The 68,576-nt window shown below is 42.7% G+C and overlaps 5 pseudogenes; all 5 read left to right on the forward strand.

Moving 5' to 3' along the window:
- The first annotated feature begins 6,984 nt into the window (after positions 1–6,984).
- Positions 6,985–10,364, forward strand: LOC149281634 (proprotein convertase subtilisin/kexin type 4 pseudogene; annotated as a pseudogene).
- An 8,289-nt stretch (positions 10,365–18,653) lies between these two features.
- On the forward strand, positions 18,654–22,033 carry LOC149281635 (proprotein convertase subtilisin/kexin type 4 pseudogene; annotated as a pseudogene).
- An 8,292-nt stretch (positions 22,034–30,325) lies between these two features.
- Positions 30,326–33,705, forward strand: LOC149281636 (proprotein convertase subtilisin/kexin type 4 pseudogene; annotated as a pseudogene).
- Positions 33,706–42,011: 8,306 nt separating this feature from the next.
- LOC149281637 (proprotein convertase subtilisin/kexin type 4 pseudogene) lies at positions 42,012–45,384 on the forward strand (annotated as a pseudogene).
- An 8,306-nt stretch (positions 45,385–53,690) lies between these two features.
- On the forward strand, positions 53,691–55,871 carry LOC149281638 (proprotein convertase subtilisin/kexin type 4 pseudogene; annotated as a pseudogene).
- Positions 55,872–68,576: the final 12,705 nt, after the last annotated feature.

The following is a 68,576-nucleotide window of genomic DNA, read 5'->3' on the forward strand; positions in this document are numbered from 1 at the left end:
GCCAGGAATAAAGATGGCGGGTGCGCATTGCTATTGGGAGGACGTGTCATCAGTTCTGACCAATAATGAGCGAGCATTCAGCCGCTAGAATGCGTGGACCAATCCCAGCGCTCTTTTCTCGCCAGTTGAGCAGGAAGCAGGAAGCGACGTTGTGTCAGAATGCTGTGAGGGACTCCGGTACGAGTGACAGGACATGAACCCGCTCCTGCTCCCTGTGTGTTTGGGGTTCGTGGTCGCCCCGCCGGTACAGAATGCCAAGGAGAGCCGGTTTAGTGAGCAGGTGACCGCATGCCTTTATGTTTAAATGGGCCGGTGTTGGGGCTCTTGGAAGTCTGTAGTACCGCCAAATACCTTTATTCTGCATCCGCGCTACCGGCTGTCACAGGTTTCACCTGCACATTCACACTCATTTGTAATGTTCGTGTTTGCGTGAATTAGTAATTATATGGCGTCATTAGAGCTCATTTATGTCATAAGAGAACTGAAACATGGTACATGCTAACAGGGAGGATAAAAAGGAAGGCCGTAGGCCGTAGACTATAATAAAAGGGGCATAAAAAGTGATTTTTTTTTGAATTTTTATAAACCCTACATCTTAAAGTTTTAAGACTATTACATTCCTCTTAGGATGTCCTCCTTCTAATAGGAATGTTTTGCTATAATTCTTGTGTCCCGGAGTAACACGAGCACTTTGTATGGTCAGGAGATTGTTGTCTACACCCGTGTAGTTTACGGTGTTGCCGTGTTGTTACTGTTATGTCGGCCGTGTGGAGATGTATGCGGGTCCGCGCCTGTGTGCGCCGCTGGAGATAGCGGTTTGTGTGATCATTAGAGGAGGTTCTGGGTCCCTGACCGTTATTCACAGTTAGTGTGCCAGAAGGGGTCCGCGATGTGTCTGTTCCAGATATTCTATTATAGTGCTTGTTTTTTTTTCCTTCTTTTAAGGATCGACATTATTATGTATCTCCAGTGCTGAGTGTACTTTTGTTTTGTTTTATTATGTTCTGTGGTCAGTATGGCTAGCAGGTAATCTCTTTAGTGCCGACAGATTATACTTCCAGGAGGTCTGCCCTTTCCCATCTTTCTCTGGGTTTAGATGAAGAGCTGGTATTCTTTTTTGGTGATTTTTAATGGAATAACTCTTGAGGCTCTTTATCTCACCCATCTTTCCTGCGTTCCAACGGCACGTTGTGTTTGCTAATCCAAGTTTAAAAGGCTAATCAATCGTTAAAAAAACCTTTTGCAATTGATACATGAAAGTGACCCCACATTTTGGGTCTTCTAATCGGGGTCGTCTTCTAATCAGACCTCAAATAGAGGTCTGATTATGAGACTAAGATCCAGATCCCCCGCACCGCTGCAGGGGACCTGGATCCTCCTGTCTCCCCCCCCATACACACACTTACCGGTGCTTCCTGCTGTGTTGCCGGGGCAGCGATCCGCGTACACAACGTCCGCTGCAGCCGGAAGGAGGTGTGGCTAGCAGCGGGGGTTGTCTGCGTCCGTCGCGTATACCTTCCCCGGCTGTCAGAGATCAGAGTTCCTCGCACCGGTGCGGGGAACTCTGATCTCTGACAGCCAGGGAAGCTATATGAGACGGACGCAGACAAACCCCGCTGCCAACAAACCCCGCTGCAGCGGAAGGAGATGTTAACCCGCTGCCCCGGCAAAACAGCAGGAAATTGGAAGCACCGGTAAGTAAGTAAGTGTGTGTGTGTGTGTGTGTGTGTGTGTGTTAAATGGGGGCATAGGGCATTTCTGGAATGCCTTATACCCCTATATGCCACTCTGGCACTTAGGGGGTTAAAAAGCATATTATGGGGCAGAGTGGCATATAGGGAGGTATAAGGCATTTCACCTCCCTATATGCCACTCTGCCCCATAATATGCCTTTTAACCCCCTAAATGCCAGAGTGGCATATAGGGGTATAAGGCATTTCTGGAGGCAGAGTGCTCTATACAATGCCTTTTAACTCCCTTAATTCCACTCTGCCTCCTGGAATGCCTTATACCTCCCTATATGCCACTCTGCCCCATAATATGCATTTTAACCCCCTAAATGCCAGAGTGGCATTTAGGGGTATAAGGCATTTCTGGAGGCAGAGTGGCACATAGGGGGTCAAAAGGCATACCATGGGGCACAGTGGCATATAGAGGGTTAAAAGGCATATCATGGGCCACAGTGCCATATTGGAGTGGCAAGCCTGGGGGCAGATGTGCGTAACTGGGGGACAGGTTGGAAAATACAAGGAATTAAAAACAAAAAAAATATTTTTCTCAATCATAGCTTTATAAAAAAAATAGTTTACATGAATTAACATTTTCTGGTAAAACTTTTTTCCTTTAGGGTCGTCTTATATTCAGGCTTTTTCTTTTTTTCCTAAATTAATATTCAGATTTGGGGGGTCGTCTTATAATCAGGGTCGTCTTATAATCGAGCAAATGCGGTAGTTAGATTAGATGGAATTATTATTACCCTTTATCTGTTCAGAGAAAGAAATTAAGATGCGCTGTACAATTAAATTGGAGCAGTTAACACATTAGTAGTTGAGAACCCTGCATGTGAGCCATTATCACCCTTTATAGCATTTTAAACAATTGCTGTGTTTTAGGGAGTGACAGATGAATGATTAAATGTTAAATGGTTAAATGTCCAATGTAATAAGATGTTTTGTGTTTTTTTCTGGAGTCAAACTAAGTGAAATTATATCTTTTTTTTTTTTCCCCTACGGAATGACAGCACTGGGTCAGTGTTCATAGGAATAAAACGTAGATTTTGGTACACACATACTTAGTACAGTCACAGGTTCTAAGAGTCAGATTAAGTGAAAATATAGCTGTGTGCTAGAGAATGACAGATGAATCCCTATAGGGTATAATAAGAGAAAATAAGTTGTTTCACTGCCGAAACGCTGTGGCATATCCTATAGGTCGTCAGCACACATTTTCCCATTAATCTCTTCCGTGTCCCCATCTTCTTTCTTGGTCATCTTCTTCCTGATTTCTGCTCGGCTATGCTGGCTGGCGAAAAAGGTATGAGGACATTGAGAGTGTGATAGTGAATGGAGCACTAATAATAATAATAATAATAATAATAATAAAAACAAAAACAAAAAAAAAACCCTGAATCTCATCCAAACCGAAAGGTGCAGGAAAGGAAAAATTGAAATTGTGTCCAAATCATTTTTGGTCCATGTACTCAAGTCTAGTTAAACATTCAGTGATTAATATGCCCCCTTTAACTGCCTTGTATTGTATTATAAAAAATACAGCATGCTTTTTTTGGATGAGGCTGGCAGAGATAGTTTGAGTTTGGTAGAATTATGAATATTATGTGTTTTATTAATTTCATTATAAAATAAAAAATTAAAACCCCCTATATTATAACAGAAAAGTGTTAATTGGTTCTCTGCCTTAATAATCTTATTATTATTATTATTATCTTTTATTTATATAGCGCCAACAGTTTACGCAGCGCTTAATACAATACATAAATTCAAGGGGTCTGACGAGACAAACCGATACATTTGGTGGAGAGGACCCTGCAAGCTTACAATCTTGAGGGAATGGGGTGACAAACATAAGGCACAGAGGAAGGGTGAGAGGTGGTGTGGGGGTATCAGTGATGGGGTGAGAGGTAGTATGGTGGTCATGTCAATGACAAGGAAGTTCTAGAAGCTAAGATGGTAGATGGTAGTAGAAGTGTGGATCAGGGGGTCGCGGTGGATGGAATCTACTTGGTTTTTGCCAAGGCGTTTGACTCGGTTCCACACAATAGGTTAGTATTCAAACTGAAGGAAATTGGCCTAGATGCAAATTCTTGTTCTTGGGTAGAACATCGGCTTAGAGGTAGAGAACAGAGAGTTGTTATAAATGGTAAATTTTCAAGCTGGTCAAAAGTGGTAAGTGGTGTCCCTCAGGGTTCTGTTCTGGGACCAATTTTATTCAACATATTTATAAATGACCTGGCAGGAGGCATTGAAAGTCATGTTTCTGTGTTTGCAGATGACACAAAACTAGGTAAAGTTATACAGGGCGAGCAGGATATTAATGTGCTGCAGAGGGATCTAGATAGACTGGGGGACTGGGCACTCAAATGGCAGATGAAATTCAATGTAGATAAATGTAAAGTTATGCACTTCGGGGTAGCGAATGCACAAGCAACCTACACCCTAAACGGTAGTGAATTAGGGGTAATGACAAATGAGAAGGATTTGGGAATTGTTATAGACAACAAACTAGGCAACAATGTGCAGTGTCAGTCTGCGGTTGCTAAGGCCAGTAAGGTATTGTCGTGTATAAAAAGGGGCATCAAGTCGCGGAATAAAGATATAATTTTGCCTCTGTATAAATCAATGGTAAGGCCGCACCTTGAATATGCTGTGCAATTTTGGGCGCCTTTTCTGAAGAAGGATATCATAGCACTAGAAAGGGTGCAGAGGCGGGCTACAAAATTAATAAAAGGAATGGAGCAATATAGTTATGAAGAAAGGTTAACTAATTTAAATCTGTTTAGTTTAGAAAAACGTCGCCTCAGAGGGGATATGATAGCATTATATAAATATATTCGGGGCCAATACAAACCATTGTGTGGAAATCTGTTCATAAACAGGACTATGCATAGGACACGTGGTCATGCATTTAGACTGGAAGAAAGGAGATTTAGACTAAAGCAGAGGAAAGGGTTTTTTACAGTAAGGGCAGTAAGGATGTGGAATTCTCTGCCTGCAGAGGTAGTTTTATCAGAGTCTGTACAGACGTTTAAACTGCAACTGGATGGATACCTGGAAAAACATAATATTCAGGGATATAATCTTTAATTATGGGGAAACAGCTTATTGATCCAAGGAGAAATCTGACTGCCATTTTGGGGTCAAGAAGGAATTTTTTTCCCTGGTTAGTGCAAAATTGGAAAGAGCGAAGCCAGGGTTTTTTGCCTTCTTTTGGATCAAACAGCAACAAATTAACAGATATAGGAAAGGCTGAACTTGATGGACGCATGTCTTTTTTCAGCCTATGTAACTATGTAACTATGTAACCGGAGCAAAAGTGGTAGATGTGTTAATTTTTGCGTTTTAATCTAGGATGGTGGCCATTGAATCGAAATATCCTCTAGACTGTAAGTTTACGGACCGGTCTCTATTTACTTAACGTAAATGATCGTTTTTAATCTGTCAGTTCTAGTTTTGTCAGACTCTGAATGTATGGACTATAGGAATATATTCTAAATATATATTATATTATAAATAAAAGATAATATTCTTGATGTTTTTCAGCACGGAAACACGATCAGCACGGTCAAAGTGACAGTGTCCAGCTTACCGTGGAATGAGGAGAACTCTGGTCTCGTATATATATAAAGCTTCCGCATGAAGAGGACGTGTTGGCGGGTCACCGCCTGTTACCAGCCGCACTAAACATGTCGGTGTTTTAGCAGCAATCAAACGAGGGACTGGATTATAAACAAAACCGAACAACAAATACAGTGGTTTTTTTTTAACGTATTTATTTCATGCTTCTAGTGCCGTTCTGTACACCCAGTGCCCTCCGCGCGGTCTGCCATCTGTACCTCATCTCAAGGAGCTGCCGTGTTTGTGAGGGCGAAATGTTCACCATAAGCAGACATGGAAGTAGTTAACCCATTAAAACGGATAGTCGGCATAGAAAGTATAAATCAAGCTATTATGTGGCTTTTGTTTATATTATGACTAAAGATCTGAACAGTTTTCAATTATTACAGATTAAATGGAATATATGTATGTACTACATGTCTGTGCATAGATGTATAATAAATGTATGAAACGGATCAGGATTTTGTGTAGTTTTTCTCCTTAATAAAATTCCATGAACCCTGGTTGTGCCTCTCTCATCATGGAGGACATCCTTATTGATCCCACAGGTCCCCCCAGGGTTATATACGTGTGTATGCATTTGCTAACACTGTGGGTATCACACTGGGAAAAAAAGGGATCATTAAAACATATTTCACTTTGTACATGAAACATAGCAATGGGAATCAAAAAAAAAAAGAAACATAGGAATAGAGTTTGACTGCAGACTCGCATCTTCACTCAGGAGTCGGGATAACAATATGCCGATCCCATTCATATCTATATTCCCTTACTGTGTTAACCGCCACCACTCAGTCAGGACATACAGCTACATGCCATGGATTTGATGTTTTTATATCCGGAGCCATCTTGGTCAGTGGCGTAAGTACAGGGGCCGACCCTGCGACTGCTTGTCTTCTCGTGCCTTTTTTACACCATTTTGAACCCTTAATCACGTCGCTTCTTTAAATGTCACTTTATTACTCTGTTAGATTATCTTGATTAGAGTCCCCAAGGGTTTTGTTTATACTTGGCGTTCTCTTGGCAATATATATATATATATATATATATATAATTATAATTATATATATATATACTCTACCATTCAAAAGTACGAGGTCACATAGATCTGTCTCTCTTTATGTAAGAAAACGAATGTTGTCTATTAAAATGACATGAAATGCATCAGAAATACAGCACAGGCATCATTAATGTTATAAATGACTGAATGATTGTAGCTGCGTTCCAACGGCACGTTGTGTTTAATCCAAGTTTAAATTTAAAAGGCTAATCAATAATTAGAAAACCCCTTTTGCAATTGTTACAGCTAGACATTTATTTTCCAAATGACCCCACATTTTAGAATGGTAGTCTGTGTGTGATATATATATATGTGTGTGTGTGTATATACCGTGTATATATATATATATATATATATATATATATATATATAATCACACACTACTGTTTCAGAATTATATATTGACATCATAACTGTAAGCGTTGTCTAGCCGGCTTGTCGCTGAGAGTTCCGAGCCCCGCCCTGCTATTGTGATGTAACAGATGTGCCACGCCCTTCTACTGTGACATAGTGTAGGTTATAAAAGCACTGGCCGTTAGGCCAACAGATGCTTTTGTAAGCTGACAGTACAAGATGAGGAGCATAGCTCTGGTTTTCGTTGTTACTGTTCTGATCCATGTGATCTTTACTTTGGAGATTTACACAAATAGCTGGGCTGTGCACATACCTGATGGCTCTGTAGAGGCAGAACGTATTGCACAGAAATTCGGTTTCATCAACCTTGGCCAGGTGGTGCTTGGCAGTGATTTCTACCATTTATCTCATCGTGGCATTCAAAGGAAATCCTTCAGCCCTCACTGGGGTAGAAATATTCAACTGAAAAAAGAACCCAAGGTTAGCTGGTTTGAGCAGCAGACGCTGAGGAGAAGGGAGAAAAGACAGCCTAGTATGGTTCCCACAGACCCCCTCTTCAGCTTGCAGTGGTACCTGGGTAAAAATCTTGACTTAGGCATCCAGACTGCTTGGAACCGTGGATATACCGGACGAGGCGTGGTGGTGACCGTTCTGGATGATGGGCTTGAAAAGGACCACCCCGATCTCGCATTAAACTATGATCCGGAAGCGAGTTATGATTTTAATGACGACGATCCTGACCCTCAGCCCCGATATAACTCATCTAATGAGACCAACCACGGGACCCGCTGTGCAGGCGAGGTGGCTGCGGTTGCCAATAATGATATCTGCGGCGCTGGAGTAGCATACAACGCTAGAATAGGAGGTGTGCGAATGCTGGATGGGATAGTCACAGACTTTGTTGAAGCTCAGTCGTTGAGTTTGAACCCACAGCATATTGACATTTATAGCGCCAGCTGGGGTCCCACTGATGATGGAAAGATACTGGATGGACCAGGAGTGTTGTCTTCTGAGGCTTTTTACAAAGGAATACTAAATGGCCGCCGTGGCCTTGGATCTATCTTTGTTTGGGCATCTGGAAACGGTGGCAGGAATGACAACTGCAACAGTGACGGCTACTCCAACAGTATCTACACTGTTGCTGTTGGGAGTGTCACAAATCATGGAACAGTCCCTTGGTACAGTGAGGCGTGTGCATGCAAACTTACAAGCACTTACAGCAGCGGTGGTGGTGAGGAAGAGACTTTTATCACCACTGATATACGCCACACGTGTACAGATAAACACACCGGGACTTCAGCCGCCACTCCACTTGCTGCCGGGATCCTTGCTTTGGCATTGGAGGCAAACCCAGCTCTTACATGGAGGGATATACAACATATCGTGGTAAGAGCGTCCAGTCCTGCCCACCTAATGGCTGACGATTGGGTCATAAATGGAGTGGGAAGAAAAGTGAGCCACTTTTTCGGCTACGGACTCTTGCATGCTGGACGAGTAGTGGAGCTGGCCGAAACATGGGAGACAACGCAGCCTCAAAGAAAGTGCCTCATAACAATTGTGAGCACCCCTAAAAGAGTGCATTCAGATCTGATTTTGACTTACAATGTCACTGCCTGTTCTGGGTCCCCCAATCACATAACATCCCTTGAGCATGTCCAAGCCCAAATGACCCTCAGCTACAGTCGCAGAGGTGACCTGGAAATCTATCTTACCAGTCCTATGGGCACCCGTTCTGTGCTGATGGGCAAGAGACCACATGATACCAGCACTGATGGGTACAGAGATTGGTCCTTCATGACCACACAATCTTGGGATGAAAATCCATTGGGCCTTTGGACCTTAGAATTTAGGAACAGAGGAAGCTACACCAACCACGGATTTCTACATCACGTCACGTTGATTTTGTACGGGACAGATGAACACATGATGTCCAGGAAAATCAAGAAGTCTGTCATGAGAAAGTGTCTGAGGCGGGATAGAAATGGGTCGTGCATAGAATGTTTGGCACCATATTATACCTTTGGAAAGCTCTGTCTATCTTACTGCCCTGCCAAATACTTTAAGTCTACGCAGAGAGCGGAGGTGTCAGAGCCCAGCAGCTTTCACCTTGTTCGTTCTTGTGCCGCTTGCCACCCATCCTGCTTTACGTGTAAAGGGTCGTCTGCCAATAATTGCACTTCCTGTTCCCCTTTATACGAATATAATGGAAAAGACAACTCATGCGTAAGATCTGACTCCCCAAGTGTAGACTTACAGAACGCCTCATTCATCCGGATCCCTCAAACAACATTAGTGGCAGTGATAATGAGTGCGGCCATTGTAATGGTTATGGGACCGCTGGTGGTTTTCATTCACTGGTATCTACGAAAAAGATCACGAGTAGACCCCAGTCCCGTCTGATGGGCAACCACCGTGCTCTAAATCAGATCTGGAATCTGCGCAGGGAGGAGATTTCCTTTGCTTTTGAACACTGATGAGGACAAATTCAACAAGGGAGAGTAGAGACCCAACCTGACGCGGATAGCACTGTTACACCAATAAAATTCCTTTTACTATTTGGCAAAAATACCTTTTCCTTGCTATATTTTACAAATTTAGATTTTAAGTACCTGGAAATTTTATGTTGAATAATAAAACAATTAAACCGTGCTCGCATGCTTGAAGGAAAAGCTTAGACCGATCTCAGATTTCATATCTTGTGTGGATTCCAAAACAAGAATCAAGCATTCTATAGCAATGCACATTGATTAAAGATTGGAAATACATCATTTTTATGTGACTTAATGTCACCACTGACATGTTTGGTTTTATTTTGCATTTAAGTGACTTAAAAGTTATGTAATACCCCAGATCCTTACATCACAATATAGAACGGAAAAGAAACACCTTCACGAGTGGGTAGGTCTTAAAAAATGAATATGAAATAAATTACAGTACCCTACAAATCTTGCTGCTCCCGCAGATCAACACTCCTCATAAGTGTTATAACAAATGATGTATAGGCAAAGGTCGGGGCGCATAGATATGTGGGAAAAAATAAAACAAATATAGTGTAATAAGTTAATACGAAAAAAATAAAAATAGAGATGTTTGTTGCACTCACAAGTGTATTAGAAATAGAAAGCTCGTCAAAAATCCATACTTTCTTTCGTCTTAGGAGCTTCTGTGTAGAAGATAAGAAACGAAATAGTGCAATAAAAAAGATATTGTTTAATGAATATAGATTAAAAACTTACAAACAAGTAGGCATAACAACTGGGTTATGCGTAAGAGCAGTGTCCTTTATAAAGATAAGTGGATGATCATCAAGTCCATGTAAAGTCCAGGTTTTCAATAGTTGTAAAGTTTTCCAAAATATCTCAACGCGTTTCACCAATTCTGGCTTCCTCAGGAGAAAATTTAAGAAAACAATCTGTATCCTGTCTGTGTTTTCGCGGTTCTTTTAAAGGTCCCGGCTCGCCGTCTTGTTCTATTTGCGTCATTTCGACGTCATCACGTTTAGTCTTTTTTCTTTTTTCTTTTCTTTTTTAATTCCTCAGGATGAAATAACGGCAGATGTTGTGGAACCCTCTGTTTCATTCTGTCAACGGGACTCGTAGTCGGCAGTATTCGTAAATCGGTAAGTGTGTAAAATAGATTTATACAGTTAAAAACATGACATATAGAATGTTTTTCATTTAACTATCTTTTCTAGTTACAGGGATATATCGGCAGAGCATCAAGGGACCAACAGAAGGAAAGACAGACAGGCTGATTCAAGATAGAAGACATCTGTGTATGTGGTTTGGCATCCGTCCAAACCTCAATAGGCAAGTGAAACAATGTAGCAACTTAGTAACAATATTAATTGGTACCAATTTAAAGATCCAATGTATTCAGTGAATGTATTTTTATTTTCTTAGGAATCTATCCTGTTGGACAGAACTCCCACACGAAAGAAGACATAAGAGAGAGATGTAGAAGAAAGTATTCTGATTGTACTCTCGCTAATTGATTAATTGAATGCTGTCACGATTATGTTACTGATATCCATCTGTTCTGTGGTTGAACAATTAACCTTCAGATGGAACAAACATGGTGTAAAAATGATGTTATTAAAAGAGAGAAATCTTGTAAAAATATTGTTTAAAAATCATGTGTATAAAATCGTGTATATAAAAAGTATATGAATAAAAACGCTTATATGCAATTTTAATTAGTATGTGTGATAAAATATGTTGTAAATAAAAACTTAATAAAATAAATATAATTTAAAAAAGAAAAAATAAATTTTGATTGTTTGAAAAGGGAATTAATACACAAAAAATGAATGGATTCACAAAAAAATGGATATATCGAATTCTACATTCAATCCGTCTTTCTTGTAGGTTTGAAATTTATATATCCATTCAGTTTCTTTTCTTGATAGCATATCTTTTACATCTCCTCCCCGCCAGTGGGGGGATACTAAATCTATCCCTATTACTTTAAAATCGGAAAACGAGAATTTATTACATTTTATACAGTGTCTTGGGACATCTATATTCATTAAACAATATCGTTTTTATTGCACTATTTCGTTTCTTATCTTCTACACAGAAGCTCCTAAGACGAAAGAAAGTATGGATTTTTGACGAGCTTTCTATTTCTAATACACTTGTGAGTGCAACAAACATCTCTATTTTTATTTTTATCCTTACATCACATACAGAAAAATATTTTGTTATATCTTACAGAAAATATATTTTGAGCATGAATGTCTATGTGTAAGGGTGAGTGAGCATTGATAAAGTATTATATATTGGAAACAATATTTATTTTATTCAACAATCGTTTTGCTTCAGATAATAAACATATAGACAGTGTTATGAGAATCCACACGAATTCCGTACACAAAACAGATAAATGAAAAAGCGACAGATCACGAACAGTAGCGTAATCGCTGCCAGGAATAAAGATGGCGGGTGCGCATTGCTATTGGGAGGACGTGTCATCAGTTCTGACCAATAATGAGCGAGCATTCAGCCGCTAGAATGCGTGGACCAATCCCAGCGCTCTTTTCTCGCCAGTTGAGCAGGAAGCCGGAAGCGACGTTGTGTCAGAATGCTGTGAGGGACTCCGGTACGAGTGACAGGACATGAACCCGCTCCTGCTCCCTGTGTGTTTGGGGTTCGTGGTCGCCCCGCCGGTACAGAATGCCAAGGAGAGCCGGTTTAGTGAGCAGGTGACCGCATGCCTTTATGTTTAAATGGGCCGGTGTTGGGGCTCTTGGAAGTCTGTAGTACCGCCAAATACCTTTATTCTGCATCCGCGCTACCGGCTGTCACAGGTTTCACCTGCACATTCACACTCATTTGTAATGTTCGTGTTTGCGTGAATTAGTAATTATATGGCGTCATTAGAGCTCATTTATGTCATAAGAGAACTGAAACATGGTACATGCTAACAGGGAGGATAAAAAGGAAGGCCGTAGGCCGTAGACTATAATAAAAGGGGCATAAAAAGTGATTTTTTTTTGAATTTTTATAAACCCTACATCTTAAAGTTTTAAGACTATTACATTCCTCTTAGGATGTCCTCCTTCTAATAGGAATGTTTTGCTATAATTCTTGTGTCCCGGAGTAACACGAGCACTTTGTATGGTCAGGAGATTGTTGTGTACACCCGTGTAGTTTACGGTGTTGCCGTGTTGTTACTGTTATGTCGGCCGTGTGGAGATGTATGCGGGTCCGCGCCTGTGTGCGCCGCTGGAGATAGCGGTTTGTGTGATCATTAGAGGAGGTTCTGGGTCCCTGACCGTTATTCACAGTTAGTGTGCCAGAAGGGGTCCGCGATGTGTCTGTTCCAGATATTCTATTATAGTGCTTGTTTTTTTTTCCTTCTTTTAAGGATCGACATTATTATGTATCTCCAGTGCTGAGTTTACTTTTGTTTTGTTTTACTATGTTCTGTGGTCAGTATGGCTAGCAGGTAATCTCTTTAGTGCCGACAGATTATACTTCCAGGAGGTCTGCCCTTTCCCATCTTTCTCTGGGTTTAGATGAAGAGCTGGTATTCTTTTTTGGTGATTTTTAATGGAATAACTCTTGAGGCTCTTTATCTCACCCATCTTTCCTGCGTTCCAACGGCACGTTGTGTTTGCTAATCCAAGTTTAAAAGGCTAATCAATCGTTAAAAAAACCTTTTGCAATTGATACATGAAAGTGACCCCACATTTTGGGTCTTCTAATCGGGGTCGTCTTCTAATCAGACCTCAAATAGAGGTCTGATTATGAGACTAAGATCCAGATCCCCCGCACCGCTGCAGGGGACCTGGATCCTCCTGTCTCCCCCCCCATACACACACTTACCGGTGCTTCCTGCTGTGTTGCCGGGGCAGCGATCCGCGTACACAACGTCCGCTGCAGCCGGAAGGAGGTGTGGCTAGCAGCGGGGGTTGTCTGCGTCCGTCGCGTATACCTTCCCCGGCTGTCAGAGATCAGAGTTCCTCGCACCGGTGCGGGGAACTCTGATCTCTGACAGCCAGGGAAGCTATATGAGACGGACGCAGACAAACCCCGCTGCCAACAAACCCCGCTGCAGCGGAAGGAGATGTTAACCCGCTGCCCCGGCAAAACAGCAGGAAATTGGAAGCACCGGTAAGTAAGTAAGTGTGTGTGTGTGTGTGTGTGTGTGTGTGTTAAATGGGGGCATAGGGCATTTCTGGAATGCCTTATACCCCTATATGCCACTCTGGCACTTAGGGGGTTAAAAAGCATATTATGGGGCAGAGTGGCATATAGGGAGGTATAAGGCATTTCACCTCCCTATATGCCACTCTGCCCCATAATATGCCTTTTAACCCCCTAAATGCCAGAGTGGCATATAGGGGTATAAGGCATTTCTGGAGGCAGAGTGCTCTATACAATGCCTTTTAACTCCCTTAATTCCACTCTGCCTCCTGGAATGCCTTATACCTCCCTATATGCCACTCTGCCCCATAATATGCATTTTAACCCCCTAAATGCCAGAGTGGCATTTAGGGGTATAAGGCATTTCTGGAGGCAGAGTGGCACATAGGGGGTCAAAAGGCATACCATGGGGCACAGTGGCATATAGAGGGTTAAAAGGCATATCATGGGCCACAGTGCCATATTGGAGTGGCAAGCCTGGGGGCAGATGTGCGTAACTGGGGGACAGGTTGGAAAATACAAGGAATTAAAAACAAAAAAAATATTTTTCTCAATCATAGCTTTATAAAAAAAATAGTTTACATGAATTAACATTTTCTGGTAAAACTTTTTTCCTTTAGGGTCGTCTTATATTCAGGCTTTTTCTTTTTTTCCTAAATTAATATTCAGATTTGGGGGGTCGTCTTATAATCAGGGTCGTCTTATAATCGAGCAAATGCGGTAGTTAGATTAGATGGAATTATTATTACCCTTTATCTGTTCAGAGAAAGAAATTAAGATGCGCTGTACAATTAAATTGGAGCAGTTAACACATTAGTAGTTGAGAACCCTGCATGTGAGCCATTATCACCCTTTATAGCATTTTAAACAATTGCTGTGTTTTAGGGAGTGACAGATGAATGATTAAATGTTAAATGGTTAAATGTCCAATGTAATAAGATGTTTTGTGTTTTTTTCTGGAGTCAAACTAAGTGAAATTATATCTTTTTTTTTTTTCCCCTACGGAATGACAGCACTGGGTCAGTGTTCATAGGAATAAAACGTAGATTTTGGTACACACATACTTAGTACAGTCACAGGTTCTAAGAGTCAGATTAAGTGAAAATATAGCTGTGTGCTAGAGAATGACAGATGAATCCCTATAGGGTATAATAAGAGAAAATAAGTTGTTTCACTGCCGAAACGCTGTGGCATATCCTATAGGTCGTCAGCACACATTTTCCCATTAATCTCTTCCGTGTCCCCATCTTCTTTCTTGGTCATCTTCTTCCTGATTTCTGCTCGGCTATGCTGGCTGGCGAAAAAGGTATGAGGACATTGAGAGTGTGATAGTGAATGGAGCACTAATAATAATAATAATAATAATAATAAAAACAAAAACAAAAAAAAAACCCTGAATCTCATCCAAACCGAAAGGTGCAGGAAAGGAAAAATTGAAATTGTGTCCAAATCATTTTTGGTCCATGTACTCAAGTCTAGTTAAACATTCAGTGATTAATATGCCCCCTTTAACTGCCTTGTATTGTATTATAAAAAATACAGCATGCTTTTTTTGGATGAGGCTGGCAGAGATAGTTTGAGTTTGGTAGAATTATGAATATTATGTGTTTTATTAATTTCATTATAAAATAAAAAATTAAAACCCCCTATATTATAACAGAAAAGTGTTAATTGGTTCTCTGCCTTAATAATCTTATTATTATTATTATTATCTTTTATTTATATAGCGCCAACAGTTTACGCAGCGCTTAATACAATACATAAATTCAAGGGGTCTGACGAGACAAACCGATACATTTGGTGGAGAGGACCCTGCAAGCTTACAATCTTGAGGGAATGGGGTGACAAACATAAGGCACAGAGGAAGGGTGAGAGGTGGTGTGGGGGTATCAGTGATGGGGTGAGAGGTAGTATGGTGGTCATGTCAATGACAAGGAAGTTCTAGAAGCTAAGATGGTAGATGGTAGTAGAAGTGTGGATCAGGGGGTCGCGGTGGATGGAATCTACTTGGTTTTTGCCAAGGCGTTTGACTCGGTTCCACACAATAGGTTAGTATTCAAACTGAAGGAAATTGGCCTAGATGCAAATTCTTGTTCTTGGGTAGAACATCGGCTTAGAGGTAGAGAACAGAGAGTTGTTATAAATGGTAAATTTTCAAGCTGGTCAAAAGTGGTAAGTGGTGTCCCTCAGGGTTCTGTTCTGGGACCAATTTTATTCAACATATTTATAAATGACCTGGCAGGAGGCATTGAAAGTCATGTTTCTGTGTTTGCAGATGACACAAAACTAGGTAAAGTTATACAGGGCGAGCAGGATATTAATGTGCTGCAGAGGGATCTAGATAGACTGGGGGACTGGGCACTCAAATGGCAGATGAAATTCAATGTAGATAAATGTAAAGTTATGCACTTCGGGGTAGCGAATGCACAAGCAACCTACACCCTAAACGGTAGTGAATTAGGGGTAATGACAAATGAGAAGGATTTGGGAATTGTTATAGACAACAAACTAGGCAACAATGTGCAGTGTCAGTCTGCGGTTGCTAAGGCCAGTAAGGTATTGTCGTGTATAAAAAGGGGCATCAAGTCGCGGAATAAAGATATAATTTTGCCTCTGTATAAATCAATGGTAAGGCCGCACCTTGAATATGCTGTGCAATTTTGGGCGCCTTTTCTAAAGAAGGATATCATAGCACTAGAAAGGGTGCAGAGGCGGGCTACAAAATTAATAAAAGGAATGGAGCAATATAGTTATGAAGAAAGGTTAACTAATTTAAATCTGTTTAGTTTAGAAAAACGTCGCCTCAGAGGGGATATGATAGCATTATATAAATATATTCGGGGCCAATACAAACCATTGTGTGGAAATCTGTTCATAAACAGGACTATGCATAGGACACGTGGTCATGCATTTAGACTGGAAGAAAGGAGATTTAGAAAGGAGAGGAAAGGGTTTTTTACAGTAAGGGCAGTAAGGATGTGGAATTCTCTGCCTGCAGAGGTAGTTTTATCAGAGTCTGTACAGACGTTTAAACTGCAACTGGATGGATACCTGGAAAAACATAATATTCAGGGATATAATCTTTAATTATGGGGAAACAGCTTATTGATCCAAGGAGAAATCTGACTGCCATTTTGGGGTCAAGAAGGAATTTTTTTCCCTGGTTAGTGCAAAATTGGAAAGAGCGAAGCCAGGGTTTTTTGCCTTCTTTTGGATCAAACAGCAACAAATTAACAGATATAGGAAAGGCTGAACTTGATGGACGCATGTCTTTTTTCAGCCTATGTAACTATGTAACTATGTAACCGGAGCAAAAGTGGTAGATGTGTTAATTTTTGCGTTTTAATCTAGGATGGTGGCCATTGAATCGAAATATCCTCTAGACTGTAAGTTTACGGACCGGTCTCTATTTACTTAACGTAAATGATCGTTTTTAATCTGTCAGTTCTAGTTTTGTCAGACTCTGAATGTATGGACTATAGGAATATATTCTAAATATATATTATATTATAAATAAAAGATAATATTCTTGATGTTTTTCAGCACGGAAACACGATCAGCACGGTCAAAGTGACAGTGTCCAGCTTACCGTGGAATGAGGAGAACTCTGGTCTCGTATATATATAAAGCTTCCGCATGAAGAGGACGTGTTGGCGGGTCACCGCCTGTTACCAACCGCACTAAACATGTCGGTGTTTTAGCAGCAATCAAACGAGGGACTGGATTATAAACAAAACCGAACAACAAATACAGTGTTTTTTTTTTAACGTATTTATTTCATGCTTCTAGTGCCGTTCTGTACACCCAGTGCCCTCCGCGCGGTCTGCCATCTGTACCTCATCTCAAGGAGCTGCCGTGTTTGTGAGGGCGAAATGTTCACCATAAGCAGACATGGAAGTAGTTAACCCATTAAAACGGATAGTCGGCATAGAAAGTATAAATCAAGCTATTATGTGGCTTTTGTTTATATTATGACTAAAGATCTGAACAGTTTTCAATTATTACAGATTAAATGGAATATATGTATGTACTACATGTCTGTGCATAGATGTATAATAAATGTATGAAACGGATCAGGATTTTGTGTAGTTTTTCTCCTTAATAAAATTCCATGAACCCTGGTTGTGCCTCTCTCATCATGGAGGACATCCTTATTGATCCCACAGGTTCCCCCCAGGGTTATATACGTGTGTATGCATTTGCTAACACTGTGGGTATCACACTGGGAAAAAAAGGGATCATTAAAACATATTTCACTTTGTACATGAAACATAGCAATGGGAATCAAAAAAAAAAAGAAACATAGGAATAGAGTTTGACTGCAGACTCGCATCTTCACTCAGGAGTCGGGATAACAATATGCCGATCCCATTCATATCTATATTCCCTTACTGTGTTAACCGCCACCACTCAGTCAGGACATACAGCTACATGCCATGGATTTGATGTTTTTATATCCGGAGCCATCTTGGTCAGTGGCGTAAGTACAGGGGCCGACCCTGCGACTGCTTGTCTTCTCGTGCCTTTTTTACACCATTTTGAACCCTTAATCACGTCGCTTCTTTAAATGTCACTTTATTACTCTGTTAGATTATCTTGATTAGAGTCCCCAAGGGTTTTGTTTATACTTGGCGTTCTCTTGGCAATATATATATATATATATATATATAATTATAATTATATATATATATACTCTACCATTCAAAAGTACGAGGTCACATAGATCTGTCTCTCTTTTTGTAAGAAAACGAATGTTGTCTATTAAAATGACATGAAATGCATCAGAAATACAGCACAGGCATCATTAATGTTATAAATGACTGAATGATTGTAGCTGCGTTCCAACGGCACGTTGTGTTTAATCCAAGTTTAAATTTAAAAGGCTAATCAATAATTAGAAAACCCCTTTTGCAATTGTTACAGCTAGACATTTATTTTCCAAGTGACCCCACATTTTAGAATGGTAGTCTGTGTGTGATATATATATATGTGTGTGTGTGTATATACCGTGTATATATATATATATATATATATATAATCACACACTACTGTTTCAGAATTATATATTGACATCATAACTGTAAGCGTTGTCTAGCCGGCTTGTCGCTGAGAGTTCCGAGCCCCGCCCTGCTATTGTGATGTAACAGATGTGCCACGCCCTTCTACTGTGACATAGTGTAGGTTATAAAAGCACTGGCCGTTAGGCCAACAGATGCTTTTGTAAGCTGACAGTACAAGATGAGGAGCATAGCTCTGGTTTTCGTTGTTACTGTTCTGATCCATGTGATCTTTACTTTGGAGATTTACACAAATAGCTGGGCTGTGCACATACCTGATGGCTCTGTAGAGGCAGAACGTATTGCACAGAAATTCGGTTTCATCAACCTTGGCCAGGTGGTGCTTGGCAGTGATTTCTACCATTTATCTCATCGTGGCATTCAAAGGAAATCCTTCAGCCCTCACTGGGGTAGAAATATTCAACTGAAAAAAGAACCCAAGGTTAGCTGGTTTGAGCAGCAGACGCTGAGGAGAAGGGAGAAAAGACAGCCTAGTATGGTTCCCACAGACCCCCTCTTCAGCTTGCAGTGGTACCTGGGTAAAAATCTTGACTTAGGCGTCCAGACTGCTTGGAACCGTGGATATACCGGACGAGGCGTGGTGGTGACCGTTCTGGATGAAGGGCTTGAAAAGGACCACCCCGATCTCGCATTAAACTATGATCCGGAAGCGAGTTATGATTTTAATGACGACGATCCTGACCCTCAGCCCCGATATAACTCATCTAATGAGACCAACCACGGGACCCGCTGTGCAGGCGAGGTGGCTGCGGTTGCCAATAATGATATCTGCGGCGCTGGAGTAGCATACAACGCTAGAATAGGAGGTGTGCGAATGCTGGATGGGATAGTCACAGACTTTGTTGAAGCTCAGTCGTTGAGTTTGAACCCACAGCATATTGACATTTATAGCGCCAGCTGGGGTCCCACTGATGATGGAAAGATACTGGATGGACCAGGAGTGTTGTCTTCTGAGGCTTTTTACAAAGGAATACTAAATGGCCGCCGTGGCCTTGGATCTATCTTTGTTTGGGCATCTGGAAACGGTGGCAGGAATGACAACTGCAACAGTGACGGCTACTCCAACAGTATCTACACTGTTGCTGTTGGGGGTGTCACAAATCATGGAACAGTCCCTTGGTACAGTGAGGCGTGTGCATGCAAACTTACAAGCACTTACAGCAGCGGTGGTGGTGAGGAAGAGACTTTTATCACCACTGATATACGCCACACGTGTACAGATAAACACACCGGGACTTCAGCCGCCACTCCACTTGCTGCCGGGATCCTTGCTTTGGCATTGGAGGCAAACCCAGCTCTTACATGGAGGGATATACAACATATCGTGGTAAGAGCGTCCAGTCCTGCCCACCTAATGGCTGACGATTGGGTCATAAATGGAGTGGGAAGAAAAGTGAGCCACTTTTTCGGCTACGGACTCTTGCATGCTGGACGAGTAGTGGAGCTGGCCGAAACATGGGAGACAACGCAGCCTCAAAGAAAGTGCCTCATAACAATTGTGAGCACCCCTAAAAGAGTGCATTCAGATCTGATTTTGACTTACAATGTCACTGCCTGTTCTGGGTCCCCCAATCACATAACATCCCTTGAGCATGTCCAAGCCCAAATGACCCTCAGCTACAGTCGCAGAGGTGACCTGGAAATCTATCTTACCAGTCCTATGGGCACCCGTTCTGTGCTGATGGGCAAGAGACCACATGATACCAGCACTGATGGGTACAGAGATTGGTCCTTCATGACCACACAATCTTGGGATGAAAATCCATTGGGCCTTTGGACCTTAGAATTTAGGAACAGAGGAAGCTACACCAACCACGGATTTCTACATCACGTCACGTTGATTTTGTACGGGACAGATGAACACATGATGTCCAGGAAAATCAAGAAGTCTGTCATGAGAAAGTGTCTGAGGCGGGATAGAAATGGGTCGTGCATAGAATGTTTGGCACCATATTATACCTTTGGAAAGCTCTGTCTATCTTACTGCCCTGCCAAATACTTTAAGTCTACGCAGAGAGCGGAGGTGTCAGAGCCCAGCAGCTTTCACCTTGTTCGTTCTTGTGCCGCTTGCCACCCATCCTGCTTTACGTGTAAAGGGTCGTCTGCCAATAATTGCACTTCCTGTTCCCCTTTATACGAATATAATGGAAAAGACAACTCATGCGTAAGATCTGACTCCCCAAGTGTAGACTTACAGAACGCCTCATTCATCCGGATCCCTCAAACAACATTAGTGGCAGTGATAATGAGTGCGGCCATTGTAATGGTTATGGGACCGCTGGTGGTTTTCATTCACTGGTATCTACGAAAAAGATCACGAGTAGACCCCAGTCCCGTCTGATGGGCAACCACCGTGCTCTAAATCAGATCTGGAATCTGCGCAGGGAGGAGATTTCCTTTGCTTTTGAACACTGATGAGGACAAATTCAACAAGGGAGAGTAGAGACCCAACCTGACGCGGATAGCACTGTTACACCAATAAAATTCCTTTTACTATTTGGCAAAAATACCTTTTCCTTGCTATATTTTACAAATTTAGATTTTAAGTACCTGGAAATTTTATGTTGAATAATAAAACAATTAAACCGTGCTCGCATGCTTGAAGGAAAAGCTTAGACCGATCTCAGATTTCATATCTTGTGTGGATTCCAAAACAAGAATCAAGCATTCTATAGCAATGCACCTTGATTAAAGATTGGAAATACATCATTTTTATGTGACTTAATGTCACCACTGACATGTTTGGTTTTATTTTGCATTTAAGTGACTTAAAAGTTATGTAATACCCCAGATCCTTACATCACAATATAGAACGGAAAAGAAACACCTTCACGAGTGGGTAGGTCTTAAAAAATGAATATGAAATAAATTACAGTACCCTACAAATCTTGCTGCTCCCGCAGATCAACACTCCTCATAAGTGTTATAACAAATGATGTATAGGCAAAGGTCGGGGCGCATAGATATGTGGGAAAAAATAAAACAAATATAGTGTAATAAGTTAATACGAAAAAAATAAAAATAGAGATGTTTGTTGCACTCACAAGTGTATTAGAAATAGAAAGCTCGTCAAAAATCCATACTTTCTTTCGTTTTAGGAGCTTCTGTGTAGAAGATAAGAAACGAAATAGTGCAATAAAAAAGATATTGTTTAATGAATATAGATTAAAAACTTACAAACAAGTAGGCATAACAACTGGGTTATGCGTAAGAGCAGTGTCCTTTATAAAGATAAGTGGATGATCATCAAGTCCATGTAAAGTCCAGGTTTTCAATAGTTGTAAAGTTTTCCAAAATATCTCAACGCGTTTCACCAATTCTGGCTTCCTCAGGAGAAAATTTAAGAAATCAATCTGTATCCTGTCTGTGTTTTCGCGGTTCTTTTAAAGGTCCCGGCTCGCCGTCTTGTTCTATTTGCGTCATTTCGACGTCATCACGTTTAGTCTTTTTTCTTTTTTCTTTTCTTTTTTAATTCCTCAGGATGAAATAACGGCAGATGTTGTGGAACCCTCTGTTTCATTCTGTCAACGGGACTCGTAGTCGGCAGTATTCGTAAATCGGTAAGTGTGTAAAATAGATTTATACAGTTAAAAACATGACATATAGAATGTTTTTCATTTAACTATCTTTTCTAGTTACAGGGATATATCGGCAGAGCATCGAGGGACCAACAGAAGGAAAGACAGACAGGCTGATTCAAGATAGAAGACATCTGTGTATGTGGTTTGGCATCCGTCCAAACCTCAATAGGCAAGTGAAACAATGTAGCAACTTAGTAACAATATTAATTGGTACCAATTTAAAGATCCAATGTATTCAGTGAATGTATTTTTATTTTCTTAGGAATCTATCCTGTTGGACAGAACTCCCACACGAAAGAAGACATAAGAGAGAGATGTAGAAGAAAGTATTCTGATTGTACTCTCGCTAATTGATTAATTGAATGCTGTCACGATTATGTTACTGATATCCATCTGTTCTGTGGTTGAACAATTAACCTTCAGATGGAACAAACATGGTGTAAAAATGATGTTATTAAAAGAGAGAAATCTTGTAAAAATATTGTTTAAAAATCATGTGTATAAAATCGTGTATATAAAAAGTATATGAATAAAAACGCTTATATGCAATTTTAATTAGTATGTGTGATAAAATATGTTGTAAATAAAAACTTAATAAAATAAATATAATTTAAAAAAGAAAAAATAAATTTTGATTGTTTGAAAAGGGAATTAATACACAAAAAATGAATGGATTCACAAAAAAATGGATATATCGAATTCTACATTCAATCCGTCTTTCTTGTAGGTTTGAAATTTATATATCCATTCAGTTTCTTTTCTTGATAGCATATCTTTTACATCTCCTCCCCGCCAGTGGGGGGATACTAAATCTATCCCTATTACTTTAAAATCGGAAAACGAGAATTTATTACATTTTATACAGTGTCTTGGGACATCTATATTCATTAAACAATATCGTTTTTATTGCACTATTTCGTTTCTTATCTTCTACACAGAAGCTCCTAAGACGAAAGAAAGTATGGATTTTTGACGAGCTTTCTATTTCTAATACACTTGTGAGTGCAACAAACATCTCTATTTTTATTTTTATCCTTACATCACATACAGAAAAATATTTTGTTATATCTTACAGAAAATATATTTTGAGCATGAATGTCTATGTGTAAGGGTGAGTGAGCATTGATAAAGTATTATATATTGGAAACAATATTTATTTTATTCAACAATCGTTTTGCTTCAGATAATAAACATATAGACAGTGTTATGAGAATCCACACGAATTCCGTACACAAAACAGATAAATGAAAAAGCGACAGATCACGAACAGTAGCGTAATCGCTGCCAGGAATAAAGATGGCGGGTGCGCATTGCTATTGGGAGGACGTGTCATCAGTTCTGACCAATAATGAGCGAGCATTCAGCCGCTAGAATGCGTGGACCAATCCCAGCGCTCTTTTCTCGCCAGTTGAGCAGGAAGCAGGAAGCGACGTTGTGTCAGAATGCTGTGAGGGACTCCGGTACGAGTGACAGGACATGAACCCGCTCCTGCTCCCTGTGTGTTTGGGGTTCGTGGTCGCCCCGCCGGTACAGAATGCCAAGGAGAGCCGGTTTAGTGAGCAGGTGACCGCATGCCTTTATGTTTAAATGGGCCGGTGTTGGGGCTCTTGGAAGTCTGTAGTACCGCCAAATACCTTTATTCTGCATCCGCGCTACCGGCTGTCACAGGTTTCACCTGCACATTCACACTCATTTGTAATGTTCGTGTTTGCGTGAATTAGTAATTATATGGCGTCATTAGAGCTCATTTATGTCATAAGAGAACTGAAACATGGTACATGCTAACAGGGAGGATAAAAAGGAAGGCCGTAGGCCGTAGACTATAATAAAAGGGGCATAAAAAGTGATTTTTTTTTGAATTTTTATAAACCCTACATCTTAAAGTTTTAAGACTATTACATTCCTCTTAGGATGTCCTCCTTCTAATAGGAATGTTTTGCTATAATTCTTGTGTCCCGGAGTAACACGAGCACTTTGTATGGTCAGGAGATTGTTGTGTACACCCGTGTAGTTTACGGTGTTGCCGTGTTGTTACTGTTATGTCGGCCGTGTGGAGATGTATGCGGGTCCGCGCCTGTGTGCGCCGCTGGAGATAGCGGTTTGTGTGATCATTAGAGGAGGTTCTGGGTCCCTGACCGTTATTCACAGTTAGTGTGCCAGAAGGGGTCCGCGATGTGTCTGTTCCAGATATTCTATTATAGTGCTTGTTTTTTTTTCCTTCTTTTAAGGATCGACATTATTATGTATCTCCAGTGCTGAGTGTACTTTTGTTTTGTTTTATTATGTTCTGTGGTCAGTATGGCTAGCAGGTAATCTCTTTAGTGCCGACAGATTATACTTCCAGGAGGTCTGCCCTTTCCCATCTTTCTCTGGGTTTAGATGAAGAGCTGGTATTCTTTTTTGGTGATTTTTAATGGAATAACTCTTGAGGCTCTTTATCTCACCCATCTTTCCTGCGTTCCAACGGCACGTTGTGTTTGCTAATCCAAGTTTAAAAGGCTAATCAATCGTTAAAAAAACCTTTTGCAATTGATACATGAAAGTGACCCCACATTTTGGGTCTTCTAATCGGGGTCGTCTTCTAATCAGACCTCAAATAGAGGTCTGATTATGAGACTAAGATCCAGATCCCCCGCACCGCTGCAGGGGACCTGGATCCTCCTGTCTCCCCCCCCATACACACACTTACCGGTGCTTCCTGCTGTGTTGCCGGGGCAGCGATCCGCGTACACAACGTCCGCTGCAGCCGGAAGGAGGTGTGGCTAGCAGCGGGGGTTGTCTGCGTCCGTCGCGTATACCTTCCCCGGCTGTCAGAGATCAGAGTTCCTCGCACCGGTGCGGGGAACTCTGATCTCTGACAGCCAGGGAAGCTATATGAGACGGACGCAGACAAACCCCGCTGCCAACAAACCCCGCTGCAGCGGAAGGAGATGTTAACCCGCTGCCCCGGCAAAACAGCAGGAAATTGGAAGCACCGGTAAGTAAGTAAGTGTGTGTGTGTGTGTGTGTGTGTTAAATGGGGGCATAGGGCATTTCTGGAATGCCTTATACCCCTATATGCCACTCTGGCACTTAGGGGGTTAAAAAGCATATTATGGGGCAGAGTGGCATATAGGGAGGTATAAGGCATTTCACCTCCCTATATGCCACTCTGCCCCATAATATGCCTTTTAACCCCCTAAATGCCAGAGTGGCATATAGGGGTATAAGGCATTTCTGGAGGCAGAGTGCTCTATACAATGCCTTTTAACTCCCTTAATTCCACTCTGCCTCCTGGAATGCCTTATACCTCCCTATATGCCACTCTGCCCCATAATATGCATTTTAACCCCCTAAATGCCAGAGTGGCATTTAGGGGTATAAGGCATTTCTGGAGGCAGAGTGGCACATAGGGGGTCAAAAGGCATACCATGGGGCACAGTGGCATATAGAGGGTTAAAAGGCATATCATGGGCCACAGTGCCATATTGGAGTGGCAAGCCTGGGGGCAGATGTGCGTAACTGGGGGACAGGTTGGAAAATACAAGGAAATAAAAACAAAAAAAATATTTTTCTCAATCATAGCTTTATAAAAAAAATAGTTTACATGAATTAACATTTTCTGGTAAAACTTTTTTCCTTTAGGGTCGTCTTATATTCAGGCTTTTTCTTTTTTTCCTAAATTAATATTCAGATTTGGGGGGTCGTCTTATAATCAGGGTCGTCTTATAATCGAGCAAATGCGGTAGTTAGATTAGATGGAATTATTATTACCCTTTATCTGTTCAGAGAAAGAAATTAAGATGCGCTGTACAATTAAATTGGAGCAGTTAACACATTAGTAGTTGAGAACCCTGCATGTGAGCCATTATCACCCTTTATAGCATTTTAAACAATTGCTGTGTTTTAGGGAGTGACAGATGAATGATTAAATGTTAAATGGTTAAATGTCCAATGTAATAAGATGTTTTGTGTTTTTTTCTGGAGTCAAACTAAGTGAAATTATATCTTTTTTTTTTTTCCCCTACGGAATGACAGCACTGGGTCAGTGTTCATAGGAATAAAACGTAGATTTTGGTACACACATACTTAGTACAGTCACAGGTTCTAAGAGTCAGATTAAGTGAAAATATAGCTGTGTGCTAGAGAATGACAGATGAATCCCTATAGGGTATAATAAGAGAAAATAAGTTGTTTCACTGCCGAAACGCTGTGGCATATCCTATAGGTCGTCAGCACACATTTTCCCATTAATCTCTTCCGTGTCCCCATCTTCTTTCTTGGTCATCTTCTTCCTGATTTCTGCTCGGCTATGCTGGCTGGCGAAAAAGGTATGAGGACATTTAGAGTGTGATAGTGAATGGAGCACTAATAATAATAATAATAATAATAATAATAATAAAAAAAAACAAAAAAAAAAAAAACCCTGAATCTCATCCAAACCGAAAGGTGCAGGAAAGGAAAAATTGAAATTGTGTCCAAATCATTTTTGGTCCATGTACTCAAGTCTAGTTAAACATTCAGTGATTAATATGCCCCCTTTAACTGCCTTGTATTGTATTATAAAAAATACAGCATGCTTTTTTTGGATGAGGCTGGCAGAGATAGTTTGAGTTTGGTAGAATTATGAATATTATGTGTTTTATTAATTTCATTATAAAATAAAAAATTAAAACCCCCTATATTATAACAGAAAAGTGTTAATTGGTTCTCTGCCTTAATAATCTTATTATTATTATTATTATCTTTTATTTATATAGCGCCAACAGTTTACGCAGCGCTTAATACAATACATAAATTCAAGGGGTCTGACGAGACAAACCGATACATTTGGTGGAGAGGACCCTGCAAGCTTACAATCTTGAGGGAATGGGGTGACAAACATAAGGCACAGAGGAAGGGTGAGAGGTGGTGTGGGGGTATCAGTGATGGGGTGAGAGGTAGTATGGTGGTCATGTCAATGACAAGGAAGTTCTAGAAGCTAAGATGGTAGATGGTAGTAGAAGTGTGGATCAGGGGGTCGCGGTGGATGGAATCTACTTGGTTTTTGCCAAGGCGTTTGACTCGGTTCCACACAATAGGTTAGTATTCAAACTGAAGGAAATTGGCCTAGATGCAAATTCTTGTTCTTGGGTAGAACATCGGCTTAGAGGTAGAGAACAGAGAGTTGTTATAAATGGTAAATTTTCAAGCTGGTCAAAAGTGGTAAGTGGTGTCCCTCAGGGTTCTGTTCTGGGACCAATTTTATTCAACATATTTATAAATGACCTGGCAGGAGGCATTGAAAGTCATGTTTCTGTGTTTGCAGATGACACAAAACTAGGTAAAGTTATACAGGGCGAGCAGGATATTAATGTGCTGCAGAGGGATCTAGATAGACTGGGGGACTGGGCACTCAAATGGCAGATGAAATTCAATGTAGATAAATGTAAAGTTATGCACTTCGGGGTAGCGAATGCACAAGCAACCTACACCCTAAACGGTAGTGAATTAGGGGTAATGACAAATGAGAAGGATTTGGGAATTGTTATAGACAACAAACTAGGCAACAATGTGCAGTGTCAGTCTGCGGTTGCTAAGGCCAGTAAGGTATTGTCGTGTATAAAAAGGGGCATCAAGTCGCGGAATAAAGATATAATTTTGCCTCTGTATAAATCAATGGTAAGGCCGCACCTTGAATATGCTGTGCAATTTTGGGCGCCTTTTCTAAAGAAGGATATCATAGCACTAGAAAGGGTGCAGAGGCGGGCTACAAAATTAATAAAAGGAATGGAGCAATATAGTTATGAAGAAAGGTTAACTAATTTAAATCTGTTTAGTTTAGAAAAACGTCGCCTCAGAGGGGATATGATAGCATTATATAAATATATTTGGGGCCAATACAAACCATTGTGTGGAAATCTGTTCATAAACAGGACTATGCATAGGACACGTGGTCATGCATTTAGACTGGAAGAAAGGAGATTTAGACTAAAGCAGAGGAAAGGGTTTTTTACAGTAAGGGCAGTAAGGATGTGGAATTCTCTGCCTGCAGAGGTAGTTTTATCAGAGTCTGTACAGACGTTTAAACTGCAACTGGATGGATACCTGGAAAAACATAATATTCAGGGATATAATCTTTAATTATGGGGAAACAGCTTATTGATCCAAGGAGAAATCTGACTGCCATTTTGGGGTCAAGAAGGAATTTTTTTCCCTGGTTAGTGCAAAATTGGAAAGAGCGAAGCCAGGGTTTTTTGCCTTCTTTTGGATCAAACAGCAACAAATTAACAGATATAGGAAAGGCTGAACTTGATGGACGCATGTCTTTTTTCAGCCTATGTAACTATGTAACTATGTAACCGGAGCAAAAGTGGTAGATGTGTTAATTTTTGCGTTTTAATCTAGGATGGTGGCCATTGAATCGAAATATCCTCTAGACTGTAAGTTTACGGACCGGTCTCTATTTACTTAACGTAAATGATCGTTTTTAATCTGTCAGTTCTAGTTTTGTCAGACTCTGAATGTATGGACTATAGGAATATATTCTAAATATATATTATATTATAAATAAAAGATAATATTCTTGATGTTTTTCAGCACGGAAACACGATCAGCACGGTCAAAGTGACAGTGTCCAGCTTACCGTGGAATGAGGAGAACTCTGGTCTCGTATATATATAAAGCTTCCGCATGAAGAGGACGTGTTGGCGGGTCACCGCCTGTTACCAGCCGCACTAACAATGTCGGTGTTTTAGCAGCAATCAAACGAGGGACTGGATTATAAACAAAACCGAACAACAAATACAGTGTTTTTTTTTTAACGTATTTATTTCATGCTTCTAGTGCCGTTCTGTACACCCAGTGCCCTCCGCGCGGTCTGCCATCTGTACCTCATCTCAAGGAGCTGCCGTGTTTGTGAGGGCGAAATGTTCACCATAAGCAGACATGGAAGTAGTTAACCCATTAAAACGGATAGTCGGCATAGAAAGTATAAATCAAGCTATTAGGTGGCTTTTGTTTATATTATGACTAAAGATCTGAACAGTTTTCAATTATTACAGATTAAATGGAATATATGTATGTACTACATGTCTGTGCATAGATGTATAATAAATGTATGAAACGGATCAGGATTTTGTGTAGTTTTTCTCCTTAATAAAATTCCATGAACCCTGGTTGTGCCTCTCTCATCATGGAGGACATCCTTATTGATCCCACAGGTCCCCCCAGGGTTATATACGTGTGTATGCATTTGCTAACACTGTGGGTATCACACTGGGAAAAAAAGGGATCATTAAAACATATTTCACTTTGTACATGAAACATAGCAATGGGAATCAAAAAAAAAAGAAACATAGGAATAGAGTTTGACTGCAGACTCGCATCTTCACTCAGGAGTCGGGATAACAATATGCCGATCCCATTCATATCTATATTCCCTTACTGTGTTAACCGCCACCACTCAGTCAGGACATACAGCTACATGCCATGGATTTGATGTTTTTATATCCGGAGCCATCTTGGTCAGTGGCGTAAGTACAGGGGCCGACCCTGCGACTGCTTGTCTTCTCGTGCCTTTTTTACACCATTTTGAACCCTTAATCACGTCGCTTCTTTAAATGTCACTTTATTACTCTGTTAGATTATCTTGATTAGAGTCCCCAAGGGTTTTGTTTATACTTGGCGTTCTCTTGGCAATATATATATATATATATATATATAATTATAATTATATATATATATACTCTACCATTCAAAAGTACGAGGTCACATAGATCTGTCTCTCTTTTTGTAAGAAAACGAATGTTGTCTATTAAAATGACATGAAATGCATCAGAAATACAGCACAGGCATCATTAATGTTATAAATGACTGAATGATTGTAGCTGCGTTCCAACGGCACGTTGTGTTTAATCCAAGTTTAAATTTAAAAGGCTAATCAATAATTAGAAAACCCCTTTTGCAATTGTTACAGCTAGACATTTATTTTCCAAGTGACCCCACATTTTAGAATGGTAGTCTGTGTGTGATATATATATATGTGTGTGTGTGTATATACCGTGTATATATATATATATATATATATATAATCACACACTACTGTTTCAGAATTATATATTGACATCATAACTGTAAGCGTTGTCTAGCCGGCTTGTCGCTGAGAGTTCCGAGCCCCGCCCTGCTATTGTGATGTAACAGATGTGCCACGCCCTTCTACTGTGACATAGTGTAGGTTATAAAAGCACTGGCCGTTAGGCCAACAGATGCTTTTGTAAGCTGACAGTACAAGATGAGGAGCATAGCTCTGGTTTTCGTTGTTACTGTTCTGATCCATGTGATCTTTACTTTGGAGATTTACACAAATAGCTGGGCTGTGCACATACCTGATGGCTCTGTAGAGGCAGAACGTATTGCACAGAAATTCGGTTTCATCAACCTTGGCCAGGTGGTGCTTGGCAGTGATTTCTACCATTTATCTCATCGTGGCATTCAAAGGAAATCCTTCAGCCCTCACTGGGGTAGAAATATTCAACTGAAAAAAGAACCCAAGGTTAGCTGGTTTGAGCAGCAGACGCTGAGGAGAAGGGAGAAAAGACAGCCTAGTATGGTTCCCACAGACCCCCTCTTCAGCTTGCAGTGGTACCTGGGTAAAAATCTTGACTTAGGCGTCCAGACTGCTTGGAACCGTGGATATACCGGACGAGGCGTGGTGGTGACCGTTCTGGATGAAGGGCTTGAAAAGGACCACCCCGATCTCGCATTAAACTATGATCCGGAAGCGAGTTATGATTTTAATGACGACGATCCTGACCCTCAGCCCCGATATAACTCATCTAATGAGACCAACCACGGGACCCGCTGTGCAGGCGAGGTGGCTGCGGTTGCCAATAATGATATCTGCGGCGCTGGAGTAGCATACAACGCTAGAATAGGAGGTGTGCGAATGCTGGATGGGATAGTCACAGACTTTGTTGAAGCTCAGTCGTTGAGTTTGAACCCACAGCATATTGACATTTATAGCGCCAGCTGGGGTCCCACTGATGATGGAAAGATACTGGATGGACCAGGAGTGTTGTCTTCTGAGGCTTTTTACAAAGGAATACTAAATGGCCGCCGTGGCCTTGGATCTATCTTTGTTTGGGCATCTGGAAACGGTGGCAGGAATGACAACTGCAACAGTGACGGCTACTCCAACAGTATCTACACTGTTGCTGTTGGGGGTGTCACAAATCATGGAACAGTCCCTTGGTACAGTGAGGCGTGTGCATGCAAACTTACAAGCACTTACAGCAGCGGTGGTGGTGAGGAAGAGACTTTTATCACCACTGATATACGCCACACGTGTACAGATAAACACACCGGGACTTCAGCCGCCACTCCACTTGCTGCCGGGATCCTTGCTTTGGCATTGGAGGCAAACCCAGCTCTTACATGGAGGGATATACAACATATCGTGGTAAGAGCGTCCAGTCCTGCCCACCTAATGGCTGACGATTGGGTCATAAATGGAGTGGGAAGAAAAGTGAGCCACTTTTTCGGCTACGGACTCTTGCATGCTGGACGAGTAGTGGAGCTGGCCGAAACATGGGAGACAACGCAGCCTCAAAGAAAGTGCCTCATAACAATTGTGAGCACCCCTAAAAGAGTGCATTCAGATCTGATTTTGACTTACAATGTCACTGCCTGTTCTGGGTCCCCCAATCACATAACATCCCTTGAGCATGTCCAAGCCCAAATGACCCTCAGCTACAGTCGCAGAGGTGACCTGGAAATCTATCTTACCAGTCCTATGGGCACCCGTTCTGTGCTGATGGGCAAGAGACCACATGATACCAGCACTGATGGGTACAGAGATTGGTCCTTCATGACCACACAATCTTGGGATGAAAATCCATTGGGCCTTTGGACCTTAGAATTTAGGAACAGAGGAAGCTACACCAACCACGGATTTCTACATCACGTCACGTTGATTTTGTACGGGACAGATGAACACATGATGTCCAGGAAAATCAAGAAGTCTGTCATGAGAAAGTGTCTGAGGCGGGATAGAAATGGGTCGTGCATAGAATGTTTGGCACCATATTATACCTTTGGAAAGCTCTGTCTATCTTACTGCCCTGCCAAATACTTTAAGTCTACGCAGAGAGCGGAGGTGTCAGAGCCCAGCAGCTTTCACCTTGTTCGTTCTTGTGCCGCTTGCCACCCATCCTGCTTTACGTGTAAAGGGTCGTCTGCCAATAATTGCACTTCCTGTTCCCCTTTATACGAATATAATGGAAAAGACAACTCATGCGTAAGATCTGACTCCCCAAGTGTAGACTTACAGAACGCCTCATTCATCCGGATCCCTCAAACAACATTAGTGGCAGTGATAATGAGTGCGGCCATTGTAATGGTTATGGGACCGCTGGTGGTTTTCATTCACTGGTATCTACGAAAAAGATCACGAGTAGACCCCAGTCCCGTCTGATGGGCAACCACCGTGCTCTAAATCAGATCTGGAATCTGCGCAGGGAGGAGATTTCCTTTGCTTTTGAACACTGATGAGGACAAATTCAACAAGGGAGAGTAGAGACCCAACCTGACGCGGATAGCACTGTTACACCAATAAAATTCCTTTTACTATTTGGCAAAAATACCTTTTCCTTGCTATATTTTACAAATTTAGATTTTAAGTACCTGGAAATTTTATGTTGAATAATAAAACAATTAAACCGTGCTCGCATGCTTGAAGGAAAAGCTTAGACCGATCTCAGATTTCATATCTTGTGTGGATTCCAAAACAAGAATCAAGCATTCTATAGCAATGCACATTGATTAAAGATTGGAAATACATCATTTTTATGTGACTTAATGTCACCACTGACATGTTTGGTTTTATTTTGCATTTAAGTGACTTAAAAGTTATGTAATACCCCAGATCCTTACATCACAATATAGAACGGAAAAGAAACACCTTCACGAGTGGGTAGGTCTTAAAAAATGAATATGAAATAAATTACAGTACCCTACAAATCTTGCTGCTCCCGCAGATCAACACTCCTCATAAGTGTTATAACAAATGATGTATAGGCAAAGGTCGGGGCGCATAGATATGTGGGAAAAAATAAAACAAATATAGTGTAATAAGTTAATACGAAAAAAATAAAAATAGAGATGTTTGTTGCACTCACAAGTGTATTAGAAATAGAAAGCTCGTCAAAAATCCATACTTTCTTTCGTCTTAGGAGCTTCTGTGTAGAAGATAAGAAACGAAATAGTGCAATAAAAAAGATATTGTTTAATGAATATAGATTAAAAACTTACAAACAAGTAGGCATAACAACTGGGTTATGCGTAAGAGCAGTGTCCTTTATAAAGATAAGTGGATGATCATCAAGTCCATGTAAAGTCCAGGTTTTCAATAGTTGTAAAGTTTTCCAAAATATCTCAACGCGTTTCACCAATTCTGGCTTCCTCAGGAGAAAATTTAAGAAATCAATCTGTATCCTGTCTGTGTTTTCGCGGTTCTTTTAAAGGTCCCGGCTCGCCGTCTTGTTCTATTTGCGTCATTTCGACGTCATCACGTTTAGTCTTTTTTCTTTTTTCTTTTCTTTTTTAATTCCTCAGGATGAAATAACGGCAGATGTTGTGGAACCCTCTGTTTCATTCTGTCAACGGGACTCGTAGTCGGCAGTATTCGTAAATCGGTAAGTGTGTAAAATAGATTTATACAGTTAAAAACATGACATATAGAATGTTTTTCATTTAACTATCTTTTCTAGTTACAGGGATATATCGGCAGAGCATCAAGGGACCAACAGAAGGAAAGACAGACAGGCTGATTCAAGATAGAAGACATCTGTGTATGTGGTTTGGCATCCGTCCAAACCTCAATAGGCAAGTGAAACAATGTAGCAACTTAGTAACAATATTAATTGGTACCAATTTAAAGATCCAATGTATTCAGTGAATGTATTTTTATTTTCTTAGGAATCTATCCTGTTGGACAGAACTCCCACACGAAAGAAGACATAAGAGAGAGATGTAGAAGAAAGTATTCTGATTGTACTCTCGCTAATTGATTAATTGAATGCTGTCACGATTATGTTACTGATATCCATCTGTTCTGTGGTTGAACAATTAACCTTCAGATGGAACAAACATGGTGTAAAAATGATGTTATTAAAAGAGAGAAATCTTGTAAAAATATTGTTTAAAAATCATGTGTATAAAATCGTGTATATAAAAAGTATATGAATAAAAACGCTTATATGCAATTTTAATTAGTATGTGTGATAAAATATGTTGTAAATAAAAACTTAATAAAATAAATATAATTTAAAAAAGAAAAAATAAATTTTGATTGTTTGAAAAGGGAATTAATACACAAAAAATGAATGGATTCACAAAAAAATGGATATATCGAATTCTACATTCAATCCGTCTTTCTTGTAGGTTTGAAATTTATATATCCATTCAGTTTCTTTTCTTGATAGCATATCTTTTACATCTCCTCCCCGCCAGTGGGGGGATACTAAATCTATCCCTATTACTTTAAAATCGGAAAACGAGAATTTATTACATTTTATACAGTGTCTTGGGACATCTATATTCATTAAACAATATCGTTTTTATTGCACTATTTCGTTTCTTATCTTCTACACAGAAGCTCCTAAGACGAAAGAAAGTATGGATTTTTGACGAGCTTTCTATTTCTAATACACTTGTGAGTGCAACAAACATCTCTATTTTTATTTTTATCCTTACATCACATACAGAAAAATATTTTGTTATATCTTACAGAAAATATATTTTGAGCATGAATGTCTATGTGTAAGGGTGAGTGAGCATTGATAAAGTATTATATATTGGAAACAATATTTATTTTATTCAACAATCGTTTTGCTTCAGATAATAAACATATAGACAGTGTTATGAGAATCCACACGAATTCCGTACACAAAACAGATAAATGAAAAAGCGACAGATCACGAACAGTAGCGTAATCGCTGCCAGGAATAAAGATGGCGGGTGCGCATTGCTATTGGGAGGACGTGTCATCAGTTCTGACCAATAATGAGCGAGCATTCAGCCGCTAGAATGCGTGGACCAATCCCAGCGCTCTTTTCTCGCCAGTTGAGCAGGAAGCAGGAAGCGACGTTGTGTCAGAATGCTGTGAGGGACTCCGGTACGAGTGACAGGACATGAACCCGCTCCTGCTCCCTGTGTGTTTGGGGTTCGTGGTCGCCCCGCCGGTACAGAATGCCAAGGAGAGCCGGTTTAGTGAGCAGGTGACCGCATGCCTTTATGTTTAAATGGGCCGGTGTTGGGGCTCTTGGAAGTCTGTAGTACCGCCAAATACCTTTATTCTGCATCCGCGCTACCGGCTGTCACAGGTTTCACCTGCACATTCACACTCATTTGTAATGTTCGTGTTTGCGTGAATTAGTAATTATATGGCGTCATTAGAGCTCATTTATGTCATAAGAGAACTGAAACATGGTACATGCTAACAGGGAGGATAAAAAGGAAGGCCGTAGGCCGTAGACTATAATAAAAGGGGCATAAAAAGTGATTTTTTTTTGAATTTTTATAAACCCTACATCTTAAAGTTTTAAGACTATTACATTCCTCTTAGGATGTCCTCCTTCTAATAGGAATGTTTTGCTATAATTCTTGTGTCCCGGAGTAACACGAGCACTTTGTATGGTCAGGAGATTGTTGTGTACACCCGTGTAGTTTACGGTGTTGCCGTGTTGTTACTGTTATGTCGGCCGTGTGGAGATGTATGCGGGTCCGCGCCTGTGTGCGCCGCTGGAGATAGCGGTTTGTGTGATCATTAGAGGAGGTTCTGGGTCCCTGACCGTTATTCACAGTTAGTGTGCCAGAAGGGGTCCGCGATGTGTCTGTTCCAGATATTCTATTATAGTGCTTGTTTTTTTTTCCTTCTTTTAAGGATCGACATTATTATGTATCTCCAGTGCTGAGTGTACTTTTGTTTTGTTTTATTATGTTCTGTGGTCAGTATGGCTAGCAGGTAATCTCTTTAGTGCCGACAGATTATACTTCCAGGAGGTCTGCCCTTTCCCATCTTTCTCTGGGTTTAGATGAAGAGCTGGTATTCTTTTTTGGTGATTTTTAATGGAATAACTCTTGAGGCTCTTTATCTCACCCATCTTTCCTGCGTTCCAACGGCACGTTGTGTTTGCTAATCCAAGTTTAAAAGGCTAATCAATCGTTAAAAAAACCTTTTGCAATTGATACATGAAAGTGACCCCACATTTTGGGTCTTCTAATCGGGGTCGTCTTCTAATCAGACCTCAAATAGAGGTCTGATTATGAGACTAAGATCCAGATCCCCCGCACCGCTGCAGGGGACCTGGATCCTCCTGTCTCCCCCCCCATACACACACTTACCGGTGCTTCCTGCTGTGTTGCCGGGGCAGCGATCCGCGTACACAACGTCCGCTGCAGCCGGAAGGAGGTGTGGCTAGCAGCGGGGGTTGTCTGCGTCCGTCGCGTATACCTTCCCCGGCTGTCAGAGATCAGAGTTCCTCGCACCGGTGCGGGGAACTCTGATCTCTGACAGCCAGGGAAGCTATATGAGACGGACGCAGACAAACCCCGCTGCCAACAAACCCCGCTGCAGCGGAAGGAGATGTTAACCCGCTGCCCCGGCAAAACAGCAGGAAATTGGAAGCACCGGTAAGTAAGTAAGTGTGTGTGTGTGTGTGTGTGTGTTAAATGGGGGCATAGGGCATTTCTGGAATGCCTTATACCCCTATATGCCACTCTGGCACTTAGGGGGTTAAAAAGCATATTATGGGGCAGAGTGGCATATAGGGAGGTATAAGGCATTTCACCTCCCTATATGCCACTCTGCCCCATAATATGCCTTTTAACCCCCTAAATGCCAGAGTGGCATATAGGGGTATAAGGCATTTCTGGAGGCAGAGTGCTCTATACAATGCCTTTTAACTCCCTTAATTCCACTCTGCCTCCTGGAATGCCTTATATCTCCCTATATGCCACTCTGCCCCATAATATGCATTTTAACCCCCTAAATGCCAGAGTGGCATTTAGGGGTATAAGGCATTTCTGGAGGCAGAGTGGCACATAGGGGGTCAAAAGGCATACCATGGGGCACAGTGGCATATAGAGGGTTAAAAGGCATATCATGGGCCACAGTGCCATATTGGAGTGGCAAGCCTGGGGGCAGATGTGCGTAACTGGGGGACAGGTTGGAAAATACAAGGAAATAAAAACAAAAAAAATATTTTTCTCAATCATAGCTTTATAAAAAAAATAGTTTACATGAATTAACATTTTCTGGTAAAACTTTTTTCCTTTAGGGTCGTCTTATATTCAGGCTTTTTCTTTTTTTCCTAAATTAATATTCAGATTTGGGGGGTCGTCTTATAATCAGGGTCGTCTTATAATCGAGCAAATGCGGTAGTTAGATTAGATGGAATTATTATTACCCTTTATCTGTTCAGAGAAAGAAATTAAGATGCGCTGTACAATTAAATTGGAGCAGTTAACACATTAGTAGTTGAGAACCCTGCATGTGAGCCATTATCACCCTTTATAGCATTTTAAACAATTGCTGTGTTTTAGGGAGTGACAGATGAATGATTAAATGTTAAATGGTTAAATGTCCAATGTAATAAGATGTTTTGTGTTTTTTTCTGGAGTCAAACTAAGTGAAATTATATCTTTTTTTTTTTTCCCCTACGGAATGACAGCACTGGGTCAGTGTTCATAGGAATAAAACGTAGATTTTGGTACACACATACTTAGTACAGTCACAGGTTCTAAGAGTCAGATTAAGTGAAAATATAGCTGTGTGCTAGAGAATGACAGATGAATCCCTATAGGGTATAATAAGAGAAAATAAGTTGTTTCACTGCCGAAACGCTGTGGCATATCCTATAGGTCGTCAGCACACATTTTCCCATTAATCTCTTCCGTGTCCCCATCTTCTTTCTTGGTCATCTTCTTCCTGATTTCTGCTCGGCTATGCTGGCTGGCGAAAAAGGTATGAGGACATTTAGAGTGTGATAGTGAATGGAGCACTAATAATAATAATAATAATAATAATAATAATAAAAAAAAACAAAAAAAAAAAAAACCCTGAATCTCATCCAAACCGAAAGGTGCAGGAAAGGAAAAATTGAAATTGTGTCCAAATCATTTTTGGTCCATGTACTCAAGTCTAGTTAAACATTCAGTGATTAATATGCCCCCTTTAACTGCCTTGTATTGTATTATAAAAAATACAGCATGCTTTTTTTGGATGAGGCTGGCAGAGATAGTTTGAGTTTGGTAGAATTATGAATATTATGTGTTTTATTAATTTCATTATAAAATAAAAAATTAAAACCCCCTATATTATAACAGAAAAGTGTTAATTGGTTCTCTGCCTTAATAATCTTATTATTATTATTATTATCTTTTATTTATATAGCGCCAACAGTTTACGCAGCGCTTAATACAATACATAAATTCAAGGGGTCTGACGAGACAAACCGATACATTTGGTGGAGAGGACCCTGCAAGCTTACAATCTTGAGGGAATGGGGTGACAAACATAAGGCACAGAGGAAGGGTGAGAGGTGGTGTGGGGGTATCAGTGATGGGGTGAGAGGTAGTATGGTGGTCATGTCAATGACAAGGAAGTTCTAGAAGCTAAGATGGTAGATGGTAGTAGAAGTGTGGATCAGGGGGTCGCGGTGGATGGAATCTACTTGGTTTTTGCCAAGGCGTTTGACTCGGTTCCACACAATAGGTTAGTATTCAAACTGAAGGAAATTGGCCTAGATGCAAATTCTTGTTCTTGGGTAGAACATCGGCTTAGAGGTAGAGAACAGAGAGTTGTTATAAATGGTAAATTTTCAAGCTGGTCAAAAGTGGTAAGTGGTGTCCCTCAGGGTTCTGTTCTGGGACCAATTTTATTCAACATATTTATAAATGACCTGGCAGGAGGCATTGAAAGTCATGTTTCTGTGTTTGCAGATGACACAAAACTAGGTAAAGTTATACAGGGCGAGCAGGATATTAATGTGCTGCAGAGGGATCTAGATAGACTGGGGGACTGGGCACTCAAATGGCAGATGAAATTCAATGTAGATAAATGTAAAGTTATGCACTTCGGGGTAGCGAATGCACAAGCAACCTACACCCTAAACGGTAGTGAATTAGGGGTAATGACAAATGAGAAGGATTTGGGAATTGTTATAGACAACAAACTAGGCAACAATGTGCAGTGTCAGTCTGCGGTTGCTAAGGCCAGTAAGGTATTGTCGTGTATAAAAAGGGGCATCAAGTCGCGGAATAAAGATATAATTTTGCCTCTGTATAAATCAATGGTAAGGCCGCACCTTGAATATGCTGTGCAATTTTGGGCGCCTTTTCTAAAGAAGGATATCATAGCACTAGAAAGGGTGCAGAGGCGGGCTACAAAATTAATAAAAGGAATGGAGCAATATAGTTATGAAGAAAGGTTAACTAATTTAAATCTGTTTAGTTTAGAAAAACGTCGCCTCAGAGGGGATATGATAGCATTATATAAATATATTTGGGGCCAATACAAACCATTGTGTGGAAATCTGTTCATAAACAGGACTATGCATAGGACACGTGGTCATGCATTTAGACTGGAAGAAAGGAGATTTAGACTAAAGCAGAGGAAAGGGTTTTTTACAGTAAGGGCAGTAAGGATGTGGAATTCTCTGCCTGCAGAGGTAGTTTTATCAGAGTCTGTACAGACGTTTAAACTGCAACTGGATGGATACCTGGAAAAACATAATATTCAGGGATATAATCTTTAATTATGGGGAAACAGCTTATTGATCCAAGGAGAAATCTGACTGCCATTTTGGGGTCAAGAAGGAATTTTTTTCCCTGGTTAGTGCAAAATTGGAAAGAGCGAAGCCAGGGTTTTTTGCCTTCTTTTGGATCAAACAGCAACAAATTAACAGATATAGGAAAGGCTGAACTTGATGGACGCATGTCTTTTTTCAGCCTATGTAACTATGTAACTATGTAACCGGAGCAAAAGTGGTAGATGTGTTAATTTTTGCGTTTTAATCTAGGATGGTGGCCATTGAATCGAAATATCCTCTAGACTGTAAGTTTACGGACCGGTCTCTATTTACTTAACGTAAATGATCGTTTTTAATCTGTCAGTTCTAGTTTTGTCAGACTCTGAATGTATGGACTATAGGAATATATTCTAAATATATATTATATTATAAATAAAAGATAATATTCTTGATGTTTTTCAGCACGGAAACACGATCAGCACGGTCAAAGTGACAGTGTCCAGCTTACCGTGGAATGAGGAGAACTCTGGTCTCGTATATATATAAAGCTTCCGCATGAAGAGGACGTGTTGGCGGGTCACCGCCTGTTACCAGCCGCACTAACAATGTCGGTGTTTTAGCAGCAATCAAACGAGGGACTGGATTATAAACAAAACCGAACAACAAATACAGTGTTTTTTTTTTAACGTATTTATTTCATGCTTCTAGTGCCGTTCTGTACACCCAGTGCCCTCCGCGCGGTCTGCCATCTGTACCTCATCTCAAGGAGCTGCCGTGTTTGTGAGGGCGAAATGTTCACCATAAGCAGACATGGAAGTAGTTAACCCATTAAAACGGATAGTCGGCATAGAAAGTATAAATCAAGCTATTAGGTGGCTTTTGTTTATATTATGACTAAAGATCTGAACAGTTTTCAATTATTACAGATTAAATGGAATATATGTATGTACTACATGTCTGTGCATAGATGTATAATAAATGTATGAAACGGATCAGGATTTTGTGTAGTTTTTCTCCTTAATAAAATTCCATGAACCCTGGTTGTGCCTCTCTCATCATGGAGGACATCCTTATTGATCCCACAGGTCCCCCCAGGGTTATATACGTGTGTATGCATTTGCTAACACTGTGGGTATCACACTGGGAAAAAAAGGGATCATTAAAACATATTTCACTTTGTACATGAAACATAGCAATGGGAATCAAAAAAAAAAGAAACATAGGAATAGAGTTTGACTGCAGACTCGCATCTTCACTCAGGAGTCGGGATAACAATATGCCGATCCCATTCATATCTATATTCCCTTACTGTGTTAACCGCCACCACTCAGTCAGGACATACAGCTACATGCCATGGATTTGATGTTTTTATATCCGGAGCCATCTTGGTCAGTGGCGTAAGTACAGGGGCCGACCCTGCGACTGCTTGTCTTCTCGTGCCTTTTTTACACCATTTTGAACCCTTAATCACGTCGCTTCTTTAAATGTCACTTTATTACTCTGTTAGATTATCTTGATTAGAGTCCCCAAGGGTTTTGTTTATACTTGGCGTTCTCTTGGCAATATATATATATATATATATATATATAATTATAATTATATATATATATATACTCTACCATTCAAAAGTACGAGGTCACATAGATCTGTCTCTCTTTTTGTAAGAAAACGAATGTTGTCTATTAAAATGACATGAAATGCATCAGAAATACAGCACAGGCATCATTAATGTTATAAATGACTGAATGATTGTAGCTGCGTTCCAACGGCACGTTGTGTTTAATCCAAGTTTAAATTTAAAAGGCTAATCAATAATTAGAAAACCCCTTTTGCAATTGTTACAGCTAGACATTTATTTTCCAAGTGACCCCACATTTTAGAATGGTAGTCTGTGTGTGATATATATATATGTGTGTGTGTGTATATACCGTGTATATATATATATATATATATATATATATATATATAATCACACACTACTGTTTCAGAATTATATATTGACATCATAACTGTAAGCGTTGTCTAGCCGGCTTGTCGCTGAGAGTTCCGAGCCCCGCCCTGCTATTGTGATGTAACAGATGTGCCACGCCCTTCTACTGTGACATAGTGTAGGTTATAAAAGCACTGGCCGTTAGGCCAACAGATGCTTTTGTAAGCTGACAGTACAAGATGAGGAGCATAGCTCTGGTTTTCGTTGTTACTGTTCTGATCCATGTGATCTTTACTTTGGAGATTTACACAAATAGCTGGGCTGTGCACATACCTGATGGCTCTGTAGAGGCAGAACGTATTGCACAGAAATTCGGTTTCATCAACCTTGGCCAGGTGGTGCTTGGCAGTGATTTCTACCATTTATCTCATCGTGGCATTCAAAGGAAATCCTTCAGCCCTCACTGGGGTAGAAATATTCAACTGAAAAAAGAACCCAAGGTTAGCTGGTTTGAGCAGCAGACGCTGAGGAGAAGGGAGAAAAGACAGCCTAGTATGGTTCCCACAGACCCCCTCTTCAGCTTGCAGTGGTACCTGGGTAAAAATCTTGACTTAGGCGTCCAGACTGCTTGGAACCGTGGATATACCGGACGAGGCGTGGTGGTGACCGTTCTGGATGAAGGGCTTGAAAAGGACCACCCCGATCTCGCATTAAACTATGATCCGGAAGCGAGTTATGATTTTAATGACGACGATCCTGACCCTCAGCCCCGATATAACTCATCTAATGAGACCAACCACGGGACCCGCTGTGCAGGCGAGGTGGCTGCGGTTGCCAATAATGATATCTGCGGCGCTGGAGTAGCATACAACGCTAGAATAGGAGGTGTGCGAATGCTGGATGGGATAGTCACAGACTTTGTTGAAGCTCAGTCGTTGAGTTTGAACCCACAGCATATTGACATTTATAGCGCCAGCTGGGGTCCCACTGATGATGGAAAGATACTGGATGGACCAGGAGTGTTGTCTTCTGAGGCTTTTTACAAAGGAATACTAAATGGCCGCCGTGGCCTTGGATCTATCTTTGTTTGGGCATCTGGAAACGGTGGCAGGAATGACAACTGCAACAGTGACGGCTACTCCAACAGTATCTACACTGTTGCTGTTGGGGGTGTCACAAATCATGGAACAGTCCCTTGGTACAGTGAGGCGTGTGCATGCAAACTTACAAGCACTTACAGCAGCGGTGGTGGTGAGGAAGAGACTTTTATCACCACTGATATACGCCACACGTGTACAGATAAACACACCGGGACTTCAGCCGCCACTCCACTTGCTGCCGGGATCCTTGCTTTGGCATTGGAGGCAAACCCAGCTCTTACATGGAGGGATATACAACATATCGTGGTAAGAGCGTCCAGTCCTGCCCACCTAATGGCTGACGATTGGGTCATAAATGGAGTGGGAAGAAAAGTGAGCCACTTTTTCGGCTACGGACTCTTGCATGCTGGACGAGTAGTGGAGCTGGCCGAAACATGGGAGACAACGCAGCCTCAAAGAAAGTGCCTCATAACAATTGTGAGCACCCCTAAAAGAGTGCATTCAGATCTGATTTTGACTTACAATGTCACTGCCTGTTCTGGGTCCCCCAATCACATAACATCCCTTGAGCATGTCCAAGCCCAAATGACCCTCAGCTACAGTCGCAGAGGTGACCTGGAAATCTATCTTACCAGTCCTATGGGCACCCGTTCTGTGCTGATGGGCAAGAGACCACATGATACCAGCACTGATGGGTACAGAGATTGGTCCTTCATGACCACACAATCTTGGGATGAAAATCCATTGGGCCTTTGGACCTTAGAATTTAGGAACAGAGGAAGCTACACCAACCACGGATTTCTACATCACGTCACGTTGATTTTGTACGGGACAGATGAACACATGATGTCCAGGAAAATCAAGAAGTCTGTCATGAGAAAGTGTCTGAGGCGGGATAGAAATGGGTCGTGCATAGAATGTTTGGCACCATATTATACCTTTGGAAAGCTCTGTCTATCTTACTGCCCTGCCAAATACTTTAAGTCTACGCAGAGAGCGGAGGTGTCAGAGCCCAGCAGCTTTCACCTTGTTCGTTCTTGTGCCGCTTGCCACCCATCCTGCTTTACGTGTAAAGGGTCGTCTGCCAATAATTGCACTTCCTGTTCCCCTTTATACGAATATAATGGAAAAGACAACTCATGCGTAAGATCTGACTCCCCAAGTGTAGACTTACAGAACGCCTCATTCATCCGGATCCCTCAAACAACATTAGTGGCAGTGATAATGAGTGCGGCCATTGTAATGGTTATGGGACCGCTGGTGGTTTTCATTCACTGGTATCTACGAAAAAGATCACGAGTAGACCCCAGTCCCGTCTGATGGGCAACCACCGTGCTCTAAATCAGATCTGGAATCTGCGCAGGGAGGAGATTTCCTTTGCTTTTGAACACTGATGAGGACAAATTCAACAAGGGAGAGTAGAGACCCAACCTGACGCGGATAGCACTGTTACACCAATAAAATTCCTTTTACTATTTGGCAAAAATACCTTTTCCTTGCTATATTTTACAAATTTAGATTTTAAGTACCTGGAAATTTTATGTTGAATAATAAAACAATTAAACCGTGCTCGCATGCTTGAAGGAAAAGCTTAGACCGATCTCAGATTTCATATCTTGTGTGGATTCCAAAACAAGAATCAAGCATTCTATAGCAATGCACATTGATTAAAGATTGGAAATACATCATTTTTATGTGACTTAATGTCACCACTGACATGTTTGGTTTTATTTTGCATTTAAGTGACTTAAAAGTTATGTAATACCCCAGATCCTTACATCACAATATAGAACGGAAAAGAAACACCTTCACGAGTGGGTAGGTCTTAAAAAATGAATATGAAATAAATTACAGTACCCTACAAATCTTGCTGCTCCCGCAGATCAACACTCCTCATAAGTGTTATAACAAATGATGTATAGGCAAAGGTCGGGGCGCATAGATATGTGGGAAAAAATAAAACAAATATAGTGTAATAAGTTAATACGAAAAAAATAAAAATAGAGATGTTTGTTGCACTCACAAGTGTATTAGAAATAGAAAGCTCGTCAAAAATCCATACTTTCTTTCGTCTTAGGAGCTTCTGTGTAGAAGATAAGAAACGAAATAGTGCAATAAAAAAGATATTGTTTAATGAATATAGATTAAAAACTTACAAACAAGTAGGCATAACAACTGGGTTATGCGTAAGAGCAGTGTCCTTTATAAAGATAAGTGGATGATCATCAAGTCCATGTAAAGTCCAGGTTTTCAATAGTTGTAAAGTTTTCCAAAATATCTCAACGCGTTTCACCAATTCTGGCTTCCTCAGGAGAAAATTTAAGAAATCAATCTGTATCCTGTCTGTGTTTTCGCGGTTCTTTTAAAGGTCCCGGCTCGCCGTCTTGTTCTATTTGCGTCATTTCGACGTCATCACGTTTAGTCTTTTTTCTTTTCTTTTTTAATTCCTCAGGATGAAATAACGGCAGATGTTGTGGAACCCTCTGTTTCATTCTGTCAACGGGACTCGTAGTCGGCAGTATTCGTAAATCGGTAAGTGTGTAAAATAGATTTATACAGTTAAAAACATGACATATAGAATGTTTTTCATTTAACTATCTTTTCTAGTTACAGGGATATATCGGCAGAGCATCAAGGGACCAACAGAAGGAAAGACAGACAGGCTGATTCAAGATAGAAGACATCTGTGTATGTGGTTTGGCATCCGTCCAAACCTCAATAGGCAAGTGAAACAATGTAGCAACTTAGTAACAATATTAATTGGTACCAATTTAAAGATCCAATGTATTCAGTGAATGTATTTTTATTTTCTTAGGAATCTATCCTGTTGGACAGAACTCCCACACGAAAGAAGACATAAGAGAGAGATGTAGAAGAAAGTATTCTGATTGTACTCTCGCTAATTGATTAATTGAATGCTGTCACGATTATGTTACTGATATCCATCTGTTCTGTGGTTGAACAATTAACCTTCAGATGGAACAAACATGGTGTAAAAATGATGTTATTAAAAGAGAGAAATCTTGTAAAAATATTGTTTAAAAATCATGTGTATAAAATCGTGTATATAAAAAGTATATGAATAAAAACGCTTATATGCAATTTTAATTAGTATGTGTGATAAAATATGTTGTAAATAAAAACTTAATAAAATAAATATAATTTAAAAAAGAAAAAATAAATTTTGATTGTTTGAAAAGGGAATTAATACACAAAAAATGAATGGATTCACAAAAAAATGGATATATCGAATTCTACATTCAATCCGTCTTTCTTGTAGGTTTGAAATTTATATATCCATTCAGTTTCTTTTCTTGATAGCATATCTTTTACATCTCCTCCCCGCCAGTGGGGGGATACTAAATCTATCCCTATTACTTTAAAATCGGAAAACGAGAATTTATTACATTTTATACAGTGTCTTGGGACATCTATATTCATTAAACAATATCGTTTTTATTGCACTATTTCGTTTCTTATCTTCTACACAGAAGCTCCTAAGACGAAAGAAAGTATGGATTTTTGACGAGCTTTCTATTTCTAATACACTTGTGAGTGCAACAAACATCTCTATTTTTATTTTTATCCTTACATCACATACAGAAAAATATTTTGTTATATCTTACAGAAAATATATTTTGAGCATGAATGTCTATGTGTAAGGGTGAGTGAGCATTGATAAAGTATTATATATTGGAAACAATATTTATTTTATTCAACAATCGTTTTGCTTCAGATAATAAACATATAGACAGTGTTATGAGAATCCACACGAATTCCGTACACAAAACAGATAAATGAAAAAGCGACAGATCACGAACAGTAGCGTAATCGCTGCCAGGAATAAAGATGGCGGGTGCGCATTGCTATTGGGAGGACGTGTCATCAGTTCTGACCAATAATGAGCGAGCATTCAGCCGCTAGAATGCGTGGACCAATCCCAGCGCTCTTTTCTCGCCAGTTGAGCAGGAAGCAGGAAGCGACGTTGTGTCAGAATGCTGTGAGGGACTCCGGTACGAGTGACAGGACATGAACCCGCTCCTGCTCCCTGTGTGTTTGGGGTTCGTGGTCGCCCCGCCGGTACAGAATGCCAAGGAGAGCCGGTTTAGTGAGCAGGTGACCGCATGCCTTTATGTTTAAATGGGCCGGTGTTGGGGCTCTTGGAAGTCTGTAGCACCGCCAAATACCTTTATTCTGCATCCGCGCTACCGGCTGTCACAGGTTTCACCTGCACATTCACACTCATTTGTAATGTTCGTGTTTGCGTGAATTAGTAATTATATGGCGTCATTAGAGCTCATTTATGTCATAAGAGAACTGAAACATGGTACATGCTAACAGGGAGGATAAAAAGGAAGGCCGTAGGCCGTAGACTATAATAAAAGGGGCATAAAAAGTGATTTTTTTTTGAATTTTTATAAACCCTACATCTTAAAGTTTTAAGACTATTACATTCCTCTTAGGATGTCCTCCTTCTAATAGGAATGTTTTGCTATAATTCTTGTGTCCCGGAGTAACACGAGCACTTTGTATGGTCAGGAGATTGTTGTGTACACCCGTGTAGTTTACGGTGTTGCCGTGTTGTTACTGTTATGTCGGCCGTGTGGAGATGTATGCGGGTCCGCGCCTGTGTGCGCCGCTGGAGATAGCGGTTTGTGTGATCATTAGAGGAGGTTCTGGGTCCCTGACCGTTATTCACAGTTAGTGTGCCAGAAGGGGTCCGCGATGTGTCTGTTCCAGATATTCTATTATAGTGCTTGTTTTTTTTTCCTTCTTTTAAGGATCGACATTATTATGTATCTCCAGTGCTGAGTGTACTTTTGTTTTGTTTTATTATGTTCTGTGGTCAGTATGGCTAGCAGGTAATCTCTTTAGTGCCGACAGATTATACTTCCAGGAGGTCTGCCCTTTCCCATCTTTCTCTGGGTTTAGATGAAGAGCTGGTATTCTTTTTTGGTGATTTTTAATGGAATAACTCTTGAGGCTCTTTATCTCACCCATCTTTCCTGCGTTCCAACGGCACGTTGTGTTTGCTAATCCAAGTTTAAAAGGCTAATCAATCGTTAAAAAACCTTTTGCAATTGATACATGAAAGTGACCCCACATTTTGGGTCTTCTAATCGGGGTCGTCTTCTAATCAGACCTCAAATAGAGGTCTGATTATGAGACTAAGATCCAGATCCCCCGCACCGCTGCAGGGGACCTGGATCCTCCTGTCTCCCCCCCCCATACACACACTTACCGGTGCTTCCTGCTGTGTTGCCGGGGCAGCGATCCGCGTACACAACGTCCGCTGCAGCCGGAAGGAGGTGTGGCTAGCAGCGGGGGTTGTCTGCGTCCGTCGTGTATACCTTCCCCGGCTGTCAGAGATCAGAGTTCCTCGCACCGCTGCGGGGAACTCTGATCTCTGACAGCCAGGGAAGCTATATGAGACGGACGCAGACAAACCCCGCTGCCAACAAACCCCGCTGCAGCGGAAGGAGATGTTAACCCGCTGCCCCGGCAAAACAGCAGGAAATTGGAAGCACCGGTAAGTAAGTAAGTGTGTGTGTGTGTGTGTGTGTGTGTGTGTTAAATGGGGGCATAGGGCATTTCTGGAATGCCTTATACCCCTATATGCCACTCTGGCACTTAGGGGGTTAAAAAGCATATTATGGGGCAGAGTGGCATATAGGGAGGTATAAGGCATTTCACCTCCCTATATGCCACTCTGCCCCATAATATGCCTTTTAACCCCCTAAATGCCAGAGTGGCATATAGGGGTATAAGGCATTTCTGGAGGCAGAGTGCTCTATACAATGCCTTTTAACTCCCTTAATTCCACTCTGCCTCCTGGAATGCCTTATACCTCCCTATATGCCACTCTGCCCCATAATATGCATTTTAACCCCCTAAATGCCAGAGTGGCATTTAGGGGTATAAGGCATTTCTGGAGGCAGAGTGGCACATAGGGGGTCAAAAGGCATACCATGGGGCACAGTGGCATATAGAGGGTTAAAAGGCATATCATGGGCCACAGTGCCATATTGGAGTGGCAAGCCTGGGGGCAGATGTGCGTAACTGGGGGACAGGTTGGAAAATACAAGGAAATAAAAACAAAAAAAATATTTTTCTCAATCATAGCTTTATAAAAAAAATAGTTTACATGAATTAACATTTTCTGGTAAAACTTTTTTCCTTTAGGGTCGTCTTATATTCAGGCTTTTTCTTTTTTTCCTAAATTAATATTCAGATTTGGGGGGTCGTCTTATAATCAGGGTCGTCTTATAATCGAGCAAATGCGGTAGTTAGATTAGATGGAATTATTATTACCCTTTATCTGTTCAGAGAAAGAAATTAAGATGCGCTGTACAATTAAATTGGAGCAGTTAACACATTAGTAGCTGAGAACCCTGCATGTGAGCCATTATCACCCTTTATAGCATTTTAAACAATTGCTGTGTTTTAGGGAGTGACAGATGAATGATTAAATGTTAAATGGTTAAATGTCCAATGTAATAAGATGTTTTGTGTTTTTTTCTGGAGTCAAACTAAGTGAAATTATATCTTTTTTTTTTTTCCCCTACGGAATGACAGCACTGGGTCAGTGTTCATAGGAATAAAACGTAGATTTTGGTACACACATACTTAGTACAGTCACAGGTTCTAAGAGTCAGATTAAGTGAAAATATAGCTGTGTGCTAGAGAATGACAGATGAATCCCTATAGGGTATAATAAGAGAAAATAAGTTGTTTCACTGCCGAAACGCTGTGGCATATCCTATAGGTCGTCAGCACACATTTTCCCATTAATCTCTTCCGTGTCCCCATCTTCTTTCTTGGTCATCTTCTTCCTGATTTCTGCTCGGCTATGCTGGCTGGCGAAAAAGGTATGAGGACATTGAGAGTGTGATAGTGAATGGAGCACTAATAATAATAATAATAATAATAATAATAATAATAAAAAAAAAACAAAAAAAAACCCTGAATCTCATCCAAACCGAAAGGTGCAGGAAAGGAAAAATTGAAATTGTGTCCAAATCATTTTTGGTCCATGTACTCAAGTCTAGTTAAACATTCAGTGATTAATATGCCCCCTTTAACTGCCTTGTATTGTATTATAAAAAATACAGCATGCTTTTTTTGGATGAGGCTGGCAGAGATAGTTTGAGTTTGGTAGAATTATGAATATTATGTGTTTTATTAATTTCATTATAAAATAAAAAATTAAAACCCCCTATATTATAACAGAAAAGTGTTAATTGGTTCTCTGCCTTAATAATCTTATTATTATTATTATTATCTTTTATTTATATAGCGCCAACAGTTTACGCAGCGCTTAATACAATACATAAATTCAAGGGGTCTGACGAGACAAACCGATACATTTGGTGGAGAGGACCCTGCAAGCTTACAATCTTGAGGGAATGGGGTGACAAACATAAGGCACAGAGGAAGGGTGAGAGGTGGTGTGGGGGTATCAGTGATGGGGTGAGAGGTAGTATGGTGGTCATGTCAATGACAAGGAAGTTCTAGAAGCTAAGATGGTAGATGGTAGTAGAAGTGTGGATCAGGGGGTCGCGGTGGATGGAATCTACTTGGTTTTTGCCAAGGCGTTTGACTCGGTTCCACACAATAGGTTAGTATTCAAACTGAAGGAAATTGGCCTAGATGCAAATTCTTGTTCTTGGGTAGAACATCGGCTTAGAGGTAGAGAACAGAGAGTTGTTATAAATGGTAAATTTTCAAGCTGGTCAAAAGTGGTAAGTGGTGTCCCTCAGGGTTCTGTTCTGGGACCAATTTTATTCAACATATTTATAAATGACCTGGCAGGAGGCATTGAAAGTCATGTTTCTGTGTTTGCAGATGACACAAAACTAGGTAAAGTTATACAGGGCGAGCAGGATATTAATGTGCTGCAGAGGGATCTAGATAGACTGGGGGACTGGGCACTCAAATGGCAGATGAAATTCAATGTAGATAAATGTAAAGTTATGCACTTCGGGGTAGCGAATGCACAAGCAACCTACACCCTAAACGGTAGTGAATTAGGGGTAATGACAAATGAGAAGGATTTGGGAATTGTTATAGACAACAAACTAGGCAACAATGTGCAGTGTCAGTCTGCGGTTGCTAAGGCCAGTAAGGTATTGTCGTGTATAAAAAGGGGCATCAAGTCGCGGAATAAAGATATAATTTTGCCTCTGTATAAATCAATGGTAAGGCCGCACCTTGAATATGATGTGCAATTTTGGGCGCCTTTTCTAAAGAAGGATATCATAGCACTAGAAAGGGTGCAGAGGCGGGCTACAAAATTAATAAAAGGAATGGAGCAATATAGTTATGAAGAAAGGTTAACTAATTTAAATCTGTTTAGTTTAGAAAAACGTCGCCTCAGAGGGGATATGATAGCATTATATAAATATATTCGGGGCCAATACAAACCATTGTGTGGAAATCTGTTCATAAACAGGACTATGCATAGGACACGTGGTCATGCATTTAGACTGGAAGAAAGGAGATTTAGACTAAAGCAGAGGAAAGGGTTTTTTACAGTAAGGGCAGTAAGGATGTGGAATTCTCTGCCTGCAGAGGTAGTTTTATCAGAGTCTGTACAGACGTTTAAACTGCAACTGGATGGATACCTGGAAAAACATAATATTCAGGGATATAATCTTTAATTATGGGGAAACAGCTTATTGATCCAAGGAGAAATCTGACTGCCATTTTGGGGTCAAGAAGGAATTTTTTTCCCTGGTTAGTGCAAAATTGGAAAGAGCGAAGCCAGGGTTTTTTGCCTTCTTTTGGATCAAACAGCAACAAATTAACAGATTTAGGAAAGGCTGAACTTGATGGACGCATGTCTTTTTTCAGCCTATGTAACTATGTAACTATGTAACCGGAGCAAAAGTGGTAGATGTGTTAATTTTTGCGTTTTAATCTAGGATGGTGGCCATTGAATCGAAATATCCTCTAGACTGTAAGTTTACGGACCGGTCTCTATTTACTTAACGTAAATGATCGTTTTTAATCTGTCAGTTCTAGTTTTGTCAGACTCTGAATGTATGGACTATAGGAATATATTCTAAATATATATTATATTATAAATAAAAGATAATATTCTTGATGTTTTTCAGCACGGAAACACGATCAGCACGGTCAAAGTGACAGTGTCCAGCTTACCGTGGAATGAGGAGAACTCTGGTCTCGTATATATATAAAGCTTCCGCATGAAGAGGACGTGTTGGCGGGTCACCGCCTGTTACCAGCCGCACTAAACATGTCGGTGTTTTAGCAGCAATCAAACGAGGGACTGGATTATAAACAAAACCGAACAACAAATACAGTGGTTTTTTTTTAACGTATTTATTTCATGCTTCTAGTGCCGTTCTGTACACCCAGTGCCCTCTGCGCGGTCTGCCATCTGTACCTCATCTCAAGGAGCTGCCGTGTTTGTGAGGGCGAAATGTTCACCATAAGCAGACATGGAAGTAGTTAACCCATTAAAACGGATAGTCGGCATAGAAAGTATAAATCAAGCTATTATGTGGCTTTTGTTTATATTATGACTAAAGATCTGAACAGTTTTCAATTATTACAGATTAAATGGAATATATGTATGTACTACATGTCTGTGCATAGATGTATAATAAATGTATGAAACGGATCAGGATTTTGTGTAGTTTTTCTCCTTAATAAAATTCCATGAACCCTGGTTGTGCCTCTCTCATCATGGAGGACATCCTTATTGATCCCACAGGTCCCCCCAGGGTTATATACGTGTGTATGCATTTGCTAACACTGTGGGTATCACACTGGGAAAAAAAGGGATCATTAAAACATATTTCACTTTGTACATGAAACATAGCAATGGGAATCAAAAAAAAAAAGAAACATAGGAATAGAGTTTGACTGCAGACTCGCATCTTCACTCAGGAGTCGGGATAACAATATGCCGATCCCATTCATATCTATATTCCCTTACTGTGTTAACCGCCACCACTCAGTCAGGACATACAGCTACATGCCATGGATTTGATGTTTTTATATCCGGAGCCATCTTGGTCAGTGGCGTAAGTACAGGGGCCGACCCTGCGACTGCTTGTCTTCTCGTGCCTTTTTTACACCATTTTGAACCCTTAATCACGTCGCTTCTTTAAATGTCACTTTATTACTCTGTTAGATTATCTTGATTAGAGTCCCCAAGGGTTTTGTTTATACTTGGCGTTCTCTTGGCAATATATATATATATATATATATATATATATAATTATAATTATATATATATATACTCTACCATTCAAAAGTACGAGGTCACATAGATCTGTCTCTCTTTTTGTAAGAAAACGAATGTTGTCTATTAAAATGACATGAAATGCATCAGAAATACAGCACAGGCATCATTAATGTTATAAATGACTGAATGATTGTAGCTGCGTTCCAACGGCACGTTGTGTTTAATCCAAGTTTAAATTTAAAAGGCTAATCAATAATTAGAAAACCCCTTTTGCAATTGTTACAGCTAGACATTTATTTTCCAAGTGACCCCACATTTTAGAATGGTAGTCTGTGTGTGATATATATATATGTGTGTGTGTGTATATACCGTGTATATATATATATATATATATATATATAATCACACACTACTGTTTCAGAATTATATATTGACATCATAACTGTAAGCGTTGTCTAGCCGGCTTGTCGCTGAGAGTTCCGAGCCCCGCCCTGCTATTGTGATGTAACAGATGTGCCACGCCCTTCTACTGTGACATAGTGTAGGTTATAAAAGCACTGGCCGTTAGGCCAACAGATGCTTTTGTAAGCTGACAGTACAAGATGAGGAGCATAGCTCTGGTTTTCGTTGTTACTGTTCTGATCCATGTGATCTTTACTTTGGAGATTTACACAAATAGCTGGGCTGTGCACATACCTGATGGCTCTGTAGAGGCAGAACGTATTGCACAGAAATTCGGTTTCATCAACCTTGGCCAGGTGGTGCTTGGCAGTGATTTCTACCATTTATCTCATCGTGGCATTCAAAGGAAATCCTTCAGCCCTCACTGGGGTAGAAATATTCAACTGAAAAAAGAACCCAAGGTTAGCTGGTTTGAGCAGCAGACGCTGAGGAGAAGGGAGAAAAGACAGCCTAGTATGGTTCCCACAGACCCCCTCTTCAGCTTGCAGTGGTACCTGGGTAAAAATCTTGACTTAGGCATCCAGACTGCTTGGAACCGTGGATATACCGGACGAGGCGTGGTGGTGACCGTTCTGGATGATGGGCTTGAAAAGGACCACCCCGATCTCGCATTAAACTATGATCCGGAAGCGAGTTATGATTTTAATGACGACGATCCTGACCCTCAGCCCCGATATAACTCATCTAATGAGACCAACCACGGGACCCGCTGTGCAGGCGAGGTGGCTGCGGTTGCCAATAATGATATCTGTGGCGCTGGAGTAGCATACAACGCTAGAATAGGAGGTGTGCGAATGCTGGATGGGATAGTCACAGACTTTGTTGAAGCTCAGTCGTTGAGTTTGAACCCACAGCATATTGACATTTATAGCGCCAGCTGGGGTCCCACTGATGATGGAAAGATACTGGATGGACCAGGAGTGTTGTCTTCTGAGGCTTTTTACAAAGGAATACTAAATGGCCGCCGTGGCCTTGGATCTATCTTTGTTTGGGCATCTGGAAACGGTGGCAGGAATGACAACTGCAACAGTGACGGCTACTCCAACAGTATCTACACTGTTGCTGTTGGGGGTGTCACAAATCATGGAACAGTCCCTTGGTACAGTGAGGCGTGTGCATGCAAACTTACAAGCACTTACAGCAGCGGCGGTGGTGAGGAAGAGACTTTTATCACCACTGATATACGCCACACGTGTACAGATAAACACACCGGGACTTCAGCCGCCACTCCACTTGCTGCCGGGATCCTTGCTTTGGCATTGGAGGCAAACCCAGCTCTTACATGGAGGGATATACAACATATCGTGGTAAGAGCGTCCAGTCCTGCCCACCTAATGGCTGACGATTGGGTCATAAATGGAGTGGGAAGAAAAGTGAGCCACTTTTTCGGCTACGGACTCTTGCATGCTGGACGAGTAGTGGAGCTGGCCGAAACATGGGAGACAACGCAGCCTCAAAGAAAGTGCCTCATAACAATTGTGAGCACCCCTAAAAGAGTGCATTCAGATCTGATTTTGACTTACAATGTCACTGCCTGTTCTGGGTCCCCCAATCACATAACATCCCTTGAGCATGTCCAAGCCCAAATGACCCTCAGCTACAGTCGCAGAGGTGACCTGGAAATCTATCTTACCAGTCCTATGGGCACCCGTTCTGTGCTGATGGGCAAGAGACCACATGATACCAGCACTGATGGGTACAGAGATTGGTCCTTCATGACCACACAATCTTGGGATGAAAATCCATTGGGCCTTTGGACCTTAGAATTTAGGAACAGAGGAAGCTACACCAACCACGGATTTCTACATCACGTCACGTTGATTTTGTACGGGACAGATGAACACATGATGTCCAGGAAAATCAAGAAGTCTGTCATGAGAAAGTGTCTGAGGCGGGATAGAAATGGGTCGTGCATAGAATGTTTGGCACCATATTATACCTTTGGAAAGCTCTGTCTATCTTACTGCCCTGCCAAATACTTTAAGTCTACGCAGAGAGCGGAGGTGTCAGAGCCCAGCAGCTTTCACCTTGTTCGTTCTTGTGCCGCTTGCCACCCATCCTGCTTTACGTGTAAAGGGTCGTCTGCCAATAATTGCACTTCCTGTTCCCCTTTATACGAATATAATGGAAAAGACAACTCATGCGTAAGATCTGACTCCCCAAGTGTAGACTTACAGAACGCCTCATTCATCCGGATCCCTCAAACAACATTAGTGGCAGTGATAATGAGTGCGGCCATTGTAATGGTTATGGGACCGCTGGTGGTTTTCATTCACTGGTATCTACGAAAAAGATCACGAGTAGACCCCAGTCCCGTCTGATGGGCAACCACCGTGCTCTAAATCAGATCTGGAATCTGCGCAGGGACGAGATTTCCTCTGCTTTTGAACACTGATGAGGACAAATTCAACAAGGGAGAGTAGAGACCCAACCTGACGCGGATAGCACTGTTACACCAATAAAATTCCTTTTACTATTTGGCAAAAATACCTTTTCCTTGCTATATTTTACAAATTTAGATTTTAAGTACCTGGAAATTTTATGTTGAATAATAAAACAATTAAACCGTGCTCGCATGCTTGAAGGAAAAGCTTAGACCGATCTCAGATTTCATATCTTGTGTGGATTCCAAAACAAGAATCAAGCATTCTATAGCAATGCATATTGATTAAAGATTGGAAATACATCATTTTTATGTGACTTAATGTCACCACTGACATGGTTTTTTTTTTTGCATTTAAGTGACTTAAACCCAGAGGCTATTCCACTTTACATCACACGTAATCATACAGAAAAATATTTTGTTATATCTTACAGAAAATATATTTTGAGCATGAATGTCTATGTGGAAGGGTGAGTGAGCATGAATGTCTCTGTAACAGTGTATGTGAGCATGAATGTCTATGTGTAAGGGTGAGGGAGCATGAATGTCTCTGTAACAGTGTATGTGAGCATGAATGTCTATGTGTAAGGGTGAGGGAGCATGAATGTCTCTGTAACAGTGTATGTGAGCATGATCCGAGCACTTGACAGCTTGTGGGTCATGCTAACGGGTTTAAAACATAATGTATTGTACCATAAAATAAATGAGACGGACAACCAAATGGATTTTGAAAAAAGGCCACAGCTTTATTTATTGTAAAATCACTGTGACACATAAAACTTTGTTTGAATTTTAAAACGTACACAACTTTGTAACATTGTAACCTCCATGACTTAGGGTCCCTCCACCCCTACTACCACACTTCACCCCATGGAGGTTACTACCACACCCCTTAAGGATAAACCGACATCCTTTCCAGACAGCTCCACCTCCGCCGGGAGCTGCCACCAACTTTTGCCGTGCACCCCAACCACGAGCCGTAAACCGCACCAGCACGTGGCATAAGCACAACGGCCCCCTCATTCCCTTGGGACCGTGCCCGTGGGAAACGCCCACAAAACGTGACAAATAAACACGGTTCCCATACCTCGGATGAGAAACCACCCAATTATAACCAGGTACCACGAATAAGTATCCTTAAAACAGCCAACCGGAACCTCAGTTCCCCGCCAATGAAGTCAAGCTGCCCCACGTGCCCCCCACCACAAGGACACAAACCGGAAACAACACACCAACAGTAGGGCGGGCGGGAGGGAAAAACTTCTTCACTGCTTCCAAAATTTTAAAAGTGGAAGGCCACGACCCCTGGCCTTCCTTAAATAGCCAAATGGCCACACGCCCACTTGATCTGCCTAGGGCCAATCTGAGGTCAAGCCTGACCCTTACAATAATCAAGGCCGGATCATGGGGCCCCTCCTGCTATTTCGTGGTGTCTCCGGGGCCTACTTGATCCGAGCACTTGACAGCTTGTGGGTCATGCTAACGGGTTTAAAACATAATGTATTGTACCATAAAATAAATGAGACGGACAACCAAATGGATTTTGAAAAAAGGCCACAGCTTTATTTATTGTAAAATCACTGTAACACATAAAACTTTATTTGAATTTTAAAACGTACACAACTTTGTAACATTGTAACCTCCATGACTTAGGGTCCCTCCACCCCTACTACCACACTTCACCCCATGGAGGTTACTACCACACCCCTTAAGGATAAACCGACATCCTTTCCAGACAGCTCCACCTCCGCCGGGAGCTGCCACCAACTTTTGCCGTGCACCCCAACCACGAGCCGTAAACCGCACCAGCACGTGGCATAAGCACAACGGCCCCCTCATTCCCTTGGGACCGTGCCCGTGGGAAACGCCCACAAAACGTGACAAATAAACACGGTTCCCATACCTCGGATGAGAAACCACCCAATTATAACCAGGTACCACGAATAAGTATCCTTAAAACAGCCAACCGGAACCTCAGTTCCCCGCCACGGCCAATGCATTCGAACCTACTTGAATGCAGTGGCTCCTCCACACAGCAACCGCCTTCTCCAAACCGAAACGAACATCCAGCAACCAAATATCAGAACCTATATCCGTCAGATGAACACCATCCGCCCGAAACAAAGACGAATTATCACCCTCAAGATCCGGGTGGGGCACAACTATCCCCCCAAACCTGGACACAAAACGGGAAATAGATTTATTAACCTTCACCCGCGCCCTGTTGACGCCCTGAAGAGATTTTGCCCCCCTCCAAAACAGCCGAGGGGCGATATGGGACCAAACCACAACTAGCCCAGGGAAACGGGTCCACAACCGCAGCAAGTCGCACTTAATATTCCGAACTAACACCCGCAAAGGAACCACGCAAAGATCGTTACCCCCCCCATGCAACACCAAAACATGAGGGGGCGAACCAACGGCAGCCCGAGCATAAAACTCCGACAGAACAAAATCCCAAGACTTGCCCCGAAACCCAAACCAGCGAACCTGAGCATCACTGAGCGGGAGACCCAGCTGAGTACCCTGAACGCGCACCGCAGCCCTCTTTTCAGCCCAGTAGACGAAGGAGTGCCCGAAAATCCAGACACGGCAACGCTCACGATCTGAAAAAGAGCGAGAAAGTAACACCAAACATCAGAGCAAGAAAACAATTAAACCAACGAAGGCCGAACATAAGAGCGATAGCGAGCAGAACCCCAACGCCCCAATCTCATAATCGTCGCCTCTGGAAGACCCCACCTAGCCGCCTCCGTAGCGGCCCCAATACGGAAGGAATGAGAGGCAAATTCCCCAGGAGACAGGCCCATACCCAATAAACCCTTACGGAAAACGGCCACAAATTGAAACCGGGACAAAAAGGAGCCGTCAGCGTGAACAAAAAGGGGGCCCGGGACCTGCGGACGTAACCGCAAAAAACGAACCAAGCAATCCACAGGACAGAGGTCAGAACCGACCAACTTGCGCAGCACGACAGCAAAACCCCTGCCCGACTGATCGGTTTTAGATCGCCTGATAACCAGACGAACGTCGTCACGACCCACACACACATCCTCAAGACGAAGTCCACCGCTCAGGACTCGCGACGGGCTGACCAACTCACTAATGCGGGTCGCCCCAAAAAAGGCCACCACAAAAGCCGCGCGAAACAACACCTGTTCATAGAGATCCGTACAAACCAAAACCAAACGGCCACAGAGCCGACCCAGAATAGAAAAAGTCACCGGCCTACGCGTATCCCGCGTCCGAAAACCCTTCCGAAAACCACGAAGCGCCTGCTGAACAAGAAATTCTTTACAAAAATCAGCATCACCAACCAACTTGCACCTGAAGGACACCGCGGCTATCAGCTGATTGACCCTGGACACCGACACACCTTGTTCAAAGGCCTCACCCAGATACCTCAACATAGCCAACACTCGCCCTTCAGTTGAAGACGAGTCGTCAGCCGAAGCCAGGAACGCATCCCACACCGACCAAGCCCTCTGGTAGGCCGTCCAAGTAGAGGGAGCCAGGGACCGCTGCAGCAACATCAACGTGCGACGTCCCCCATGGTCCAAAGCCAAGGTGGGCAAGCCAGACCCTCCTGCGATGCTCCCGGTGCCAGCTCCCGGAAACGCGACCACAGCTGTCGAGACAAAGCATCCGCTATAGAATTGTCCACGCCAGGGATATGGGCAGCCGTCAAAAACATGTTCAACTGCAGGCAGCGCAACACGAGATGCCGCAGCAACCGCAACACAGGGGGGGAGGAAGCAGAAACATTGTTAATGGCCAACACCACGCCCATGTTATCACAATGAAGCCGAACCCTCTTATTCCGCAGCAAATCCCCCCAGAGTTCCACAGCCACCACAACTGGAAAGAGTTCCAGGAACACCAGATTCCTGCAAAGCCCAGAGGCTGTCCAAGCCGCGGGCCAAGAGGCCGCGCTCCACCGACCCTGGAAGAAAGCCCCGTAACCCACGCCACCAGCAGCATCAGTATAAAACTCCATATCGATGCTAGCCACCGCCTCGTCCATCCAAATAGCCTTCCCATTAAACTCACTCAAGAAGACGTCCCAAACAGCGAGATCTTCCCTCAACTCCGAGGTAATCCGAATGAAATGATGAGCCGAACGGACGCCCGCTGAGGCCAGAGCCAACCGCCTGCAAAAAACCCGCCCCATCGGGATAATGCGACACGCAAAATTGAACTTCCCCAACAAGGACTGCAACTGCCGCAACGTAACCTTTCGAGCCGCACGGAAACGACCGACCCACGAACGCAAATCAGTAACTTTATCCTCGGGCAGCTGGAAAATCATAGACACCGTATCGATTTCGATGCCCAAGAACTTCAGCCGGGTAACAGGGCCCTCCGTCTTATCCAGGGCCAACGGAACCCCGAAACGACTCATGACCCCCTGCAATGTCGCTAAAATCATGGCACAGACCGGAGAACCACTCGGACCGACACACAGAAAATCATCCAGATAATGGATGACGGACGGAACCCCAGACTCCTCCCTGACCACCCATTCCAAAAAACAACTAACCGTTTCGAAATAAAAACAGGAGATCGAGCACCCCATAGGCAAACACTTGTCAACAAAAAACTGCCCATCCCACATACAGCCCAGGAGGTGAAAACAATCCGGATGAACCGGCAATAGCCGGAAGGCCGCCTCTATATCGGACTTAGCCAACAAGGCACCACGGCCATAGCGCCGAACCCAATGCAAGGCAGAATCAAAGGAAGCGTATGAGACCCTACACAGCTCCTTATCAATACCATCGTTAACAGATCCCCCCTTAGGAAAGGAGAGGTGATGTATCAAATGGTACTTGCCCAGTTCCTTCTTGGGCACCACACCCAAAGGGGAAACCCGCAAATTAGGAAGAGGAGAACTATCAAACGGTCCCGCCATGCGCCCCAACTCAACCTCTTTGGCCAATTTCTCTCCCACCACCCCAGGAAACGACAAAGCGGATTTCAAGTTCCGAGGGGCATGAAAAACATCCCCCTCCCGAAACGGAATGTAGAAACCCTCCGAAAAACCCGAAAAAATCAACTCCGCCGCCTGCCTATCAGCATACCTATCCAACCAGGGGACCATCTCATTTACCCTCACCGGAGTCGCCCCCTTTTCCTCCAGCACCAGAGGCCTTTCCCTCTTTTGCCTTTTTAAAGCACTTGGACAGGGGGTGGGAACCGGCACACCCTGAACACTCATGTTTGAACCTACAAGTGGAGCCCCACTTACACTGGCCTTCATTGAATTGCCAGCAATAGCCCTTTCTGGGACCCGCCGACGGCGAGCTATGGGCTCCGCCGGCAGACCCTGAAAAGGGCTGACGTACCGGAGCCGTAACCTTAAGCCAAAAAGCAATGTCCTTGTGATCCCAACGAATGGAGGGACGCACCGCCTTGCGCTGACGGAATTGCTCATCATAACGGAGCCAAGCCAAACCGCCATAAACCCTATGCGCTTCGCCAATACTATCCATATAACAGAACAGCTGCGAGCAGTGATCAGACGCCCTTTCACCGATAACACTGGCTAATATGGCAAACGCCTGGAGCCAATTTTGAAAGGTCCTAGGAATCAGCCGAAACCTACGCCGTTCCTCATCCTCCTTCTTTTTCTCCTCCGTTTTGGATGACCTATCCAAATTAAATCGCTCCAAAGGCAGCAGGGTGAAAATGTCGACATATTCACCCTTCCATATCTTTTCCTTAACCTCCTGCTTGAGATGGGCCCCCAAAGGGCCCTCGAAGCAAACATAAACTTCCCCTTTCGCCGTGTCAGAAGGGCGAGCCAAATCCCCTGCCTCCTTTGCACCAGCCGCAGCCGTAGGGGACACAACTGCAGAAGAGCCCGCGCCGGCACCCCCTTCCCCCACAGCAGCCGATCCTAACGAAGAGCCAGGGACAGACGGCACTTCACCGGCGCGAGCCGCACCACTCACCCAGACAGAAGCCGGGGACGCGCTCCCAAGCGCAGCAGACGGAACAGCAGCAGAAGCAGCCGGAAACTTGTCTAAAACCGCTTTAAAGGCTGCAACCAGAGATCCCCAATCCCCAGGAGGAACCACCGGACCCTGTGCAGCCGCCCCAGCCACATGCGCAATGGACTGCTGAGAAGCCTGAGATAACCCTGCGGGACCAGTATCCCCTGTAGACTCACCGAGCTGGCCTTGAGATCCGTGCACAGCCGTTCCAGACGCGCTCTCATCGCCAGCAGCAGGTGTAGAGAAGATAGCAGGAGTAGCCGACAACCGCTGAGACGACCGCGCCCTACTACGCCGTCTGGAACCGCTGCCCGCATCGCCGTGATCCCGGGAATAACGGTCGCCCGTCCGAGAACGGGGGGTGGAACCCCGCCGAGAGCGAGACCGCCGTGAAGGGGGGGGGGAGGGGGTCCGACCACGCGCCTGGCCCCGGGCCCGACTAGAAGCCGCGGCAGAAGAAAGCGATCCCCGAGACGGGGACCGCCGTCGCGGGACATCCTCCGGCTGTTCACTCCCCCGCCGGCCACCGGTAGACGCCGCATCCAGCCGCCCACGGCACACAGGCGCCGGCGAAGCCGAACGCCGACGACGCCCGCCGTCCCGTCGTCCCTCCGACTCGCTGGCACGACGCCAGCCAGGTGACCCCACCTCAACCGCCGACTCGCGCGCCTCAGATGAGGCCTGCTCACCACTCGCCGCGACGGCCGACGGTCGGGATCGAAGTCGTCTGCTCGGGCCAGTCGACACCTCCGGGCTCAGCCTCACCGGCGGACGAGTCCTCCGAGTCCTCGTAGACCTCTCCTGCGGCACCACCGGATCCTGCGTCGCTCCCGCCGACAGCTGAGCCGTTTCCGCCGCCAGCTGGGCCAAACGCTCCTCGATCCAGGACGTCCCGAACTGCACCGCCGAATCCCGGACCCGAGACAGCAGCCCATCCAGGTCAGCCATGGCACTGAAAAAGAGAGCAGGTAAGACAAAATAGGACTGCTATTTTTTTTTATTTTTTTTTGTAATAGGAAACAGAAAAACTTCTTCACTGCTTCCAAAATTTTAAAAGTGGAAGGCCACGACCCCTGGCCTTCCTTAAATAGCCAAGTGGCCACACGCCCACTTGATCTGCCTAGGGCCAATCTGAGGTCAAGCCTGACCCTTACAATAATCAAGGCCGGATCATGGGGCCCCTCCTGCTATTTCGTGGTGTCTCCGGGGCCTACTTGAATGTCTATGTGTAAGGGTGAGTGAGCATGGATAAAGTATTATATATTGGAAACAATATTTATTTTATTCAACAATCGTTTTGCTTCAGATAATAAACATATAGACAGTGTTATGAGAATCCACACGAATTCCGTTCCGTACGCAAAACAGATAAATGAAAAAGCGACAGATCACGAAACAGTAGCGTAATCGCTGCCAGGAGTAAAGATGGCGGATGCGCCTTGCAATTGGGAGGACGTGTCATCAGTTCTGACCAATACTGAGCGAGCATTCAGCCGCTAGAATTCGTGGACCAATCACAATGCTCTTTTCTCGCCAGCTGAGCAGGAAGCAGGAAGCGACGTTGTGTCAGAATGCTGTGAGGGAATCCGGTACGAGTGACAGGACATGAACCCGCTCCTGCTCCCTGTGTGTTTGGGGTTCGTGGTCGCCCTGCCGCCGGTACAGAATGCCAAGGAGAGCCGGTTTAGTGAGCAGGACGCGGCGCATTACAGGTAGAGATGGCGCTGCCGGTGACCGCGTTCCTTTATGTTTAAATGGGCCGGTGTTGGGGCTCCTACCGGAGTCGTCATTGTGGGTGTCTGTAGTACCGCCAGAGGCGTATATAGGGTATGGCAGCCATGGCACGTGCCATGGGCGCCATCCCAAGGGGGGCGCCGGTGAGCGGCTTTTAAATGCCGCTCACCGGCATTTTTTTATTTTTTTTTTGATGCGGAGGAGAGAGAGGGGCGCCTAGCAACCGCTCGGCGCCCCTCATTCTCCTCCACGAGCCCTCTACCCCCATCCCGGTGCCGGCATTTCATGCAGAGCGCCGCAATATGCCGGCATATTGCGGCGCTCTGCATGAAATGCCGGCACCAGCGAGCGGCTTTTAAACACTGATGCGGAGGAGATAGAGGGGCGCCGAGTGGTTGCTAGGCGCCCCTCTATCTCCTCCGCATCAGTGTTTAAAAGCCGCTCGCTGGTGCCTGCTGCTTCACTGCTGGGCGCCAAAATATGACGTCATATTACGGGTTAAAAAGTGGTAAGGGAGGGAGGGGGGTTAAAAAGTGGTAAGGGAGGGGGGTTAAAAAGTGGTAAGGGAGGGAGGGGGGTTAAAAAGTGGTAAGGGAGGGAGGGGGGTAAAAAGTGGTAAGGGAGGGAGGGAGGGGGGTAAAAAGTGGTAAGGGAGGGAGGGAGGGGGGTAAAAAGTGGTAAGGGAGGGAGGGGGGTAAAAAGTGGTAAGGGAGGGAGGGAGGGAGGGGGTTAAAAAGTGGTAAGGGAGGGAGGGAGGGGGTTAAAAAGTGGTGAGGGAGGGGGTGGGTTAAAAAGTGATGAGGGAGGGAGGGGGTTAAAAAGTGATGAGGGAGGGGGGTAGATATAAGTAAAGAGTGTGCATTAATGTGTGGATGCATTGAGTGAATGAGAGAGAGCATGAGTTAATGTGTGGATGAGTTGTCTGAATGAGGGCGAGCATGAGTTAATATGTGAATGTATTGTCTGAATGAGGGAGAGCATGAGTTAATGTGTGGATGAATTGTCTGAATGAGGGAGAGCATGAGTTAATGTGTGGATGAGTTGTCTGAATTAAAGTGTGAAATAGTGAGTGACTGTAAAAGTGTTTGTGTATCATAGATGTATAATTGTGGAAGGGCAAAGATGGCACTAGCAGGAGGTTTGAGCCTTGGGGACCGAGATGGCACAGGCAGGGTGTATATGGGACAAAGATGGCACTGGCCGGACTGTTTGGGGACAAAGTTGACTTGTGGTGGGCTATTTGGGGACAAAGATGGCAAATCTTATGTGTGTAATCTGGGTGCTGGCCAGGTTCTATGTCGGCAGTGTGGACGCCAGGGCTGGCTTTGCGGTGTGCAACCTGTGATCTATGCCTGTAATTTAGGGGGTTTTAAATATACCTTTAATGCTGTGTTTTTATGTGAATTCCAATTGATCTTTACCTGCAAAGCTGGGTTTTTGTGTTATGCTGTAGATCCATATCTGCTATGCTATGTTTCCATACATTATTTATGTGTACCTGCAAATACAGGGTTAATATGTCTTATTCAGTTGATCTATACCTGCGATGCTACGTTTCATATATTATTATTGTATACCTGCAAATACAGGACTTGTATGTCTGATTCTGTTTATTTGATATATACCTTCAGTGCTGAGATCACAAGTGAATTTCAATTGATCTGGGTTTGCGTGTTGATCTATACCCGCTATCGGCAGCAGGGACTAATATATATATATATATATATATATATATATATATATATATATAGGCAGCAGGGGCTAGTAAATGGGTTTTTATTTGGACAGGGGCGCAATTTCAGTGCTTGCCATAGGCGCTATTTTCAGTAGATACGCCTCTGAGTACCGCCAAATACCTTTATTCTGCCCGAGTCTAGTTAAACATTCGGCGATTAATGTTTCTTTTTTCCTTTGTCATCCTCAGGGATCGAGTGAAGTCCATGTTTTATCACGCTTACAACAATTACCTGGAGAATGCCTTCCCGTATGATGAGTTGCGACCTCTTACCTGTGATGGACAAGATACGTGGGGCAGGTGATGAGACTGCATCGAGAAAAACATGATTAAGTAGTAAATTGCCGAATATTGTAGGAGAGTACCAGACAATAGAGAAAGATTAAATAGGAATGAAGAAGGAATGTTAGTTACCCAGAATAAATTTAGTTGATTGTGGGGAATATGAAGATGGGTATTGCAGGCTATGAGAACTGTAATAGAGAGAGTTACATACTGGACAGGGGCAGATATAGGAGATAAGGTGTTATTGGAGCAGAAAGATAGAAAGTAAAATATAAGTCACTTAAGTAGTGACCGGCATGACATAAATTTTACCAAATAAAAATCAGTGAAAAAAGCTTTCTCTCTCTCTCTACCGTTCTGTTTTTGTCTTTCAGTTTTTCTTTGACATTAATTGATGCTCTGGATACGTTACTAGTGAGTGTACATTTCATCTTGGGTGTTTGGGAGTCACAATGTATTTTCTGTATGGAGGTGGCATTATGCATTGAAAAGATATTTACATTAAAAGTGTATCCTACCTAACTTTAATCTCAACCTAATATGTAAAGGATACATGAAGTTACTCCTGTGACCTAGTGAATGTTTCCATCGCAACTTTAGAAGTAGCTTCTTTTTATCTTTCTGCATTTCAGTGGATATATATATAAAAAAATATATATATTAGCTTTATTTTGCTAACAATCCCATTAATATATATATATCCGCTTCTTGCACCCACAGTGCTATATTTTCCTTTTTAATGTCCCGAATAATCTCTGATCTCACGCATGTAAATTGAGAGTCTGGCGGGGGAACCGTCCCATAAACTAAAACGGTACCGTAAAACTGGGTGCCTCCAGCAGAGGGAGCTCTGGGAATTGGTTGATGGTGCATTCCTGCCTGGCTCCACCAGAGGGAGCTCTGTGCCCATTGTGTAGCGCTGCGGAATACGATGGCGCTACATCAAACAGTGATAGTGTTTTGCTAACAGCAAGACCCTTGTGTTGCAGGACCCGGCGGGCTGCGCAGCGTACATCGACAGACGTTCCGTCCACGAGGCATGGAACGAGGCCACAAACGTCTATTTGATTGTGACTCGTCAGCTTTGGACTCTTCATGTATGCAAGGAAGTGAGTTACGTTTGTCTTAGTGGGAGATTCTTCACGACATTCTAGAGTAATTAAGAAAATATGATATCTAATAATATGTATTAATCCCTGTGACAGAATTACCTGTCATACAGGGGCCCAAGGTACTCAGAGATGGCTCCAGCCTGGCTGCCAAACAGGCAGGAACTCCATTGTGTAAACTAATCCCATTAACAGGATGGCTACCAGGGGGATATTCGGTAGCTAAAGGGGATTAAAGGTTGGGTTGTCTACCTGTTTATCAATGTTAATTTATGTTAATGAAGTTCTGTGGCTATATCAGTCTATGTTTTACAACAATAAACTGTTCATTCCTGCTGTACTCAGTTCAAGGTAGTTGTGTCTACTTATTGGGTACACATAGCAGGGTTCCAAGGTGCGCATGCTGACTGGTGCTGGAAGTGATTCCGGGGACAACAGGAGGATACATGTGGGTGATCTCTGGGAGTTACTACAGCTCTCTTGGTGAACCTGTTACATTGGCGGCAGCGGCGGGAACCTCCTTGCAAAGGTCCCAGCGGAGTACCAGCGGGTATACCAGCAGCAAGCCAAAGATGGTTCCAGCACTACAGGACGTGTTGGTGCACAGCAGAGTCGCAAGTTACATAAATGCCTGGATGGAGGCTCTCAGAGTGGACCAGGGTGTCCGGGGAATAGTCCTCCCATCCTCCAAGGAATGGTACGTGCTACAACTAGATTGGCGAATGCAGTACCTGGGAGAGCAGCCTCAAGAGAACTTGGTGGCTGAGTTGGAGAAGTTGCTTCCACTTGAAATGACTGTGGATTGTGGATACCGGGCCCTGTATTGGCAGGCCGTGCAGTGGTGTCCAGAGCTGAAGGATGACTACGTGCCAGAGGGCGATGACTTTGGCGGCCCGGGATTGATAATGGAAAGCCTACAAGAGGACCGAGATTTTGGGAGCCCATCGAAATATCGGTGCGAGGAGATCTGGGAGTTCAGGGAAGGGATTCTCGCAGATGTGCCCTGTTACCTGCCCGACTTGTGGGCTGATTTTGATTATTTGGTTTACCAAGAATGGTTCCTGGAGCAGGCCTACCGAGAACTCTTTGACCGTGCTCAGCAGTGTGCCCCAATGGATCCTGTGAGTATTGTGCCCCCACCAGAAGCACAAACATCCGAGCAGAGCGCAACTGGCCTCTGCCCACTCCCTTCCCTCACCCCAGACACTTTGCCCTATTCCCCGCAATATGGCCCAGAAACTGACCAAGACCCCCCCTGCATGTCCCAGCCAGATCCCCCAGCTGAACTGCTGGCTTCGAGGCAGAGCACTGCTGGCCTCTGCCCACCCGTTCTACTTGTTCCCAAGCCTGACCGCAGTAACCAAGGAGGGTCCAGTCAGGCAGCCACAGAGTTGGTGGTGCCCCTGGATTTTACAAATGCAGCTGAAGCGCTGCCCTCGGGGCAGAGTGCCGCTGGCCTCTGCCCGCTCCCCTCTGTGACCCCAGCTCCATTGGCTTTACCCCCCCAATGTTGCCCAGAGGCAGTGATTTTTATGGATCCTGTATCCCCAGCAGAAGTGTTGGCAATGGGAGAGAGGCAGATCGACATCTCTCCCTCCCCAGCAAATGGAGTATACAGGAGGGGATGCATGTGGCTTTCCTCCCCTCGCCGAGGATCATACAAACATTTGTACCATGCAGGTGGATTGGACTACGGTCACCACCTGCAGTCCCGAGAGGTGCCGAGCAGTCAGCCCAGAACCCCATATGGAAGGGACCCCAGCCTCTCTGTTTTCTCCCCAGCG

This window comes from Sceloporus occidentalis, unplaced genomic scaffold (genome assembly GCF_023333645.1).
Source record: "Sceloporus occidentalis isolate IW3139 unplaced genomic scaffold, rSceOcc1.0.p SCAF_130, whole genome shotgun sequence".
Taxonomy (NCBI): domain Eukaryota; kingdom Metazoa; phylum Chordata; class Lepidosauria; order Squamata; family Phrynosomatidae; genus Sceloporus; species Sceloporus occidentalis.